General features: G+C 47.7%; 1 protein-coding gene across 1 annotated transcript; it reads left to right on the top strand.

The window, feature by feature from the left end:
- The first annotated feature begins 22,231 nt into the window (after positions 1-22,231).
- On the top strand, positions 22,232-43,287 carry INHBB (inhibin subunit beta B). Its single transcript, XM_069616742.1, has 2 exons — positions 22,232-23,787; positions 40,561-43,287. Exons 1-2 carry the CDS (start codon positions 23,394-23,396, stop codon positions 41,337-41,339), a joined length of 1,173 nt encoding a protein of 390 aa, XP_069472843.1. The 5' UTR covers positions 22,232-23,393; the 3' UTR covers positions 41,340-43,287.
- Positions 43,288-72,089: the final 28,802 nt, after the last annotated feature.

The raw sequence follows: 72,089 nt of genomic DNA, 5'->3' as shown, positions 1-72,089 counted from the left end.
TGGCCCTTCTGCATGTAGCCTGGGGTGTGTTTCCGCTCAGCACTGGGACTGTGTCATTGCATGGCTGACATGCATGTGTCCTCTGCATGCATGCGGGTACTCCACATAGGCATGCTTCCTTGCCCCTCCACGGACCCTGTGCCCCAATTTCATCATTGCAGAGGTGTGCATCACGTTGGTGTATTGCAATGGCCTGTTCAAGACTCCTGTGTGCATGCAAACTTCTACCAGCCAACCTGCCAGACACATGCGGTGGTGTACATCCTCTGCACTTCATGCAGGTTGTATCACTTGGACTGTGCAGCTGGCAGATGCTCCGCTGGAACATGATTTCACGTTCATGCTCCATGTGTATTCCATGCATCCCCCTATGTGTCCTTGACTGGATGGTCATTGTAGTACGTGTCCAGGATGACGTAATTTTTTTTGATTTTGATCATCCATTCCATGCCCACTCTGGCTCAGTCCTGCACCACACACATGTTTAGGGTGTCACAGTCTTGCAGGGCACAGGCCACCCCCAGTTTCAGGCCCACTGACTCTGTTCAACTGGTGTAGTGGCTTCTGCACACATGTCTGTAGTAATGAGGGGTCATCATATGTCCTGCTTTCTGTCCCATGATCATCTGCTGTGTTGTCAGTTGAGTCAGATAATGCAATTGATGTTAGACAGCACTGTCTGCCAATGCACAGGTCTCTGGTCGCCCTTTTGCTGACAAGCAATGCATCGCTGAATTTTCACTTGGGGGGAGGCGGGTTTCTTGCAGCCATGCAACACATTGCATGCACATTGCACGTGATGCCTGGACCTGCCCTTGCACTGCATTCAAGTCGGTTATAGGTCAAAGGATCGGCTGCAAAGGGTCAAATGACAAAAGGTTCGAGTCAATAGTTTCGAAAACAAAAGGTTTGAAAAAAAATGTTTTTTTTTATATCTTTTTTTTTGGAAAAGTCCCCACAACCCCTGTTTTTGTGGTAAAAAACACTTCTTTTACCTACACGGAAACCCAAAAATAAATATATAAATAAAATAAAAAATTGAACCTTTGGTTTTCGACCCTATTGACTCTCACCTTTTGCACTTGAGCCTTTTCTAATCGATCCTTTGACTGGACACCCTTCAAGTCAATTGATACACATCATGATGTGCTTGTTCATGTGGATAGAGGATAACGTACGCATGTCCTGCACTGCATCAAACCACTTCACGGCTGTGTTACAACTTTCTGCAAGCCTAGTCCCTGATGCTATATCAAAGTGACCGGCCATGCATGCAAGGTTCAAATTTGTGTGTGGCATGTGTGATTCATCTGTTTGCTGTCAGTGTGATGTCTATGTCTGTGTGTGTTATGTGCTTCAGACATGTGTACTAATGAGATATTTTTCTACACTTTCCAGATGATGACGCAATGGAGCCAGAGGGGGGTGGTGTCATGCCAGACGCAGGTTTGCTATCACACCTAGCAACCCGGCACAAGTGGGGATCGTGGGGTGGTAGGCCACGAGAACCCACATGTGTTACAGACCATCTTGTCTGTTATGTGCTTCAGACATGTGTACTAATGAGATATTTTTCTACACTTTCCAGATGATGACGCAATGGAGCCAGAGGGTGGTGTTGTCATGCCAGTCACAGGTTTGCTATCACACTAGCAAGCCAGCACAAGTGTGGGTCATGGGGTGGTAGGCCACGAGAACCCACATGTGTTACAGACCATCTTGTCTGTGGCTGGCAATGAGACAAGCCCGGACGATCACTCTGATGAGCATGTCGAATTGGATGTGCATCAGGTCCATTCATCTGGGGTGAGTGATTCTGATGTGGACGCTCCTCTGTCCAGGACACCTGCGCTGAGGGGCCAGATGGTGGTGGGACCTCCGCCTGTGGTGGATCGGGACACAGGGTCACCCTCCACACCAGTTTCTGATGTGCCTGGTGCATCACGTAGATGGGGGGCTGTAGTCCGTCAGTGCCTTGGGCACCGCAGTTGTCAAGCCCAGCAATGCGGTGGCCGTGCCCCACCGAGGTATACTGAGTCGGATCAAGACATGACTGCCAATTCAGAATGCCAGGGGGCATCAATGGAAAACATCACTGTGAGCATGGAGCAGGTGGCCCAATCCGTGCTCCCCTCTGCTAGGCAGGTGCTTCTCCAGCAGCGGGCGGCACAGTCCATGGCCCGCTCACTCAGGCTGGGCATGGCGGCCTCAGATAGGGCACACCGGGCTGAAATATTGTCTTTGCGGCAAGCAATTGCTGCTCATGCACAGGCACACATGGAGGCCCTGATGGAGGAGTATGCTTACCTCAGATCCACTCTGGGCGTCCTCCTAATGTCGCAGAGAGAGCGGTCAGAGGAGAGGTTTGCGCAGCTTGAGCGTACCATCTCGGCTGAACTACATGCATGCCGGAAGGTGCATCAGTTGTCCAACCAGGCAACGCTGGAAGAACTCCATGGTACACGTGCTACCTTGCAAGAGGAAGCACGTGTATCACAAGAGGTTCTGCATGCTGACCTACGTGTCATCGCCGCACAGAACCAGGCTCACCGTCCGGCAGACTTGCTGCCGATGAGGGGCAAGCTGCGCCTAGGCGTGGTCAGGCTCCTGTACCACGTCTACCCTTTCAGGAGGATACTGACTGGGACGACGAGATATCTCCCACACAGGTCGAGCTGTGCAGGCGTTGAGCCCATGGAGGTTTTCTTTTTCCTCAACAGCATCGCATGTAGGTGTTGAGCTGCACCCTGTACCTCCCCCCTCCTGTGTGCCTCCCCCCTGAGTCGTATGTGGCCATTTTTCATTTTTATATTAGTTTAGTTAGTTAACATTCTATTTGATAGTTAGTTTAAATAGGTAAGGTAGGTTTTTCATAGTTAGTTTAATTAGTTAATATGGTTTAAAATTGCTTGTCTATTGTGCTTTCATGTGATGGTGTGGTGCTTTGTGGCTTTTGAAAGCATCCACTGTCTGTTCCAGCTGGGCCCTTCAAGCTTGTCTCGTGTATGTGTTTGCAGCTTGGGGTCCTGACTCACATAAGCCACTCCTGCTTCCCTTATCCATGGGTTCGCAAGGATGGTTTGGTGTTACAGTCTATTCCACAAGGGCTTTGGACTGTCATATCTGTGGCCTGTCTGCTGCTGTACTACTTGTGTTAACACCCCTAGTGGGGATTGTAGGGATCTTTTTGACCACATTTCTGCATTAGAGATGGGTGGTTTCAAGATTCATGTGTCCATTGATTGCTATACATTGTGTTTTATGTTTATTTTGTTTCATGTACATGTGCTTGATGCACTTCATGCTGCAGACATTGGCCGCCACACTTTGCCTGTCAAAGTCACACTGATGGTGGATGGAATAGTGATGTACGTCTCTGACATGGCCCAGTCACAACCTGCATGAAGAGACACACAAAGGGAACTTTCCAGCATTAATTATGTGTTTTGTGCCCTTTCTGCAGGAGATTGATCCTACAGACTACCTTTGCTGGCAGACATGACCCATTGTACGTCTGGCAGCTGGACACGTTCAGTGGTGCAGACATGCGATGGTGTGCGCAAGCATAGCCACAGGGATTGTGCTCATACATGCAACAGAATCAGACGTCTTTCCAGGAACTCCAGGCAAGGTGAGCAGCACAAGGGGCACACACCACACCCAACCTTCCACCGGCCCAGTTGCACATGCATGCTAAGTAGCGCCACTGGCTTGGACAGATATTGGTGTTGAAGCGCACAGTACAGCTAAGATGCATTGGTGGACTAATGGCAAGTTGCTTTCCGAGTTGTCAGGGGCACACGCAGGGGCAGTCGCACATATCCTCTGGTCAACCATGCTCCATTGAGGCACATGTATTAGCCCTGTAGTGTTCCGAGCCTGAAAAAGGAGCAGCGCACAGGGACACCCAGCAAGGGACAGACTTGTGTGCAGTGCATATCATTTGCATGTTCCAATTGACACATCCACTACTTATTTTATTTTGGGGATAGCGGGACACGACTTGTACTGAAGTCGTACCTCCCTATATGCGTGTAGCTGCTTACCCAGGGGCCATTGCATGATGTGTGAATCTTCACACATTGGTCTTCCATTTGCCACGCACCCACATGCACCTGACTTAATGCATTGGCAGTGTATGCACCATCACGGGGGGAATCTTACGTGTGGGTACAAAGCAGCAGACTAGAGTGTTTGTTTGTGGAGGAGTTACTTACTTTGGGGCATGTATGGTGGTGTGTGTTATAGACACACACAGTTTAGTAACTCTGACTCTCTTTGCAGCATTGCACTTGTCCTGTTACCGGACCTGACAGTGTGCAGGCAGGAGGCCAGCATTCACTCCAGAGATAAGTCTCTCTTTGACTTCCATTTGACTCATTTGGTACAATGTGCATGATGGACACGTTTTGTCTGATTGAGTATGTGTTAATGTGAATAGTAGATTTTTGTATTTTCCCTACTTTCCCTTGACAATCCAACTCCCCTCTCCTGCCCCTCTTTCTGGTTATCCAGAATACCAATGCCTGCCCAGACAACATATCCCTGACCCTCCTTCCCCACAGGGCTCTCAGAGGCCTGTGTGAGTTTGACCTTGCAGGCGCCCAGACCACCGTGGGGGTGGTTGGTTCGTGCCACTCCTGCGCCTGTACACCGCAGCTGTGACACTACACATCAGTTGGTGCTGCATCATTGTATATTATGTACCAAACATGGTACAGATCCTGTTGTGGCATTGTTTAACTGTGCTACATTGGTTGTTCCATCATAGAGCTTGTATTTGTGCTTTGTGATTTACTGCTACTTCAAGTCATCTACTGGAGACTCTTCAGGTGTTTTTTGCTGCCTACAGGCTTTTTGCCTGGCTTGTGTGTTTGGCTCCTTTGAGTTCTCTTCAATTTGGTATTTTTGCCAGTGAAGGTGGCCTCTGAGGGTGCTGGACACTATTTAGACGCAAGGTGAAAGATGGAGACAAAGGGGTAGGGTGATCCTGTGACCAGGTAGACATCAAGGAAGAAGACTACATACCCGAGGCACAGTGGTTCAGTGGGTCATGGTGATATGTGAATGAGGGAGGGTCTTTGGTTGTTGGACAAATGTCTTGGCCTACAGTGTGATGGGCACCCTGACATTGTAAATGTGGTGTCCTATGTACATGATGTGTTCTGCTGGTCAATGCATGTTCCTGTGATGTGTTTGCCTTTCAGGTGTGAGGGGATTGGTGTGATTTGACATGCTGGGGTGTACACTTGGGGAATGTTCACATGTGATGTTTAGAGGGCACTGATGGTCACTTGATTGCACATGCATGTATTGAGTGCATGTCCCTACTGACACACACAGTCACACTATGATCCACAACATGTACAACCACCCTTCCATGTCCACATGTGCACACAGTTAGCCTTCTGGAGACCACTGTGTCCCTGCAGCACATGATCTATGACCATTTGTGGATCCTGTACATGCGTCAATTGTTTATTAATTTATTTTGTCCTTTTCATGTGATGCTCAAGGTGTGCCTCACACACAATGGCTGGTCACTGTGCTGTGTGCTGAGCAGTGTGTTGCAGGAGACGCACACAGCACACGGATTCAGGAGTAGGGGTTTTGCTGTGCCAAATGTGCATTTGAACAGGCATTCATTGTTATGTTCAGGCTACAACTGTTGGTATGCATTTGGGTATGACTTGTTTTGTGTGGGCGGTTGTTGGTCAGTCATTTCATCTGATTCCATGACAGGCGTCATTTTCTGAAGCCACTTTCCATTTATCACATGTCACTTCGTATATTATTGTTACTGTGTTGGCCTTTTGCTATTGCTTGCCATGTCATGGTGTGGCAGACAAGGGTGATGTGGTTTTGGAGGGTTTGGGTGACATATCAGGGATTATCATGGCCTGTTTTGCAGGGGTGTGTCATACACACCTTGCATGTGTTCATTTTGGTCACACAGGATTGGTTAGGTTTAAGTAGCTAGGGATGCACACAATGTAGCACTTCCATGGCAACATTCTCAGGGTGGTAAAGTTGTGACAGTTGACTGTCTCTTTGTCATCATCGATTGTCACCTGGTATGTGCCAGGCCTGTGAGCACTCCACAGGGGTGGGAGTTTAGGTGAAAAATGTGGCCACAAGCTGGGTCTGGGCTGCCTCGCCACGTGCCCTATCCCCTCCCATGGGCAGCGCCTGTGCCTGTGGTTGGGGATGTGGGGGCACCACCATGTCCACTGGTACGCCCTGCTGTGTTGCAACATTGTGCAGGACACATGCTGCCACAATGATCATGCACACTACTGGGGGTGCATAGAGTAGCTGCCGGCCAGAGTGGTCAAGGGAGCGGAAGCGTGACTTGAGCACTCCGAATGTGCGCTCCACTATGCCCCGGGTTGCGAATATGGGCAGCGTTGTATCTTACCTGGGATGGTGTGGTGGGGTTCCGGATTGGAGTCATCATGTGGTTGCTCAGAGGGTAGGCACTGTCCCCTGGAGAGGTGATAATGGTTGTGATTATTGGGGTTTGTGTATGTGTCTGTGTGTGACATGCATGCATGTCACAGGCATTTGTACTCACCTAGGAGCCATGTGTCGCCATGCTGCCCGGCTTCCAGGGCCCTGCTCAGGGCAGACATTCTGTATATGAAACTGTCATGGGTGGAGCCAAGGTAGTTTGCATAGACAGAGGTGGTGATTCCCTTTGCATCGCATACAACCTGCACATTGATGGAATGCCAGTGCTTGCGGTTTTGATAGATGTGCTCAGTGGCCCTAGGTGGACGTAGGGCTACATGGGTGCTATCTATGGCACTGAGCACTTTGGAGAATTGTGCACCCCGTAACAGTCCTGGACAACAGCCTGCCTTTCTGCGGGTGTTCTGGGCATGTATACGTGCCTGCGGACTGAGGGGCACGCAGTCATGATTGCAACACCTGGTGTAGGCAGCATGACTGCGTGGCCTGTGAGACCCCCCCCCACTATGGCAGTAGTCTGCGGAAATGTCCCAATGGCCAAAAAATGGAGGACATTGAGCACCTTCTCCAAGGGGCTCAATGCTTGGGAGCAGAGGGTGGGAGATGTAAGGTCATCTTCCCACTCCCTGACCAGGTCTAGGATGATACGAGGTGGAAACCTATACATGCCATAGACCTGGTCATCAGGCATCCCAAGAGGCTAGTCCGGGGGGAAAATATGCGGGCCCTGGCTATTCTCCTCCTTCTGCAGTGTCCCACGATCAGTGCAGCAACAAATGGGGCATTCATCGTAGCTGTATATACGTGTTTGTTGTTTGAGCGCACTTTTATACTGTGCGCGGGGACACTTACGCCTGCCTCCCTGTGGTGGATGTGTTGACGGCTGTGCGCATCTTTTAGCGTGCGCTTGTTTCCCGTATTCGAATCCATGAATACGAGTTGTTCGCGTGCGTGTGGGCGTTCCGTGTATTTCCCTGCAGTACTTCCCCAGTTACGCCTTCTTTTTCATGCATTGTTCCCCATTCCGCGTGTTACGCCCCATGTCCCGCCCCCTTTTTGGTGTGTGCGCCGATGTTGTGTGCTTTCCCTGTGCTCATCGCGCACAGCGTTTGGGTTGTTGCAATGACGTGGGCGCCCGTGTGCGCCACGCATGGATTTGGCGCACAACCAGTGGAAAACATGCACAGGCCCTTCCTTGAATCGCACACGTGCGCTTGCTTTTTCACGCTTGCGCCACCTTGCGCCAGCTTTCGCTGAGATTTTCGGCACACATTTGTTCCATGAATCGGCCCCTTAGTCTCTTGGAAACAGGAGATTATTGAAAGTTTACTTAAATCCATAATTAGGTGTCAGGGGAAAATTCCTTCCACTTTAGTCTTGACCCCTCACTCCCAGCCAATTTGTGGTCCATTTCTCTCCTCAAATTTTTGATTAAGGTTATGGAGGCTATTGTCACCCCACAACTCCATGCCTACTTTGATGAAGCAGCAATTCTTCATCCCCATCAGTCAGGCTTCTACCCCCTGATGGGGACTGTACTGGTGTCGTATTGGACGACTTGACTAGAATCAAAGATCAAGATGGGGTGGAATATCTTATTCTCCTAGACCTCTCTGCAGCGTTTGACACCATTGATCATACTATTATGTGTCAATGCTTTGGGGAGGTCAGTATCACTGGTGCAGCACTGGAGGGTATCTGGTGAATCCATCAATGGACTTTCCATCGAATGACATTACATCGATGGATTTGCATCGAAAAAAATATGCATCGAATACATGTTTTAAAGGGTAAAGGGTTAATTTTTTAGGGGGGTTTAAAGGGTAAAAAATGGGGGCTTGTGAGGGGGACCCCCATAAAAAAGAAAGTCAATAAAAATGCATTTGCTGCAACATTTTCGATGCAAAGTTTTCGATGGAAAGGACTCTCGATGGAAAATATTCGATGCAAAGACCATAAAGCCACTGGAGTGGCTGAAATCATGTTTTATCTGATCACTCTCAAACACTATCCCTGCCCCTGTTTAGGTCACCTTCTGTGATGTTGACATGCAGAGTCCCATAGGGCTCTGCAATATCTTTGCTACTGTTTAACATTTATGTTCGTCCTCTGGCCGATCTGATCCACAACCATGGCTCCCAATTTTACACATATTCTGATATTTTTTTTTTATTTAATTAAAGTGTTTATTGGTTAATTAAAACCTTATACACTATATAAAAAAATGTTATATCAACCAAACACAAATACATATTACACATACAAAAGGCATACATCATATTACTCGCTTCCAAATATAAAAGGCTGCCCCAATAAAAACCTTAATCTCTCCATCATAAATAACTGACCAAAATTGGTCAGTTTCAATCCTTTGCATGTCCTCTACGAAATGTGCATACCCTTTAAAATAACATTCCCTTAGTTTGGTGCATGAAGTTAAAATATGTCTTGCTGTCTCCACCTCTATATTACAGTGCCTACACAATCTTTCTGCACGGGGAATATTTGTTCTTGCCCCGATAATATCATTACACGGGAGAGTGTTCAGACGTAGTTGCAAGATAAATCTTCTCAGAGCTCTGCTTCCCGTGTTTAGCAGATATTGTCTTGGGATGGCAGGTTTGATGCCTTGGAGAGCATAAACAGAGTATCTAGACTTATTATAGAGATAAGATTGATTTTCACATAGATCCCAAATAAAAGCCTTATCTTTAAGACTTTTCTTAATACACATTCTGTTATCTTTTTCCATGCATCCATTATAGCCAAGGGCTTCTAGAAAAGACAGTACTGTTTTTTGAAAATTAAGCATATAGGAATTCTTAAATCTGCCTTCACTTTTATTTTGTCTTATAAGGTTAAGCAGACTTCCTTCATCCCCATCCCCTGAGATTATTCTAAAATAGAGTTTGCAACATTCGATTTTCCACAGAGTCGAGAGGGATATGAGACCCAGTTCGCACCTTATAGCTTGTATTGGTGCTGAGTTGGGGAGTCCTAGGGCTGGTCTCCAGATCTTCCCTTCAAGTAAGTGTAGTTTACTCAGATATTTACTTTCTACTGTTTCCAGCGCCTACAGAATACCAGGTATAATGCAGCTTTTGTATATCTCAAGTAAACCTTCAATTGAGTGGCCGCCTTTACTAGTCATATATTTCCTTATGGCTTTCCATTTCTTTAGTACTTTTAGATTAACCGCCTCCTGGAAAAAATTTGTGCAGGAATTGCTCAGAATAGGCATCCCCAAATAAGGATAGGCCTCAACAACCTCCAATTTAATAGAGCTTATCTGCCATCTTGAGGAAAGTTTTTTCTTTTCTAACTTTGTAGCTCCGAATACCATTACCTTAGTCTTATTTATATTAATACTAAGGTTATTCGCTTCAGAGTAAGCTAATAGGCCATTCAACATTCTTTGTAACCCTATCGGGGTCTTATCCAAGAGGACGGTGTCATCTGCATACATAAGGCCACATATGGGTTTCCCCGCCACTATTGGTGGAAAGTTATTTATGGTGGTGAAGCTTTCCCACATATCTGAAACATACAAGTTATACAATATAGGCGATGTAACACATCCCTGCTTCAGTCCAGTATTCGTAGCGATCTCAGGTGATAACATCCCTCCTTTGCCCAGGCATATGGAGACAGTAGTTTCCCTATACATTTCTTCCAAAAAATGCAGAGTGTTGGGACAGATCTTTTTCTCTCTTAATTTCTTCCACAAAAGTCCCCTATTAACACTGTCAAAAGCTTTCGAATAATCAACGAAACACACATATAGTTTTTCCCCCTTATCCTTAGCCCCTGCTATACTGTGTTTCAACATTATTATATTATCGAGGGTGCTATATCCTTTGCGGAAGCCAGTTTGGAGAGCAGACAGAAGCCCCTTTTCCTCTATCCAGTTATTTAAGCTGTCAACTAACAATGAACAGAAGATCTTACAGCTACTGTCTGCCATGGCCAGTAATCTATAATTATCGGGCAATTTTCTGTCCCCTTTTTTAAAAATAGGGACTACTACAGCTTTCCTTCAGCTATCCGGTATGCGGCCTGTTTCCCATATAGCGGAAAATAGCTGGATATATTCTGATAATACCCAACTCATTTTGCGAGTTGACCCCAATCCTAGGGAGGAGGCTACCTGCTTACGTGAAGCTAGTCTGTACCTGGATACCTTGCACTGGTTTTAGATAGATTTCCCATCTACACAATTGGTTTTAGTTCAGTGAGGTTCATTTTATATTAAAAGTGGTCAGCCGAAAGGTGTTTCAACCCCTCAGGGTCCTTTTCAAGGCTAGTGTTTGCTTGTTTGTGCCAGGTCTTTCGATCATGGTAAGTAGACATTTTTCCTGATGGCCCATGTGCGGCAGTGTTGTGCCGAGGTGTATGTGTCCTCTGGAGGCCACAAGCATATTGACACATCACTGCCGCACAGCCAACAGCCCCAACGGGCCATCGCAAAAATTCCTACTTACCACGCTCGGAAGATGTGGCACAAACCAGAAAACCCAAGCCTTGAAAAGGACCCTTCGGGGTCAAAACACGTGTCGGCTGACCACTTGTAATACAAAATAAACCTCACTGAACTAAAACCAGATGTGTAGATATGAAATATAGCTAAAACTAGCACAAGGTATCCAGGGACAGAGTAGCTTTACTCCCAAGAAGAGGTGCGGACAGCACCTCTACCAACCCGTGACCGTGAAGCTAGTTAATCTAACCACCAGTGGAAAGCGACAACACAAATAACTTAAAAGTTTAAACTAATAGAGTGAAGCATATGTGCAGACTATGATATAGTGCCCAACCTTCCTTTCCATACCTGCTTACGTGGTTGTTCAGCAGATATTGGTGTGTGCATGAATCATAATTGGCTCAAAATTAATAGAGGTAAAACCGAGGTCCTGGCGGTAGGCCCTCCATCGACTCGGTTTCTATGGACCAATGACTTCTCGCCTCCCACCTTGGGTACATTTCCTTCCCCAGCTGAGCCAGTCAAAAATCTTGGTATTAAGTTTTCTGCTACTCTCTCTCCTGAATCACAGATTAGTAGTAGATGTAGCTTTAGGTTTCTCAAGTTGAGAACTCTAAAGAAACAAATGCCAAGATGAAAGGCCTGTGCAGTTATGGGTATGTTGGACTATTGTAATGCCACTCTGTTGGATCAGCCCAAGTACCACACACGGAGGCTGCAGTTTTTCCAAAATATGGCAGCCCGGCTAGTGGCGGCCTTCCTAAATGTCTGCATGCTTCACTGAGTTTGAACAAACTTAATTGGCTACTCTTGGAGGGCAGAGTGAAGTTTAAGGCTATGTGCCTTATTCACCATGTGCTCCAAGTTCAGGGGGGCATGTATATCACAAAAAAGCCCACCCCCTCTGTTCCTGGTAGGGTACTTCGTTCTGCTGGCCATCAATGTCTATGTGCACCCCGTTTTTTTTTTAAAAAAAAGACAATTGTGGTAAGGCCTCTGCCTCTGGAATGCCTTGCCACTCTCTCTGAGGCTTACTGAAAACCACAGTAACCTTTGTGAGGCTCTTAAAACCCTTCTATACACCCACTGGCCTAGGTAGTCCTCCCCTCCTTTTTCCCGCTTGGAGTTACCCTCCTGACTCTCAGCGATAGCATCATGATACCCCCAGGTAATAGTGTGCTATATCAAGTTATGGTAACATAACAAAATAACAGGACAATATGCAAACAAATCGGATTTAGTCCCTTGGAAAAGGGAGATTATTGGAGGCTTGCGTAAATCATGTCCATCAATCTCCATCAAGAGGTGTCAGGAGAATATTCAAGACATTCGGATTCGATCTCTTGGAAACTGCAGATTATTTTAGGCTTGCTTAAATTATATCGGCCCTCATTACGACCCTGGCGGAATTCCAAAAACGAAGGCGGAAATGTAATACCGCCATCGAATACCGCTCGTTGCGATCATGACCCGTCACCGTAAAGTACGATGCCATTAGCGACACCGTAGTGAACGCCAACACTAACTGCACCAAGTACGCGCACGCGCGCCATGCAAAACCGTAATTTCCGCCATGGCGCAACGGTACGCGAATTCTGACCCTAGCGGACATTTACACAACGCCATCAAGCATGGCGGAAAGTACCATTCCGCCATGGTGAGAATTACGGCATCGCGAACCAACCGTACATGGCCCTACTGAGTGCCTGTACTCCACTCCCTGCCCACATTGCACAACTCCTCGTAGGCGCAATGCAGTCACACCATGCAACCAGTGAAATGTACAAGTCACCCATGCATGCCAACGAACAAATGCATGCAGGGGCTCCAAGTGCCTTGTGAGTGGCCATCCATATCCGACATGACACCATCGCCGTACTGATGCAGCACAGGCATGTGAAGGTTCAAGTACACCAAAATGAACTGAAATATTCCATGAGACAAAACAACAATAGTCCCCCATCGCTTGCCACCAGTGTAAATCAACATTCAAAGCAGTATCCTGAGGGAGACTGCACCAGCCCTGTACCCTTGCCAGTAGACAAACCAACCATCAGCATAAGCATGTACCACACAAGTTGGCAGAGTGACTGAGCAGCCAGGCTCATCTCAAGAGGGGCCAATGGGAGCTGTAGGGCAGAGATGGCACGAATACAGAAGCAATTCCAATGGACCTGACCTCAGTCTCCCTCCAAGAAACGCACGCAAACACAGGCACCTGTGACCAGCCATTTTCTGAGAATCCCATCATTCCACCAATCCACCTGGCTGACCGGCATCTGTCGCACAAAAGCTAATCCCCCGCCCCTGAGCATGACATCATAAAAACAGTCATAATGGCAGCCCCTATCCCTGACCTCACTGGGCGTCGTAGGCAAACGCGGCCAGCACAGTACCACACAACTCTACTCATAAGCCGGAACCCAATGCAGATCATCTCACAATACATCGCGCCACAAATCGGAATATGCTACATCACTAGCAAAGAATAAGCCTACACGGTCAATATCTGAATATAAATTTAATGCACAACAAAATCACCAAGCCCATACAGCTATTTGCTCATAAACTCCCAAATTATCTCCATCACTGTGGGCTGCATCCGCAATAAATGACCAGCTTCTTCTTGTGTGACGCCCTGTTCCTTCATGGTACACAGGGGCTACATTTATGTTCAAAAAGGCAACATGGAAGCGCCCAGAACCGCAAGGCCGTCCCAAGAAGTAGGCATTAGTCCAGCTGAAAGGTACATATGTTGCTCCTAGCCACTAGCACTGCGTAAGGGCACGTTGCCCATTGGCGATCGTCCCATAAGATCGTAATGGTGCTCCACTGATTAACTCGAAGCTGCAGGTGTCGAGTGAAAAAGCCATCTGCAGGAGTGGCATACAGATGGCAGCGGCAAAAGGGGAGGAGATACCTGTCACCCAAATGAAAAAAAATAATAGTATGGGCATCCGAACTCCATATGTATTACTCAGTTCATTCAACCCACTAAATCTACAACCATATGCATGCTAGCCCACTCAAAAGGATTAATTTCACCCAAAAATCACTTGCGAATCATAACAATATAAATCGAGGTTAATACACTATTGCTAACGAGTGTTTGTGTGCATGCGTCTGTTAAAACAGAATCCATTAGATGGGATTAGTAACATGCACAGACACAAGTGTTTGAAGGCGCGTCGAGACAGGGAGGGTTCAACAAGGGCAGATAGATGATGGACCCACTATGGCAGCTTTGCATCACATAGCGCAGTGGAAGGGGATAGATTCCAAAAAGCCATGTACATGACAAACTCTCAATTAAATCATCCGTCCATGCATCCATTCATCATTCCCTCATCCCGGTATAAAAACGCCTGAATATTTACTCACATCACATTAGAAATTTCCATTGAGTCTGTGCGTAATGCAGTCTGCAAAATCCACTGTGCTCCTGCCCGGATTACTAGTGTAGTGAAGTGACATGTATTTGGGGACGTCCTGCCTTATCGTCCACTACACTATTGCGCATCCCATTCAATTCATATCAAACATTGCATTCTCGTCATGGCCCCTGTCCCAAGGACATTCAACAATAGAACGTTACATTTCCAGTCAGACCTGTGGGCGTCTCCTCGCCGCTAGTTGTAAACCAAAAGCGCTGTCCTTCGAATTCCTCATTTGCAACATCATGTCGAAAAGGCATCTGTGGACGCTTGAATTCACAAATACATCTATGTAGTGCGGCTGTGTGTGAAAATGGTAACTGCCTTCAATCACTAATGGGACTCCCCGCCCGTCGGTGAACGTCGGTATAGTGCTGCAGGAGGGTCCACCGTTGATCGAGTACTACATTCCACTGACCCTTCACAAGTTTGTTCGCGACTGCAAAAATAGCATGTGAAACAATGGGACCATAGCAAAATGAACATATAAACCAATATTTCACTGCCATCGGGATTAAATACATGATTGTAAATGCAAGATGCCATGCGTCAAATTGCAGCGTTGTGTGCGGGACGTGCTCGCCCAAAAGTAATAGCAGCTGGCACAGGTGGAATGAATCACCACAGGTGGAGGCTATACAGCCTGAAAACACATAAATTGCACACCAACCCCCTCCCACAACCACACCCACTCCCAAATGCTACCGACAGGACTAGCGATGTTGGGCCTGGGGGACCTGATAGCACTGCAAGTACTCCAACTTCAAGAAGACGAACACCAACGACTACAACAACCGGCCGCACAGAGGAGACGCAGGAGGAGGAGGAGGAGGGCAAGGCAGGGGCAGCAAGGCCCACCAGCACAGCCACTACCGCCACGCAGGCAGCCCGCAATCCCACGCCACCGAGCCAATCCGTTCAACCTCACTGCTGAGCAGGTCCACACCCTCTACCGTTTGGACCGGGACACCATAACCGCCATTGTCGACATGACACACGCTGACCTTGTCAGCATGATAGATAGCCCAACCGCCATCCCACCCCTACTGAAGGTGGTGTCTGTACTCCACTTCCTGGCCACAGGCACCTACCAGCACACAGTCGGACAGTTGCATGGCATTTCACAGCCACTATTGTCACGGACACTATTCCAAGTGCTTGATGCCCTCCTGAAGCACGCAGACGACTACATCTCTTTACCACGCTCGGAGCAGGAGCTTACAAACACAAAAGTGGGATTCCATGCACTTGGCGGCATACCGGGTTGCATTGGTGCCATCGACTGCACCCATGTGGAATTGGTTGTCCCACATGCCATGGAGGTCCAGTACCGCAACCGGAAACAATATCATTCTATCAATGTACAAATGGTGTGTGACTCCAACAGGATCTTTACACATTGTTGTGCCCGATTTCCAGGATCAACCCATGACTCTATGGTCTTGAGGAACTCTACAGTACCACTCTACATGGAGCGACACGCAGGGCACCGATCCTGGGTACTCGGTTAGTCTCATTTGATGCATGTGAATGTGTGGTGGGTGATGCGTCAATGACGTGGCAGGAAGGGGGGGATGCGTACGTAGCAATGTCATTACACAAACATCCTTCATTGTCCACATACAGGTGATGCCGGGTATCCACTGAAGAGATGGCTCCTTACACCAATCCGGAACCCACAGAACCAGCATGAGGAGGACTACAACCATGCCCACTCACGTACCCGTGTAGTCATTGAACAGGCATTCGGCCTACTGAAGGCTCGTTTCCGCTGCCTCAGCAGGTCTGGCGGGGCACTCCTGTACCGCCATGAGAAGGTTGCAAAGATGGTCATGGCATGTGTCATGCTACACAACATGTGCGTACGTAGAAATGTGGCCATGCCCCCTGACGCAGAACTGCAAGCACCTGAAGATGGTCATGATGAGGGTGGGGATGTGGCAGCACCTCAAGGAGTCCGCGAGGCACAGGAGGCCCGTGAGATTCGTCAGAATATCATAGATGCATGCTTCTAGCACTCACGCCTGGTGGCTGTTACATGGACACGGGACTTGTGGCACTGTGTGTGTCTGGAACATGCACAATGTGGCCTGAACGCCAGGAAAGGCCTCGTACACAAAGATCAATGTCCACACATCTCATTGGATTAATGTGAATATATATATAGCAAATGTGAAATGATATTACACACCCAATCGACCCGCCACCCAAAAAAGCCCAACACACCCCCTCCACCCTCCTACCTCCCCCCCGAACACCAGTGTCCAAAGATGCTCATTGTCATTGGGCAGACGCTATTGCAAGCCCCCTCTCCCGGTATCAGGGGCACCCCTGCCTGTGGAGCGCAGGTTCCTCCCAGATCTACGTTGGGGGCTGCCCTGGACGGAACTTGCAACGGATGATGTCTCTGCCTGCTCACGTCCATGCATGTCCCTAAGAGTTTGTGAGAGCTCAGTGAGCACACGGCGCACAGCGGCAAGTTCACCACATACGTCTTTGGACGTCGCATGCAGTTCCCCCCTCAGGCTCTCGGTGCTTCCCGCCATTTGTGCCCTTAGTGTCTCTGTACTTCGCTCCATTTCTGCCCTGAGTGTCTCAGTAGATGTTTCAATGGCTGCCTCAGAACCCCCACATTCAGCAGCATGCTCCTTGAGGAGCGTGGCCAGTTGCTGCTGTTGCACTATCATCTGCTCGAGGGACTGTTGCCTCTGCTGGGCCATGCCCATTTGCGGTGGTGTCACAGAGGGGCTGATCACCTCATGTTGCCTTGCCACAGGCCTTGTGGGGGTTGGCCAGTCGTCGTCTTGTGGGTGCCCCTGCGTGGTTTCCTCATGGTGTACGGGATGAAACATACAGGGGGATTGGGACAGGTCATGGATGGTTCCTACATCGGCAGCACCGTTTTCTGTGTCGGAGCATTCTGGCATGAAAGCAGTGTCACCTATGGTGCTGCTGCCACCAGAAGCAGTGCCTTCTGTGGCATCCATTGGGGGGACCTGTGGTGCTGCTGTTGTGGACATGCTGGCTGCTGGGGTGCCTGTTGATGTCCCCTCCAGTGTGCTGCCACTTGATTTGTGCTGCTGCCGTGTCTTGATCCGTGCAGCTGAGGTGGAGGGTCTTTGTCCGTTGGTCTTGGCCCTCTTTGCAGGTGTGCTGGTAGGGGTGTCCTGCAGCTCGTCGTTTGAATCGGACCCTGTGGTGGAGTAAAGGAGGGCGTGCGTTATTTATGGGTCTGTGGTAATTGGAATGGCAATGTATCACATGCATTGGGGTGGTACCTGAGGGTGATTTGGGTCAGGGCCTTGGGGGAGGTCTCATTTTCGTGTGGATTGAGGGTGCAGTTATTCTGCAGCCTGCAATTAGGGTGTGCATGCTGCACATGTAGAGGGTGTTTTTAGGATTTTTACTTATTTATGTATTTAATCTGACTTTTAAAGGGCGCTATCATGGCAATGTATGTGGACGTTCTCCTGGACATGTGTTTCTATTGCACTATGGGGACACATGGTACTTCACATGATTGGACATTGTGGATTTAGCATTGTTTTATTTGGGCCACCTACCTGATTCTTCGGATGTCTGCACTCCTTTCTCCATCCCTCCGACTCCCTCTATGCTCTCCATTCCAATGGTGGAGGCACAGATTTCTTCCCAGGGGGTCAACTTGATGGGTGATTCCGATCCTCCCCCGGTAGCTGTGGCAATGTTGCGGTTGGCGGAAAGTATGCTCCGGACGCGTATCCGCAAGTCGTCCCAACGCTTTCTGCATTGCTGTGGGATGCGGGGTGCGGTCCCCACCGCACTTACCCGCTGTGCCACCAGGGCCCATATGTCCTTCTTGTTCGCAAGTGCCGTCCTGGTCATTTGCGTCGAGAAGACGACGGCAGCGTTCTCCTGGAGGGTCTCTGTGAGCACGGTGAGTTCCTCATGGGAGAAGTGGACCTGCCACTTGCGATCGCACGCTTTTTTAGCAACTTTTCCCATATTTATTTTTTTATGATGGGGTGGCTAACGGGTTGGGATGTGTCTCTGGGTCGGATTTTTAATGGTTGTGTTGGGATTCTGTTTTTATAGGTGTACAGCGTGCTGTTTCCCGTTCCGGCCCCATGTTTTCACTTCCGTTTCCGTATATTTACGGTGACCGTAATTTGCGCTGACCGCTCATTACGATGACCGTTAAGATGGATGGCGGACTTGCACCTAGGGCGGCGTACGACGGCGGTATGGGCCGTTTTGGGGTCATTTCCGCCATCGCGGACTTTGCAATTCCGCCATGGCGTGATGCTCGTGCCCGATGGGTCGGAATTAGCCGCACTTTGCTCCATCGTGCAATGGCGGAAACGCTATTTACGCTATGGCGGTCATGTCAGTTAATTTCCGCCAGGGTCGTAATGAGGGCCATCGTTCACTTTCCATCGAGAGGTGTTATGAGAATATCCAAGAAATTCAGATTTAGTCTCTTGGAAACCGGATCTTATTGGAGGTCGTCTCAGGAACACAAGTGGAGATCAATTTTGCTGTAGCTGTAAGAAAACTACTGCTAAAGGGGAAGGTATGTCCCTCATTACGAGTCTGCTGGTAACCCACGGGTGCTACTGGGGCTTAACCGGCAGACTCACCTTACCACTTCTGCCACCTGATATCTGGGTAATACTGGGATATTGCGGGTGGCGGAGGAACGTAAGTTCCCATTCCCATGGAGTGGGACTCAGCAGGAATGTGAAACCATGAAGCGCCAGCACCGTTAGTAACCGGGCCAGTGCTTCAGGGAAAAATCACCCGGAAGGGGCCTGATCTATCAACAGGTCAGGCTTGCTGGTAGTTCACAGCCCCTACCGGCAGACTTGGAGTTTGCCGGTCCGGCTTTTTTCCGAATGTGCAAACCTGTGATGAGGGCCTATCAGACTTTTATACATTGATTTTACGAAAATGGGCCAAACCTGAAAGCGCCTTTTGGGTGAAAATGTTAAAAAATGCAAGAGAATTGAACACAGATTTTTTTGGGAAGCATGTTATGATGGGTGAGAACTCAGCTGGAATGGCAACTATAAATTACTGGAGCTATAGACGAGATATGGTAAATATCAGATTAACAATTAATATAATCAAAATTGCAAATGTTTATTATTTAATATTTTCTTGATCTTCTTGCATGATATTGCTGAGGTAAAGGATATGTATATAAATGGACATGTATGTATATGCTACCCCAACTACTAATAATAATATATACGTATATGGTGCTTCATGCCAGACTCTTCCAACTTCTATGCATGGAATAATATGAGTTATTATCCCAGTGTATATGCTATTTGATTTATAGGCCTGAAAGGAGGAAAGGCAAAGCCAGCCTTCTCCTGTCGCACTTGCGACTTGCTGGCTGCCCTGAAAGCAGAGACCAACGTGTTACCAGTGCAGCTAGGGCCGGACTTAGGGCAGGGTCACCAGGGCAACCGCCCGGGGTGCTATCAGCCCCCCATGCCATGCCAGATCGGGGGGGAGTCTTTTATGGCCTCCCCGAGCAGGCGTGGAGGGAGAAGGCACAGTTGGCGCCCTTCTGAAATTAAATGTACCCCGCTCTTGTCCGGCGCCGGGCTTTCCGGCGCGGGAGCGGGATGCGTTTAATAACAATAGGGAGCGGGGAGTTAAAACAAAATTGCTCCCCGCCCCCTCTGGCATTGACCAGGGGCAGGCAGGGTATAGGGGTGCTGAGGTTTTGTTTCCTTGTCCGGGGCGCTGCGGCCGCTAGGGCCCGCCCTGAGTGTAGCTATCCATCCATCCATACATGTTAGCTACGTAAGGTTTGTAGAAACCCTATGATACTTAGCAATTAAATCATTAAAATATAGGGCTTTGGGTCGGAATCCTTATGCTCCAAAACGCTGAAATAGTAGAAAATACATAATTCTTCTCAGAGCTTTAACGGACAGTATTTTGTTTTGCCCCAGAGTATTCAGTAGATGCTGCGAATTGCTTTACAGCGTCTTTGAGCCTGCCAGCCAATCACCTCGCGGCATTTGGATAATCAGAGCTAAATTACATGGATGCGGGTATAATGCGTTACCAATATTCTTCACGAACTTCTGAATAGCAGCCGTGCAGTGTTGACTTGTGTGAATGTGATTGATTGACTTGTTAAGGCATGTTATTTTAAATACAGCCGATGGGTGGCGCTCCCTCCTCAATTTTACCAGGGCTCTGCAGCGTCGGGGAAAACGTTGAATCCCTGCAATTGGTTGAGGCGGTATGCTACTGTGCGGGAAGCCCGAATACTTTTTACTGTACAGTGATATCAGACGTCTCCTGGCACACGCAGCCGAGCGCCCGGCGTCTACAAGCGGCCCAAATAAAGTTGCCGCAGACGTAGGGCCAGAAAAAATCGAGGCATGCAAAGCGATTTTTTGGAATGCATATCAAAAGTGTGCTGTAAAACATTTTATTTGGACCGGGAGTGGAGCGTGATATCGAAGAAGAGTATTCACGCAGGGCCGATACGGAGCATCTTGATGTCATGGGACACGAGCGCGGGTTGCCGCGTGCGTGTTTGTGTGTGTTTGGAGGGCAGAGCGGGGCGTACGTGTACAAAAGGGACGTCTTTTGAGCCACCAGCAAAGGTGGAGGCGGGGGAAAAAAGACACAAAAGGGCTCTTGTTGGGACCTCGGTCAAGAGGGGGGAGGTGTGCAAAGTGAACGACACACAGGGTCCTGTTTGTATGTTTTCCCGTGTCAGTTCCTATTAGGGACGCAGGTTAGAGACGGGAAGCCAGCATGCTGCCCCCCCCTTCCCCAGTGCAAGCCACTGGAACTACCCCCAGGACCCCTCTCCACACCCACCCCTCCAGTCCTCCCGCCCACAGCGCCCTCGTCCCACTCTAGACCCCAACACTGTGGGGGTCCTGTACCTGGACAACAAGGGACCCTGTATTGCAGGCCCGCACAGCCCACGCTTTACAACCCCCACCCCCTTCGAGAGAGTGGCGGGGGGGGGCGCGGGGGGAGGAGAACATGCGAGCTTTATGACACCTGAGCTTGCACAGGCAGGCAATTCAGCAAACAAATGAAAAGCGGCGATTAAAATGTACTCGCCTTAAAAAAGCCTGGAGACCCGGCAGAGATAAAATGATGTCAAAGTGAGGCACGCGGGGGCGATTTACACAGTGCTGTGTGCCGAGTCCTGCTCGAAGTCCAGCCAATAGTCGCGAGAGTTAAAAACATTTAAAAAATGAGCCATGGTTGCTCCCCGTGTGGCAGGTTTACATACTGTGCGCTTCTGGGGGCTGCGGGGGGGGGGGGGGGGGCTGCCCCTTACATAGGAACTATGTACCATGAGGAGCTGCCGTGCATTTAGGAGATAAACGTGCGTAGAACTGCTTCTCCCCCCTGTGCACACGGCGAATTTTAGAGAAAGTTTCTTACAGATGAGGAGGGAGGGATATGCCAGCCAGGTATCCCCCCACCCCTTGCATTAGTGCTCACCCTAGCACCCCAGAGGCCCGAAGTGATTAGGTGTGTATGCGCTCTTCGAGGGATGGGGTTGGGCCGGGGGGGGAGGGGGGTCGCGCAGGAGGTGCGCGGCCCAGCCTCCCTTCACCCTGCCACCCTCTCGAGGACGCGTACAAATCGGTGTAAGGGACCAGGGTCGTTAATAGTCCCGCACCAGGAAGTGGCTGCCATAATAGCCTGTGGGGATGAGAAGTGGGGGGGGCGGGAGGAGGAGGAGGGGGGAGGGGGGGTGCACAAGCCCTAAGCTCCCAAACGCGAGAATGGGAGGGCGCGAGGGAGACAGGCTGCTCCAGGACGAGCCTGTTATAGGACGCAGCTCCCACGTGGTTTAATTCCTGTATAAAAAGTTTGTGTGGAGGGCCAAGCGGTGATTGCGGGCTGTAAAAAAAAAAAAGTAGCAGAGCGGAGAAACCCATGGCCGGAGGCGCACAAGGCATGTGAGCCACAGCAGCAGGACAGTCGCCTCGCACACACTGACAGCTACACGCAGCCTCTGCACGCAGTGAGGAGCCGCCGGCGGGCAGAGAGGGGGCACGTCTCCAGAAGACACACTGCGCACTTATCTGTGTGTCTTGGGGAGGAGAGAAGCGCGGAATTGCATCTGTGGTACATTTTGCCCTGGCCGGCTGGCATACTTTTTTTTTTTTTTTACTGCATGCCGCTTCCCCGTGTGCTGCAGTCGCCGGGGGACGTGGCAGGCGTGTGTCCGGATTGCGCGCCTCAGCGGGTCATTTACTGGTGGGGGGAGAAGCCCCGAAGACGGTGCAGCCAGGCAGGGGGACACTGGACACTTTCGGGAGCAGGAAGGGCGCTTTTGAAGAGCTGTGCACGGAGCTCACCTTTGACAAGGCGCCTGCGGGGAGAGAAGGGGGCGCCAGACCCATCTGGTGAAAGGATCAGCACCCGGATTGGGCACAGAGGCACTGAAGGCGTCCTCGGGGGCAAGGCGCCGAGAACCAACTGGACCGGGCTCGCCAAGCGCAGGGCATTTCTGGCCGCGGAGAAACGGGGCTCCCAGGGGGCAGCACAGCCCCGTCAGTGGCAACCATACTCCGAGCAGCAGCCAGGGCACTTTTGGGAACAGGAAGGGACATTCTGAAGGTGCCGTAAAGATTGGCAGGACTGAGCTCGCTTCTGGACGCCGAGTGGGGAGGGGAGCACGGACCCTGCCCTGTGTGCAGACAGCGGGCACTGGGGGCATCTCTGGGAGCAGGAAGGGGCAGCGCGGGGTGGCTGTGAACATTCGCCGCACTGTGAGAAGTTTCCGGGCAGGTCAGCCTTGTTTTTCCCTGAAGGGGTGTGCTGTGGTGGCTGCCGGTGCGCACCCAGCCCCCTCCGAGGACGCAGCACGCAGGGCTCTGAAGCCGAAGGTGTACTTCTGGAGGTGCCAGGGGCTGCGCCCGGTGCCCACGGAGGAGGCTGCTCCAGGACTGGGGGTCGGTTCCGTGCTGCTGTGTGGGGGGTGCCCCTGCTTCCTGACCCCCTCCTGCCGCCACCGGGATAGCATGGCCGGGAGGGCGCTTCTCTGCCTGCTCGCCTGCCTCCTGTGCGCCGCCGGCTCCCCCACGCCGGACCCCCAGGGCTTCCCCCCGCCCTCCCCGCCGCAGCAGGACACCTGCTCGTCTTGCGGCTTCAGGCCCCCCGAGGAGGCGGGCCGCCTGGACCGGGACTTCCTGGAGGCGGTGAAGCGCCACATCCTGAGCCGACTGCAGATGCGCGAGAGGCCCAACATCACGCACGCCGTGCCCAAGGCGGCCATGGTCACTGCCCTGCGCAAGCTGCACGCCGGCAAGGTGCGGGAGGACGGCCGCGTGGAGATCCCCAACCTGGACGGGCACGCCACGGCCAGCGCCGACCAGCAGCAGCAGAGCTCGGAGATCATCAGCTTCGCGGAGACAGGTAGGGATGGGGGGGCCCGGGGGCGCGGGCTTCAGCGGATTTCTCCTCTTATCTTGTCCTGTGTACCCAATGCAGCCCCTATCTCAGTTATCCAGCACTGTGCACCCACTGACTCCAGTTATCATATCCTAACCCCAATGCACCACGTGCCCACTGTCTCCAGCTATCCAGCCCTGGACACCCACTGACTCCAGTTATCATATCCTAACCCCAATGCACCACGTGCCCACTGTCTCCAGCTATCCAGCACTGTGCACCCACTGACTCCAGTTATCATATCCTAACCCCAATGCACCACGTGCCCACTGTCTCCAGCTATCCAGCCCTGGACACCCACTGACTCCAGTTATCATATCCTAACCCCAATGCACCACGTGCCCACTGTCTCCAGCTATCCAGCCCTGGACACCCACTGACTCCAGTTATCATATCCTAACCCCAATGCACCACGTGCCCACTGTCTCCAGCTATCCAGCCCTGGACACCCACTGACTCCAGTTATCATATCCTAACCCCAATGCACCACGTGCCCACTGTCTCCAGCTATCCAGCCCTGGACACCCACTGACTCCAGTTATCATATCCTAACCCCAATGCACCACGTGCCCACTGTCTCCAGCTATCCAGCACTGTGCACCCACTGACTCCAGTTATCATATCCTAACCCCAATGCACCACGTGCCCACTGTCTCCAGCTATCCAGCCCTGTGCATCCACTGACTCCAGTTATCATATCCTAACCCCAATGCACCACGTGCCCACTGTCTCCAGCTATCCAGCCCTGGACACCCACTGACTCCAGTTATTATATCCTAACCCCAATGCACCACGTGCCCACTGTCTCCAGCTATCCAGCCCTGGACACCCACTGACTCCAGTTATCATATCCTAACCCCAATGCACCACGTGCCCACTGTCTCCAGCTATCCAGCCCTGGACACTCACTGACTCCAGTTATCATATCCTAACCCCAATGCACCACGTGCCCACTGTCTCCAGTTATTCAGCCCTGTGCACTCACTGACTCCAGTTATATCCTAACCCCAATGCACCACGTGCCCAGTGTCTCCAGCTATCCAGCCCTGGACACCCACTGACTCCAGTTATCATATCCTAACCCCAATGCACCACGTGCCCACTGTCTCCAGCTATCCAGCCCTGGACACCCACTGACTCCAGTTATCATATCCTAACCCCAATGCACCACGTGCCCACTGTCTCCAGTTATTCAGCTCTGTGCACCCACTGACTCCAGTTATCATGTCCTTTGTGCCCCAAAGCACCACGTGCCCACTATCTCCATTTACCCAGCCCTGTGCACCCACTGACTCCAGTTATCATGTCCTTTATACCCAAATGCACCACGTGCCCACTATCTCCATTTACCCAGCCCTGTGCACCCACCGACTCCAGTTATCCAGCCGTGTATCTCGTATACCCAATGCACCAACTAGCCACAGTTATTCTGTCCTGTATAACCAACGTACCCACTATCTCCATTTACCCTGCCATGTGCACCAACTGACTCCAGTTATCTCACCTGTCACGTATGCCCAATGCATCAACTACCTCCAGTTATTCTGTCCTGTATACACCATGCACACACTAGCTCCAGTTATCGTGCACAATATATCCTGTGTACCCACAATTTCAGTTATACAGCCCTGTGCACCCGCTGACTCCAGTTATCTATCACATCTCGTACACCCAATGCACCAACTACGCGCAGTTATGCTGTTCTGTATACCCCATACACTCACTAGCTCCAGTTATCATGCACTATATTCTCTGTGTACCCACTATCTCCAGTTATCCAGCCCTGTGCACCCACTGACTCCAGTTATCTATCACATTTCGTACACCCAATGCACCAACTACCCGCAGTTATGCTGTTCTGTGTACCCCATGCACTCACTAGCTCCAGTTATCATGCACTATATACTCTGTGTGCCCACTGTCTCCAGTTATCCAGGCCTGGGCACCCATTGACTGCAGTTATCTAACATATCCCTTATGCTTAATGAATGAACTACCTGCAGTTATTTTATCCTGTATACGCCATGCACCCACTAGCTCCAGTTATCATGTACTACATACCCCGTGTACCTACTATCTCCAGTTGTCATGGGCACCTTCTGACTCCAGTTATCATGTCACCTGGCATGACAGGCTGAAAGGAGGGAGCACCCCCAGCTGGTCGGCTGGCCTGGAACTAGTGCGTGATAACTTGAGATAGTGTGTGCAGCGTGTGTACCGGGCAGGACAACTGGAGATTGTGTGTGCCGGGAAAGATAGCTTGAGGTGGCGTGTGCAGAGTGTGTACAGGCAGGAGAACTGGAGATGGCTGAGTGTGTACAGGGCAGGAAAACACAAGATAGTGTGTGCAGCGTGTGTACCTGGCAGGACAACTGGAGATTGTGTCCTTTATAGCCCAAAGTACCAAGCACCCACGACTTCCAGTTAGCCTGTCATTTACCCTCTACACACGCCATCTCCTGTTATCTTTACCTGTATACCTTCTGCACACGCCATCTCCTGTTATCTTTCCCAGTATACGGCGTGTTATCGTTCCCTGTATACACTCTGCACACGCCATCTACAGTTATCTTGCCATGTGTAATCCCACCGTGTACTTTCCCCGTTTACCCGCCCCTGTGCACACGATGCACACACCATCTCCTGTTTTCATGTCATGTACACACTCTGCACACGCCATCTACAGTTATCGTGCCATGTATACCTCCACCATTCCCCTTCTCCGGTTACACTTCTCCGTTACACACGCTCCACACACTATCTACAGTCATCTTTGGCTGTATACCATCTGCACACGCCATCTCCATGTATCTTGCCCGGTGCTCACCATCTCCTGTTTTCATGCCATGTACACACTCTGCGCACGCCATCTACAGTTATCTTGGCATGTATACCACCACCGTGCACCGCCCCCGGTTACCCGCCGCTATACACACGCTGCGCACACCATCTCCAGTTTTCCTGCCATGTACACACTCTGCTCACGCCACCTACAGTTATCGTGCCATGTATACCTCCACCGTTCCCCTTCTCCGGTTACACTTCCCCGTTACACACGCTGCACACCCTATCTTCAGTCATCTCTGCCTGTATATCCTCAGCACACGCCACCCACAGTTACATTGCCATGTGTAATCCCACCGTGCACTTTGCCCACTTACCCGCCCCCGTACACACGCAGCACACGCCATCTCCATGTATCTTGCCCGCTGCACGCCATCTGCAGTTCTCCGGCCCTGTACACATTCAGCAGACGCCGTCTCTTTGTATCTTGCCTGGTACACACCATCTCCAGTTATCCTGCCTTGTACGTACCATGCACGCTCCATATGCAGTTATCTTGCCATGTATACCGCCACCGTGCCCCTTTCTCCGCTTGCCCGCCCCCATACACATGCTGCACACGCCACCTCAAGCTATCTTGCCCGGCACACACAATCTCCAGTTGTCCTGCCAGGTACACACGCTGCACACACTATCTTGTGTTTTCCTGCCCTGTACACACACAGTCATCTCCAGTTCTCCTGCCTGTACACACTCTGCACACGCCACCTCAAGCTATCTTTCCCGGCACACACAATCTCCAGTTGTCCTGCCCGGTACACACGCTGCACACACTATCTCAAGTTATCACGCACTAGTTCCAGGCCAGCCGACCAGCTGGGGGTGCTCCCTCCTTTCAGCCTGTCATGCCAGGTGATAGATAGAGCTTGCCCTTCTTCTGGGTCAGCCATGCCAGGAGATGATGGCAACCAGTGACAGAGGAAGTAGGGTGGCGTACTCGGGCCCCCGGCACCGCTCCTCACTACACTGGAACGCGGCCACGTGCCGGGCTGTCCCTCCCTCGGGGTTTCGCGTGGGCAGGAAACACCTGTTCCCAGCCAGTACCTACCCTCTGATCTGCGGGGGCACGAAAAATTGGTATACGATGTGCCCCCCCTGCCCCCGCCCTGAGGTTCTGAGGGGTTCAAGAGGACAACTTTGAAGCAAGTGCTTTCTCGGAGGTGTGTGGGAAAGAGGCACCCACGGAGGCTCGTGGCAGAGCCCCCTCCGCCTATTTCGCGAGTGTTACCTTGGTGATGTGTGAAGGAAGGGGTGCCCTCGTGGCACAGGATTTAGAAACATCCTTTACGGGGACATGGGAGAAGGGGGCACGAGATAATGTCTCATCATAGGAGTGCGGGAACAGGCCCTGTCCTGGGAGCCACGCGCGGGTCCCTCAGTCTATGCGCCCCATCCTGGGAGCCACGCGCGGGTCCCTCAGTCTATGCGTCACATCCTGGGAGCCACGCGCGGGACCCTCAGTCTATGCGTCACATCCTAGGAGCCACGCGCGGGTCCCTCAGTCTATGCGCCCTGTCCTGGGAGCCACGCGTGGGACCGTCAGTCTATGTGCCCCGTCCTGGGAGCCACGCGTGGGTCCCTTCGTCTATGCGTCACATCCTGGGAGCGACACGTGGGTCCCTCAGTCTATGCGCCCCGCCCTGGGAGCCATGCGCGCCCCCTCAGTCTATGTGCCCCGTCCTGGGAGCCACGCGCGGGTCCCCTCAGTCTATGCGTCACATCCTGGGAGCCACGCGCAGGTCCCTCAGTCTATGCGCCCCGTCCTGGTCCTGGGAGCCACGCGCGGGTCCCTCAGTCTATGCGTCACATCCTGGGAGCCAAGCGCGCGCCCCTCCGTCTATGCGCCCCTTCCTGGGAGCCACGCACAGGTCCCTTAGTCTATGCGACCCGTCCTGGGAGCCACGCGCACGCCCCTCAGTCTATGCGCCCCGTCCTGGGAGCCACGCGCGGGTCCTTTAGTCTATGCGTCACATCCTGGGAGCGACGCGCGGGTCCCTCAGTCTATGCGCCCCGTCCTGGGAGCCATGCGCACGCTCCTCAGTCTATGCGCCCCGTCCTGGGAGCCACGCGCGGGTACCTCAGTCTATGTGTCACATCCTGGGAGCCAGACGTGGGTTCCTCAGTCTATGCGCCCCGTCCTGGTCCTGGGAGCCACGCGCGGGTCCCTCAGTCTATGTGCCCCGTCCTGGGAGCCACGTGCGCGCCCCTCAGCCTATGCGTCACTGGTACGAGCCTATCCTGTGGGACTGGTGGCCATTCTTAGGAATGGGACCACCCCATATGACTAGCGTTTCTGGAGGAAAGGCACCCTCTAGCTGCTGGCTAAAACTTGGACACTAGAGGGTTCCTAGTGCCTGGCTACCTACCGCCCCTCCGTTCTGCACGGCCCTTGGGGAAATGCAGCTGTCACTGTGAACCACTTGCCTGTTGTCTTCCTGAAACGTTGCCACGCATCGCCCGGGGGACGTGCTTGCAGACAGTCTGTGTTACAGTGCACGGCAGAGAGGTGCAAAGGGATCCCCGGGGCTGTGGGCTGTCATTTTTACACCGTGCTCCCAGCCTGCATAACATCCACCCTGTAGCGCCACCCGTCCACCTCTCTCCAACTATCGCGCATCCCCATCTCATGTCCGTCCAACAGATCAGAGAACACTGCGAGGCCCAACATCCAATCCCAGCGTGCTCACACTGTGTGATCCTGGGCAACAGCGCCGACTTAGGTGCGGTGTATCGCGCCTCTCACCCACACACCAGCCTGCCCTTTCGTTATTTGAAAAGGACGATCATTTCACTTCTAGGCAGGAGCACGCTGCTTTAATGGAGCGCGGTGCGGGCACTTCCCAGCAGTGCCCCATAACACCAGGGCACTTCCCAGCAGGACTCAGATACGTGACTAAGACGGCACTTCAACAATTCACGGGACAGTACTGGCTGCAGGCACATGGACACCTGGTCAACAAATAGTACAGCACTGGCAATGCTCTGTTCTCCTGTACCTCAGCGTGGAAGTACTGCCACTCCTCAGCAGGAACTCACGCACTTCACTAGGGCAGCACTGGCACTTCTCAGCAGGAACTCAAGCACTTCACTAGGGCAGTACTGGCACTTGTCAGCAGGACTCCAGTGTGTCACGTGCCATTATTACCAGTTCTCAGCAGATCTGAAGCACTGGCCAGATAGCACAAGATTGAAGCTGTTTCCACAAACACTGACCCGCTTGCAGGTTCGAATCCCCGCAGGGCCGAATTGGCCCTTAAGAGCCTTCTTCAATGGCGTACTGTTACATTGGAAAATATTTACACCTGTTATTAAAGCGCTATGAAGTGTGGGGAATCGAGACGGTGCACTACAAAGCCTGATTCACAGAAGTTTTTTTTATAATGGCGCAAACCCATAGCAAAGCGCCCTGTGAATCAGGTCCATATGAGATTATGGGCGGTTCATAGCAGTAATACCGCACAAATGGGAGTACTCGAATACTCACACTATAACAGTACTTCCCTTTCTCAGCAGGTCTCCACTATGCCACTCAGACAGTAGACACGTCCAAACAGAATTCAAATACTTTATCTACAGTACTGGCACTTATGTACAGCATTAGAATGCCTTTTCTGTAAGACAGTACTGGCACAAATCTCAACAGCGCTCAAATAGCTTAGCTCCACAAGTCAGGACAGTACTGGAGCTTTTCAAGAGAACTCGGGTACCATATCTACAGAAGAGTACCGGCACTTCTCAACAGAGAAGGTAGCCAATGGAGATGGGGAGAAGGGCGTGGTTTAATTCCCACTTTTCAGGCCCTGCCTGTTTTCAGTTTTTTGAACATCCGTTCACAATAAGTGCAGCAATTTCTCTGCAGGTGTCTAAAACTGTTGAATGCACCAGTTACCCGGGCGGTTTCCCGTGTGCACCGTGTCCACGCCAGTGTAGGATGGGAAGCCCAGAGTGGGTGCCTTCGCGCAGCCGGGGGCGGTTTGTAGGTTACGCTCCTGGAATGAGTTTGCCAGGGTGTTTGCCTTCTCTGCCGGCAAAGGCACGCAAATAGACCCGATGAGCAGCACACGCCCCAAATTGTGCAAAGGTCACCAAAAATAAGCACGGCAAAACAAAAAGCTGAAATGAACAAACCGTGAGACTTGCCTCACAGGGAATACAACTGAGTAATAGAGAGAGAGAGAAAGAGAGAGAGAGGGGGAGAGACTCATCACACTGTCTTGGTACCTTCTTCCCAGCACAATCTGTCGCCTAGCACACACGGCCAGCCATTTGGGAGACCCAGGTCGCGGCAGCTCCTCCAGCCATGAAGGCTATTAGCCAACCTGATACTGGTGCGTGCTGTGGCCTCCTAGCCCGTTGGCGTTAGACACCGCCGGGTGGACGTTATCTTGCCTTCTCCATGGTCTGCGATGCCCGCCAGGGCCTTCGCGGCTCAGAGGAGGTTTCCCCCCACACAATAGGCTCTGCCTAGATTACCTGTGGCCCTGGGCATTGACCTGAACCCTTGGACTACCTTCAAAAGTTGCATGTACATTCCAATTTCCACAGGCAATCATGTAACCCCGGAAGTATACTCGCTGCGCGGTGCATCTCGCGTATTCTGATAAAGGCCCGTTTTACGCCATCCGGATATCACACGTGGTTGTCCTGGTGGAACAGTGAGGTCCTCAGCTACTCTGTTGTGGGTTCACCCCAAACATTCCCAAAGATAGGGCTAGAGAAAGATGGCTCCACAAACCCACAACTCTTTGGCACACTCTCTCGAGGCCACAAAAGTTGGAGGTCCATTGGGCAAAGAACCGAAGGCTCCGCTAATCCATAAATCACGATTCTCCCCTAGTCTCAGCGCTGCTAGCGCCAAGAAGCCTCGTTCCTTTATAGGTGCACATGTATATAGGTTCAGTGATCTGTTCGGGACTTTAAGAGTTTAAGGGCCTGATTCACAGATCGTTTTGCAATGGGATTGCATCATTATAAAACACACTGTGAATCAGGCCCTAAGGGGTTTCCTCTTGTGTAGTGCACTGAGCATCCTTTTGGAGGGGAAGCAGTACTTTGGCGGGGAGTGATGTGGATGTCAAACACAGCAAACTTGACAGAACAGGCCTTGTCTGGGCAGCGCTTTCATTGTATGGACCGGGCGCTGCCACCTGCATTGGACTCCCAGGCAGAGCACCTTACCTTAGCATCCATGGAACATTGTAACGTAACATAAAATAGCACCACGCAACCTGCCACAGCTTGGCATAACATGAACCCCGGGGGGTAGGAGGAGGTCGAGCACACATGAGATCATGCGCTTTCACAGTTCTGGCATTGAATGAACACAAATCTCACAGGGGAGGTGCCGGGGCCAAAAACCATATGCGGATTCAGAAAAGGCGCCTGGGCAGACAGGGAGCAGCAACGGTGCTGAGAGCATACATGAAAACATATATGTGGATTTACCTGGCGGAGAGAGAGAGAAATAGAGAGGGGGCAATATCTGGCTGTGACTTATATAACTGTCTCATTTGTATATATGTACAGGGAAGGTAGCTCAGGGGAAACGCGCTTGTCAAGACAACGCAGAGCAACGTGGGTCAGAATCCTGGATCGCGCTTGGACATTGGTCTCCGGTAGCGCGTCACAAGCGATTAATTTAATGAATCTGTGGGGTTTATAAAGGTGAAGCAAAAGAGCACATTTTTTTTTTATATAGCGGATGCCCCCAGTGGGGACTAGGGATCAGGGGTGAGCAGAGGAACTGGGATGGGGAGGGGGGTCAAAGTAAGGTCAGAGGCGAGATCAAGAGGGAGGAGAAGTAGGGTTGAGTGGGGCGATTGGCAAGATGTTCTTTGAAGGGTAGTGTCTTCAGGTCTTTCCTGAAGTCTAGGATGGAGAGGTCACGTGTTTCTGATTCTAACCAATCAATTTCCTGATGACTCCAGTAGCATGGAATCCCTCAATTCTATTTGCTTGCTAGGAAATTGATCAAGCTGCTGAGATACATGAGATGTGATTGGCCCGACTATGGGCTTGGATGTGCTGAGTTGCATGGATTCGCCAATGATGGCTTGGAGTCCTGAAAAAAGGAAATCACTTGTCGGGTGCACATCTGAGCTGTGTGTTAAGAGTACCCCAGTGAGCTGGCACTGCGATGGGGTGGTATGCCTGCTTTGACGTACTCTACTCCTGTATCTGACTCTCTGGAAGTATCGTAGAGTCTAAGATGCTCTCACCCGCAACCAACATGAATCATTTATTCTGGAACGCCGGCACCCTGCTCACAATGCCGGTCTTGTCTCGGTGCTCTGCCCCCGCTACCCACCGGAGCCATAACCGCTGCCAAGGCCAACAGCCTGTTTCAGGTCGGCGGCATCTCATCAAAGGGCGGCCGTGGGGGTGGCAACCAAGATCTCCCAAATGTTAGCGCTGTGACCGCAGGAAGAAACTGCTCTGCTAGGAATAGCCCTGGATGGCCCATTTTCCCACAGTGGTTTCTTTAATGTGGTGAACATTAACTGTGTTTCAGCAATGAAGCACCCGTGCTACCTGGGGTGGGTTATTGCAATGCCTTTTGTTGGACGCTCCTCCTGTGCCTTTTGATGTGACGCCGGGCCTGCTCCTTGTCCTCGGATCTGATTTGCTATTTTAAGGCTCGCATTGTTTTTAACGCTAAATGGTGCAATACTCTTTTTCTTCTAGCAACTCTGGCTACTTACACATGTAACCGATTGTCCTTCAGGTGGGCCAATTCTTTGCATATTTGTTTTGTGCAATTCTGCTACTCTACTGACTCTGATAACCTTCCCATTTTGGGCAATACAGGCTGGCAAATGACCCTCTGAAAGCACACGTCCAATCCGCCTTGTCTAGTGGTCTCCAAGCATTTTCTGCTGAGCCCAACCTTGAGTAAAACAAATAATGATCGCCCGTCCAAGTGCTGGAACTAGAATATTTTCTCTCCGTCGCTGGATATCCTTCCACTCTCCCCTAAACTGGTCCGGCATACAGTTTTGAAGACCACTGGCGGACATTTCTCCATCTTCCAAATGGATCTTTCTACTTATGGATGCAATTAATTTGAGAATAGCCAGGTGTGGCTCAGCCATACTGCTGGACGATGACCTTTTTTGAGGAATAGATGTTCTCAATATTTCAGACCTACTCAAAAATGGAGATGCGTTTTCCAAGTGTGAGTCAATTAAATTCCTCTTTTATAAGGATCTATGTGATTATTGCGACCACTATTATTACAACGGCTGAAAATGCAGACTTAAAAAAAAATGTTTTAAACCCCCCTTATACCACATACATATGGGGGCAAGACCCCCCCACACCTCCTCCATATTACCATTATATTATATACCCCCGCACATATATACATGGTGTAAGGGGGGGGGTCCTAAAAAATAAAAAGTCGGGATTTTCGGCCGTCATAATTGTGAGGGCGACATTTTGGGCCATTACCATTGATAACATGCTTTAACGCGGGACTGACATTCAAACCTGTGTTGCTCTGCGTTATCTTGTTTATAAGACAACCACATTGCCCCTGAGCTATCTTTCCTGCATTTGGCGATTTAAAAGTAACCCACATATTGTCTCAAAATAGCGGGCATTCTCGGAGGGGTCCAGCCCATTTCCATAGTAATTGACAGGAGCACAGCACTGAACACTAATAGAAACGCAATCTGGAACTATGGGCACGCAGCAGGATCAGCCTCCTCCCTCAGTACAGCAATCATGAATGATGATCTCCGCCAATCGCCAAAGCCCTATGGCATAGTACCTTCCCTGAGCTAAAACTGGTGCAAGACAATTCATTGTGTAAGCATCGATGCTCTTTTAGAGCACGCGTAGTCCACCGCGAGGGACAGAACTCAATAAAGCGAGCCACCTAGAGGAATATTAACGTCGACGACTATAATATATACGGGCCACAAGCTAGACAGCCTGGAGGCACTTGCGTGGGGACTGGATGGCAGCGGTGGACCTCGGTGGGATCTCTTTCCATGGCAGCCCAGTCACTCTGCATGGGTTAGTCAATTTCCTCAAGTCTTTGATGTTGCATTGACCTGGATCCAGAGAGAACATGTATTGCTGCCGGAGCAGATCAAACCAAGGTGTTGTACATAGAACAGTATGGTGCGTGGGGCCTGGAAGAGACCGGATTACAGAAACTAGGATGTGATCGGCTGATTGGAACATTTCATCAGACAGTTCAGTTGGCTTTCAAATTATTTTGGTAAGGTGCAAACCCTGGGATTTGAACCCCGGTCTTCTTGTGCACAGGTCAGCACTTTAAACACTAGACCATCCCTCCATTTGGGTCACCCGGTCGCTCTTTCCAGATTACACCACTTCTTCAAATTCGATGCCTTTAGTGCCATTCTGAAAACCCCATTGAAATCTGTGAAACTTCATTACCCATCAGGCAGCTTTATGTTTTTTTTTATTTAGATAGTGTGCAGCTCAAACTCTATTGCTTCTTGGCACTTTGCCACAGCAGCATCATGGCTGCAGCGCTCTGGTGATCGTGCTCCGAAATGATCTCCCGGCTCCATGGGTGCGTTACAAGAAACCTAAATAAATATATAAATGATCAGGCGACGGGCGCTGGCAGCAGCCAGGTAGAGCAGGTGGGCTGGAGGTTGGTTTACGATGATCCATGCTCGAGGTGGCAGATCGTTGGCAGAGCAGCAAGATGGGCCCTAGTGCTGGTTGCAGTGCCCTCAGGCTGATTTCACAGATACTGGGTGTTTTGCTGACAGCGTATATGTCATACGCACTGGTGGGAAGGTCAGGGACACGCGGGTCGTGGGAAGGTCATGGACGTGGGTCGGGGTTTGGCTCATGCATGCCACCCTGCAGTCAGAAAGGGAAGCATTGATTGTAGAGTGGCAGTGCAGGAAGGAATGCATTGCTCTTGTGTGAAGGCAATGAAGGTTAAAGGGTTCCAGAGACGTGGGCGGACTAGAGAGAAGCTCCTGCCTCCTTTGCTCATGCAACAGGAGGTTGGCTCTCTGGAGCGAAGCCCCCCCCATTGGGTGGCATTTGAAGATTCTCCTTTGCAGGTTTGGGGGGACCTACCCCGTGCATATTCTCGGAATTTCTGGAATTTGAACTTGTTTCTGGCCTCCACCAGTAGCCTACACAGCTTCCCAGTTGCGCGGCGATCTACTGACATTGTTTGTCCAAACATCAGGCAGAGACTTAATTTGGGATATTTAGGGGACATTTGACCTGATGGGAGAGCAGCATGCAGGGTGTTGCCGTAGCAGCCGGGCCGCTCGGGGGGCCATGGAGTGGCATCTTGGGGAATGCAGAGGAGTTGCCTGGAAAGGAGGAGCAGGACGGGTCATGACGCAAACGTACACGCCATTCTGGGAGGTTAAGGGCGAGCAATAGAATGCGAAAGCTCAGTAAAAATAGAACACAGGGGAAGGAGGAGGCAGGTTGAGGTGTCAGCTCGCATTCCTGAGCTCTTTAGCCAGACAACCTTCGCCTGCGGGTGGCTGCCGTAGCGAGCAGCGGACACGAACTAATTCCCCTGCCAGCCTTACATTCATAAAATCCCTAACCGAAGGGCAACAGCACCTCGACAAAGAACGTGGAGGCCAAGCCATTGTCTTCTGAAATGCTAATGTGCGCAGGCGACCTTTAGTGCGTGTGACGCAGCATGTTCAGCAACTCTCTCCTAGAAATGCCCCCAGCCACTGCCGGGCACTCACCCCGTTGGCACGCAGTGCCTTGGGCTCGGGTCATTTATCTGTGGGCCATTGCACAGTGCTGGCTTTCTGCACACGCGTTTCAGTGCTGTCCTCTCAGTGGTGTTAGAAGCTTGCTGAGGAGGGCTGGCACTGTCCCAGGGCAGGGGCACAATACACCCCCCGCCCCCCACGGACAAGCCATGGGGATGCTGGACCATTACAATCAAGCCACGGGGATGCTGGACCTCTACAATCAAGCACTTAAGTCCGGATTCAGAGAAGCGTTTTATAAGGGTGCAATCCCATAGGAAAACACTGTGTGAACCAGGCCCTTAGTTTTATATTCTGTATTCAACTAACTTAATACATTGCCTGGCCAACCACTACAAGACCCACCTAACACATGTCCTACTACCAGGGTGACCAGGCGTGCACAGCTGCTTGTGAGATGGGCCGCCTTTCACTCGACGTCTTTTGGGTGTCTGTCCACATGAACCCACCACGGTGCATCCCGGACCAGAACACTCCTGGCCCTCTAGCTTGTGCATCCCGGACCAGAACACTCCTGGCCCTCTAGCTTGTGCATCCCGGACCAGAACACTCCTGGCCCTCTAGCTTGTGCATCCTGGACCAGAGCACTCTTGGCCCTCTAGCATGTGCATCCTGGACCACAGCACTCTTGGCCCTCTAGCTTCTGCATCCTGGACCAGAGCACTCTTGGCCCTCTAGCTTGTGCATCCTGGACCAGAGCACTCCTGGCCCTCTAGCTTGTGCATCCTGGACCAAAGCACTCCTGGCCCTCTAGCTGAGTGCCTCTAGCGTGAGCATCCTGGACCAGAGCACTCCTTGCCCTCTAGCTTGTGCATCCTGGACCAGAGCACTCCTGGCCCTCTAGCTTGTGCATCCTGGACCAGAGCACTCTTGGCCCCCTAGCTTGTGCATCCTGGACCAGAGCACTCTTGGCCCTCTAGCTTGTGCCTCCTGGACCCGAGCACTCCTGGCTCTCTAGCTTGTGCATCCTGGACCAGAGCACTCCTGGCCCTCTAGCTTGTGCATCCTGGACGAGAGCACTCCTGGCCTTCTAGCTTGTGCATCCTGGACTAGAGCACCCCTGCCCCTCTAGCTTGTGCATCCTGGACCAGAGCACTCTTGGCCCTCTAGCTTGTGCATCCTGGAACCGAGCACTCCTGGCCCTCTAGCTTGTGCACCCTGGAACCGAGCACTCCTGGCCCTCTAGTTTGTGCATCCTGGACCAGATCACTCCTAGCCCTCTAGCTTGTGCATCCTGGACCAGAGCACTCTTGGCCCTCTAGCTTGTGCATCCTGGACCAGAGCACTCTTGGCCCTCTAGCTTGTGCATCCTGGACCTGAGAACTCCCGGCCCTCTAGCTTGTGCATCCTGGACCAGAGCACTCCTGGCCCTCTAGCTTGTGCATCCTGGACCAGAGCACTCCTGGCCCTCTAGCTTGTGCATCCTGGACCAGAGCACTCCCGGCCCTCTAGCTTGTGCATCCTGGACCAGATCACTCCTGGCCCTCTAGCTTGTGCATCCTGGACCAGAGCAATCTTGGACCTCTAGCTTGTGCATCCTGGACCAGAGCGCTCTTGGCCCTCTAGCTTGTGCATCCTGGACCTGAGCACTCCTGGCCCTCTAGCTTGTGCATCCTGGACCAGAGCACTCCTGGCCCTCTAGCTTGTGCATCCTGGACCAGAGCACTCCTGGCCCTCTAGCGTGCGCATCCTGGACCAGAGCACTCCTGGCCCTCTAGCTTGTGCATCCTGGACCAGATCACTCTTGGCCCTCTAGCTTGTGCATCCTGGAACAGAGTACTCCTGGCCCTCTAGCTTGTGCATCCTGGAAGAGATCACTCCTGGCCCTCTAGCTTGTGCATCCTGGACCTGAGCACTCCTGGCCCTCTAGCTTGTGCATCCTGGACCAGAGCACTCCTGGCCCTCTAGCTTGTGCATCCAGGACCAGAGCACTCTTGGCCCTCTAGCATGTGCATCCTGGACCAGAGCACTCTTGGCCCTCTAGCTTGTGCATCCTGGAACAGAGCACTCCTGGCCCTCTAGCTTGTGCATCCTGGAAGAGATCACTCCTGGCCCTCTAGCTTGTGCATCCTGGACCTGAGCACTCCTGGCCCTCTAGCTTGTGCATCCAGGACCAGAGCACTCTTGGCCCTCTAGCTTGTGCATCCTGGACCAGAGCACTTCTTGCCCTCTAGCTTAGTAGCCCCCACCTCACTATGCTGGTGTTTATTCTTCTCAGACGACATAAGCCACCATGCAAAAAGTGGTCTTTCGAACACTTCTCGAACTCATCGCACAGCTGTAAACTAATTTGTATAACAGCTTATATGAAACAGCCCTCAGGTGAGCACTTTATCCCCAGACACCCTGCAACCGCTCCCCTTCCGCACTGCTCAATCACTTCCCATCCTTATTGAATTCTTACCCATCCACCCTTCCACGATCACTACCCCTCTTCTCTCTTATCTTATTAGCTTCTCTTACTTTACGGTATCCTGTATTTCTTACCCACTTTCTCATGCCCTCTACCTTTTCCCTTAACTACTGCTTCACAGTCTGGGAACCACTGGCGCCAACTTAGGTAATCTCCTTGTGGGCAAGCCTAGGTGCTCTGCGGTGGGTCGATTGGGCACTGTATAAAAACGCAATAATCATATCTATCTATCTATCTATCTATCTATCTATCTATCTATCTATCTATCTATCTATCTATCTAAGCCTGCCTGTTTGCCTGCCTATCTATCTATCTATCTATCTATCTATCTATCTATCTATCTATCTATCTATCTATCTATCTATCTATCTATCTAAGCCTGCCTGTTTGCCTATCTATCTATCTATCTATCTATCTATCTATCTATCTATCTATCTATCTATCTATCTATCTATCTATCTATCTATCTATCTATCTATCTATCTATCTATCTAAGCCTGCCTGTTTGCCTATCTATCTATCTATCTATCTATCTATCTATCTATCTATCTATCTATCTATCTATCTATCTATCTATCTATCTAAGCCTGCCTATCTATCTATCTATCTATCTATCTATCTATCTATCTATCTATCTATCTATCTATCTATCTATCTATCTATCTATCTATCTATCTATCTATCTATCTATCTATCTATCTATCTATCTATCTATCTATCTATCTGTCTGTCTGTCTGTCTGTCTGTCTGTCTATCCGTCTGTCTAGCTATCTATCTATTCTATCTATCTATGTGTGTGTCAATACTGAAGCAGGCCTGCGGACTGTTACACAGTACCCACTTTCTATAGATGTATACCAGCACTGTCCTAATATAGCCCCCCCTGAGATGGGCTGCCCCTGGCACGACATGCGCTTCTGACAAGCAGTGCCAGTACTGTCCTACTGAAGTTAATATAGCCCCCTGAGATGGGCTGCCTCTGTCACGACATGCGCTTCTGATAAGCAGTGCCAGTACTGTCCTACTGAAGTTAATATAGCCCCCCTGAGATGGGCTGCCTCTGTCACGACATGCGCTTCTGATAAGCAGTGCCAGTACTGTCCTATTGAAGTGAACATAGGCCTGCTGAGAAGTGCTGGTACTGACTGCGACACAGCACGTGCTTCTTACAAGCAGGTGTCGGCACTATCCTATTGAAGACCTTAGAGGCCTGCTGAGAAGTGCTGGGACTGACTGTGTCACAGTGTGTGCTTGTCACAGGCTGGGGATACTGCTGTCTGATTGAAGTTAACATAGGCCTGCCGAGAAGCGCTGGCGTTCACTGCGACACAGTGCGTGCTTCTTACAAGCAGTCTCGGTCGTGTCTATTGAAGCTGTCATGGTCCTGCTGAAAAGGGCTGGCACGGACTGTGTCACAGTGTGTGCTTGTCACAGGCTGGGGATAGTACTGGTTGATTGAAGTTAACATAGGCCTGCTGAGAAGGGCTGGCACGGACTTTGAAAGAAGCGCGCAGGCGGAGGCCGGCACTCTCCCATGATGCCTGCATTGCCTTCTTCATTTAATTTGAATAAAGTGCAGCTGCTGGGACTCAAGACTTGACATTTTCACGGCTCTGATCCTAGAGGGTTGTTAGGACTGCACTGTAGCAAATGTCGTTGCGCTCGGAGGTCTTTAAAGGTGATGCCTGGACGAAGTTTCTGTTGGATTAATGCTTTGCTTGTTTCCCTTCTGCACAGATGACCTGACAGCATCCCACAATCAACTGTCATTTCTGATCTCCAACGAAGGCAACCAACACCTCTTCGTCCTTCAAGCCAGCCTGTGGCTATACCTGAAGCTGCTGCCTTACCAGTCCGAAAAGAGCAACCGACGGAAAGTGCGCGTCAAGGTCTTCTTCCAGGACGCGGACGCCACCAGCAGCAAGTGGAACATGGTGGAGAAGAAGGTGGACCTGAAGCGGAGCGGCTGGCACACCTTCCCCCTGACTGAGGCCATCCAGGGCCTGTTTGAGAAAAGTGAGCGCAGGTTCACCCTGGAAGTCCAGTGTGATGGCTGCCAGGATTACTCTGTGGTGCCAGTCTACGTGGACCCCGGTGAGGAATCCCACCGACCCTTTCTGGTAGTCCACGCTCGGCTTGCTGACAACAAGCACCGGATTCGCAAGCGAGGCCTGGAGTGCGACGGGCGAACAAACCTCTGCTGCAGGCAACAGTTCTACATTGACTTTCGACTTATTGGCTGGAACGACTGGATCATAGCACCATCCGGCTACTTTGGGAACTACTGCGAGGGGAGCTGCCCGGCCTACTTGGCTGGAGTTCCGGGCTCAGCCTCGTCTTTTCACACCGCAGTGGTGAATCAGTACAGAATGCGAGGCTTGAACCCCGGCACGGTAAACTCTTGCTGCATTCCCACCAAGCTCAGCACAATGTCCATGCTGTACTTTGACGATGAGTACAACATTGTGAAAAGGGACGTTCCCAATATGATTGTGGAAGAATGCGGCTGTGCTTGATGTACACAAATATATATACATGTATATATAAAAAATAATAAAGAACTAAAACATTCCCAGACTGGAGCGGAAGCTGGAGGAAAGTTTCGCTGCGCGGTGCCTCTGCACGCATCAGCATGTCCAGAAAGTCTACAGGCCACATCTTCTCCTTGATGGCGGTGCTCATCAGCGGATCCTGGACACTGAACTACTCATTACCTGAGCACATGCTCTTGAAATACCATTCACAAGACCAGCTCTTTTTGGCCCGGTCCGCAAACAGCCATATTCCAGTGGCCACATTTTCTGTAATGCTCGCTTTCACCGACAGAACAACCACAAAAGAGATTGCCCAAAATACAGGTTAGACAGCATCCCACAGCCTCACCACTTCTCTGCTGATCTAAAAAACAATGCACAACCAAGTTTCCTTAAAAAGAACACAAGAGTCAAAGTGACCACGCTTTAAATGTGTGACTCTATGGATTTGTGAGGGAGCTGCACCTCACCAGGTACACAGGTGAAAACTTCCCACAGATTTTGCAGGAACGTTGAAACAAGCTCCTTCAGGAGCACTTCCAGCCAAGCCTACGGTGTAAGTCCACATAGCCCCCGGGTTGCATTCCGGCCACATTCTTCGCGAGCACCTGAGTTGGGGTTGTATCGCCGAATGATTTAACTGACCACTACACACTCAAGACACACTCAAGGGACCAGCATGACTTGTTGCGGCATTGAGAACATGGATTCATAGTCTTTCAACGACTGGATTGGGTGGCCCTTTGGCCCACAGATCTCAGAGCCCCATTAAAAAAACACTAAAAAGAAAACACAAATGCAACAACAGACAGAACAAGTTGATATCCACGCTCGTCCAGGTTCACAGAGAACTGGGGATAGTCCAAGTCCAGCAATAAAAACTACTGATGGGCCTGAGGAAGGGCCTGCACTGCCTGCTGGGTCCATCACTTCAAGTGCCGCTAGTGGATTGACTTGTAAGCGAGGAGCACTTGTACGTAGGACAGGAGAGAGAGAGAAGAGAAGTCCAGCAATTTTCTTTTCCAGCAGTTGTCGGCACGTGGCACAAGATCAGAAAGAAAAGAGAAACAAAATGACATTCCTAGAGCATAGCACTTGCAGAGTGCTTGCACGCACGCTACCACGGCACTTGCAGAGTGCTTGAACGCACGCCATAACAGCACTTGCAGGGCGCTCAAATGCGCGCGACCGCAGCACTTGCAGGGTGCCCGAACGCACGCTACCATAGCACTTGTAGATCTCAATGCCTTGAAAAGTAGCACTTGACCGTGCACTTAACTTCACCCACTATCTCGTCGAACAAGTGCCGCATGAGCTATGCAAATTAAAGTGTTGACCCGTAAGAGACAAAAACTGGACTTTATATGACATTTTTTATATTTTTTTATACTTGAAATGAAATCCTCTGCTTATTTTTATCAAGCGGGTGATTTGCTTTTAATGTTTGCACTGATTCTAGTTGCATGATTAGTCAAAAACTGCCATTTCGAAAAATAAAGATATTTTTGTAGCAGTGAACAAAAAAAAAGACATAAAACATTTAAATGTATCAACATTTTGGAACCAAAGAGGCCGACAGATTGGTTATAAATGTATCGGGTGGCAAGGTCATCGCCCATTGCCTAACCAATGGCGAGACATGGCTCCTCAGGCCTAGCAACTCTTTCAGGGTACACATGGATTCTGTTTCTTCATTTCAATATGTCTTTTTCTATTCTATGCGCACATGGAGTGTCGAATGCGAACGACTGTCGTAGAATACCGACGCGCGTCCTTCAATTCAATGTCTATGTTTTATTTAATAAAAAAAAGTTTCTTTTAGTCTCTGTTACATAATAATTTAAAACCAAACAATTTCACTTAGAGTTGCTGTTAAAGTATTTTACATTGTGTACAGTTGAAATAAATTTTAAAAAAATATTGAAAGCTACCCATGGGCCGTGTAGAATTTATGTACGTAAGATCATAGGGGCTATGGGGGGGTGGGCGTCGGTGGAGGTGACACTGTTTAACTTGCTGCTAGAAGAAGTTCAAGTGGGGGCGTGTTGTTGCACTGAGTAGGCTCATTGTGATTGGTTGGGAAGTTGTGTATATATACGTCGAAGGAAATGAACCGTAGTTGGAAAGTTGAGCGTAGGGCCTGCAACATCCGCCCCCTTCTCTGGTGGTTATGGACGCAGCCCTTCTTTGATTGGACATTGCAATGTCAATGGAATCCAAAATGGAGGTCATGGTAGAGTTGAGCATCAGCTGCCCCTGCAGCCTTTTCATCAAGAAAGGCATGCCCTGATTGGTTCAATTGAGGGCACGTGTTATTCGCTTTTAGAAGGTGGATCGAGAAGATGTGCCACTTTGGCAGACCACGTGGGCTGATGCCAGCCTCCCTTCATTCACCTTCTAATACTTTTGCATCAGACTCAAGGAGAGACTCATTCACGGCCCATCATGCCACAGTGGCTATTAACTCTTTGAGCTCCAAAGTGTTTACACACACAAGGAGCACAATAATACTCGTATACTCACAACTATATTGTTTAGGCATAGCCCTCACCGTGTAAATATATTCAGACAAGAGGCCTCATTACGACCCCGGTGCTCCCGTATTGAAGGGGGCCGGTGCAGCACCGGCCCCCTTTAATCCGGGAGCGCCGATTACAAGCTTCCCATCGCGGGACGCCAATCGCACGCCTGGTAAAACCAGGCGTGCAATCCGGGTCCCGCGAGGGAAAGCGGGAGGCAATAACGGGCCAGATGTAATCTGCCCGTTATTACCTCCCTCCCCATTCCCATTGAGCCCTATGGGAGCTCAAATGGGAATGGTGAAGGGTTCCTGCATGGAGGAGTTACCGGGTCCTCCTATCTCGGAGTAACCCAGTAAGTCCCCATTGCAGTAACCCGGTAATGGAGCCCGGAACGGTGGCAGCCATTGAGCCAATAGCTACATGGCTACCGCCGTTCTCGTAATGAGGCTCAAAGTGTACACAGATTTTTCTCCCTTTCAACAAGAAGAGCTTTCCATTTTTTTTCCAACCGCAATGCATTTACTTACATGCCTGGTTCTGTTCATAAAGGAAACATGCCCTGTTTTTTTATTTGATTTTCAAAATCCCACAATATTTGCTATTGTTTCTCACGCAACCAAAAAATGTGCAAAACAGAAATCTTGTAGTAGGAACAATCTATAGGTTTGCATTTGAGCAGAGGATTCCCTGGGCACAAAAAGTGCAAGAGATACCAGGAAATGACTTCAGAGAAAACAGAATGGGAACAGCCCTTTATTATCTCAAGTTATTTTGTTACTAATGTAGTGTTGGATGACTGCAGGTGCCTGTATGCCAGAGCTGACCAACCAACCCGCGCTCCCCCAGATGTTTTGGCAGACCACTCCCTTGATCCCCCGGCATTGACTATGCTGGCTAGGGCTGATGGTAGCTGGAGGCCAAACCATCTGGAGGGGCGCAGCTTGCCCACCGCTGCTCTAGACTGTGGAACTTCTTCTAAGTAGTCAAATCCTGCAATTAATCCTGATTTAACAGCCAGTCATTCCACTGTGCTCTAAAACAATGGATGTGGCTGGGTTCAAGATGGCGGCAGAGTGAAGGTGGTTCAGTAGGGTGACTGCCTGGACTATGAAGGGCCACCCGCTTAGCAACACCCAATCGGATGTCATGAGAGGATGACCTGCGGCATCAAGATGCGGCACAGGTGTAATGCTGGAACAGAGCTTGAAAGCTGTTGCACTTGCAGAACACCTTTGAGAGGTTAGTGGCTGAATGTACAGAGAGATTTCAGTGCTAGGTAAAAGGCGCCTCTGCAATGAGGCTAGAGATGTGCTCTGGAGTCCCCATGCCAGCTACTCAGTAATACCGTACTCTGTGGTTTCGTAGAAGTAGATTACACTTCCAAAGATATGTATATGTTTAGGGGTGGGAAGGATAGGGACGGGAGTAGGTAGGGGGGGTAGAAGAGGTATGCAGGGACCCCACAATTAAATGATAAAGCAAAAGGTAAGAAATGCCATTAATTAATTTCAGCAAAGAAATTTACCACACAGTAATTTACTTTGACGAAACAACATAGAACACAATAATATAAACATTACAATTGTATATAGTGCAGGGGTCTGCAACATGCAGCTCTTAGAATGTTTTGGACTACCATTCCCATGCTCCCTCAAAATTGACTATGTTAACTAATCTGTGAAAGGTACAGTGAGCAAAAAGCAGATGGCTGCAAACTCTGTGGTTAATAACCACTGAACAGGTTATCATGCCGTGTTCTTTCGAGAGAGGGGTGCCTGCTACCTTTTTTGTATTTTTGGAAGGAACTTGGGGTTGGTCACCCTAAGTTACCTGGGAGAAACCAGACGTGGACTCCCTGCTCACTGTGCTTAGAGAGGCACAGCTTCACCTCACTGATGAGACCCAACAAGGCTGAAACACGTGTATGGGGTTGTTGTTGGCACTCTTGTTCGGAAGATAATTGCCATAGCATTTCGGTGCTGGACTTCCCATGTGGGCAGGACACAGACTGATATGCAAATGGCTATTTCCCATCTGTGAAAGGTACAGTGAGCAAAAAGCAGATGGCTGCAAACTCGCAAAGTGGTTAGTAACCACTGAACAGGTTATCATGCCATGTTCTTTTGAGAGAGGGGTGCCTGTTACCTTTTTTGTATGTTAACTAAGGATCATGGGAGTTGAAGCCCAAAACATCTGAGGAGCCACAGGCTGCTGGCCGATCATATAGTGCCTGGTTTCTCCCACTTCTAGTGCTGCAATAATAGATGGTATCCTGCTTAATTTAAATAAACTACATTTATCACATTTATGGAGGGATGATGGGCCGAGTCAGACCTGAAGGGACTGCACCTGTGACTGTGGGATATGCATTTCACATAGCCATGTGAAGAAGGTGCTCAACTCGATGAGTTGCTTTACATGCTGTGAGCAGTGGCATTCCGAAAGTGTTGCATTCTCTTGGTGAGATGTTTTGGTTTGTCCATGCAGAGGCGAAAGCCTCAGTCTTGTTACAATGGTACTTCAGAATTAGTCACTTCAGTGCACAAAGACCATGATAAAACAAGTCGGCCAACTAACTGAAGGAGATTTTAATGAGCACAGGGATAGGGCACCCCGGGGAACCGGCTAATCGAGAGCCAGAAAAGTGGGCAATAAGACCATTTAGTACTCAGCGGGGTGTCCGGGAGGTGTGGATTTCTCCCATGCAATCAGGAAGTTCGGAACGTCATATCTACCTCATCGCAAAGGCCTTGCTCCGAGCCTCCTCAGAAGTGGGAGGCTGATGTCTTCTCCACCACCATGAAGGTACGTGAGCCCCTGCATGTCCCCTTTCACCTTCCCCCACCTCCCCACCACCAATTTCCACATCCCTCACCCACTCTCACCCATGCCCCACTTATGTGGCACTCTCTAATCCCTCGCAAGCGCTGGGGACACTCAGTAATCTTGGTGCATCCCAATCACTGCAAATACTGCCATGAAAAAGGAGAAGGGACTACACATAGTTCCCCATCTCCCTAGTCCATGGTGGCAATCTTGGTTTGTAGTTTTTTTTTCAAGCGGAGAAACGGCAAACACGCTGTTTCAAAACTTGAAGGAAAATCTGTTTGCATCCCAGTAAAACATGCTGGGATGCTAATAGCGATAAACCCCTCTGGGTGGGGGTCTCTCTCGGGACAGATAATGCCTGGTCTCCCATTAAAGCCCTCACTTTTCCCGGGCTTGGAACCGGGCAGGGCATCGTCTAGCCGGGTAATGCCCCCGCCGATCAGGGTTTATTGCTTAATTAGTAGGAGGGAGAAGCTCTAATCCCAAACCAAGTAAATGAAATGTGCCAGCTGTAGGAAATCTAGTAGTACTGACTGGACAATGGAGTGGAATTCAGCTGACAGATCCAAAAGCATCAGCAGGCCAACATAAACACCCAACGGAAAGCTAAACACTCAAAACATTCCAATGCATGGTTCACACAAGAGCTTCTGGACCTTCGAGCTAGGAAAAGGACTGCCCTTTCCCATTGGAAGGCGAACCCTACCGAGCCAGCTAAAGCCGCATTTCAGTCTATCGCAAAGGAATTTAAAAGAGCTGTTATTAATGCAAAAGCCGCCTCTTTTAACACAAGAATAGCAAACACAAAATCCGGGACTAAAGAGATCTTTGCTATATTCTGAGAGCTAGAAACACCCACTCCCTCTCCACCCACCATTCAGAAAAATGAAGACTGGTGCAATAAGATCCAATTGGCTATACTAGATAAACTTAACACCCTGCAAGACAAAATCCCAGCTAATCAAAGGGCACCCAGTCACCAAATCTCTGACCTACAAAATGGGACGATGGGTGACTCCACCACATTCTTGTTCAAGGAAATGAGTGAACAGGAAGTCAGCAATCTCCTAAAAACCATCAAACCGACCCTCTGTAAAGACGACGCCTGGCCGGCTCAGTTTATTAAGGACTGTGGCCCAACCCAGACCCTTTTTCTCACAGCCTTCATTAATGCCTCCTTCCAGTCTGGCTATGTCCCTACTGGCCTTAAGGAAGCATGGGTATGCCCCCTCCTCAAGAAACCCTGTCTTGACCCAATTGTCCCTGGGAACTACTGACCTATCACCACGGTCCCGTTCCTGCTAAAAATCCTGGACAAAGCAGCTTATCTGCAGGTCCAGAAATTCCTGAGGCTAACAACTTGCTCAGCCTCCGGCAGTCGGGATTCCCTCCAGGTCACGGCACCGAAACGGCACTCCTAGATTAAAAAAATCAAATGGACGACTTCAGAGATGCGGGTAAACCCGCTCTCCTCCTGCTCCTTGATTTATCAGCAGCATTTGACTTGGTGGATCACAAGACCTTGTGCAACCATCTCTCCTCTGCCGCAAACTTCTCCCCCAATGCCATTGCCTGGATTACCTCGTTCCTCCAAGGAAGGGTTATGAAAGTCTTCTCAGACTCAGCCTGTGCACATCCAAGTAACATTAAGTGTGGAGTCCCTCAGGGATCATGTATATCCCAGACCCTGCATAACCTGTTTACAAGGCCTCTGTTCCACATGTTGGACACCCTTGGCATCACATACACAAACTATGCTGATTACACTGAGGTCATTATGCCCCTAACTGGAGATTATGAGGCGGACATAGTTACCCTCAAGTCCATCTACTCCACAATCCAAACCTGGATGGCAGAAAACTGGTTATGCCTTAATGTTGACAAGACTGAAGTTCTGCTGGTTGGATCTCCCATGACTCTTAAGAAATTGGACAAACAATACAGTTCCTTCACGATTGACAACACACCAATCCCCGTAATTGCAAGTTGTCAAGACCTTGGGGGTCTACTTGGACTCTGACCTCTCCATGAACAGACAGGTCAATGCCACAGCATCATCTTCAGCCTACCACGCTAAACTGCTCAACGCAGCCAGTCCCTTCTTGTCGGAACAGAACTGTATCACAATTGCAAGAGCAATTATTGGATCTCAGCTGGACTACTGTAATGCCCTCTTTGTAGGGACATCAGTAAAAAAGATTACGAAGTTACAGACCATGCAGACCATAAGGGCTGCCACTGGCATATCCAAGAGAGGACATATTTCGGAAACCAGAAAACAGGTGCATTGGCTCCCCATTAAAGAAAGAATAATCTTTAAAACTCTCGCTCTGACACACAAATGTGTCCATAAACTAGCACCTGTATACCTTGCCCAAAGAGTTGTCAAAACCACCATAGCGAGACCTACAAGATCTGCCTACGCTAATAGGATTTCCATGCCAAAAACACAGCGAGTACGGACTGGCGGTTCCAGCTTCCCTGTCCAGGCAGGAGTGCACTGGAACGCTCTTCCACCTCACATGAGATGTATGGAATCACACATAGCATTCAGGAAAGCACTAAAAACAATGTTGTGTAACTAAACCCGTTCTAGGTCCTTCCACCGAGGTAAACACCACACTCCTCCTCGGCCTTCGTGCAACTTCAAATGCAAATGTACAATACACTAAGAGTTGCAGCTTCTTCCTCCTATTGTAATCTCAATCTCCTGTGAGGAGGTATATTCTGTTTGCAAGCTCAATGTAACCAAGAGCAATTAACTTGAATGTAACTAAGGAAACCATACGCTACTGATACATTTTCATTTTCATGCAACAGCGCCTCGATGCCCGTCGGCTGCTAGTGCGCTTTACAAATCCGAACAAGCAAATACATTTTAAAAAAAACATATCCCTGGTCCCCTGTACTAACAATTATATGAAGAAACATTTACTTTCTGATTCTGGTCGTCCTTCCTGTCCCGACTGAATTTACTGAAAATGAAGTTCCCTTGTTTGTATGTTCTTGCGCAAACATAGGCATTTCTATGTTGCCTACCCCAGGCACATGCGACTAGTGCCAGTGGACGATAAAGAAATGTTTCCACCTACCGCTGTTCATCGTACACATTTGTGACATGTATGGGTTGGCACAAGCACATTTGCAAATGGGGTTCAGGTCAGGGCATTTTCCCAGAATACCCTGCGCAGTGGCGGACAATTACAACAGGGCTATAACCATTTCCAGCTAAGCTCTGGATTTTACCATAGTGCACACTATAAGGAATCCGCAGTTGGGCTGCAGACATCTCCACTTCTGATTGCTTGGTTGAAGACTTTGATCAATAGGGCAATATCTTATTTCTGTTACTGCATGACATTTCCAAACTTGCTGTTTGTATTCAGCCTCTGTCGTGCAAAATTCGCCTTAGTAATGATTTATTTGTATATAGCGCTTCAGGCAGGACGCCTCCCTCTTCTAAGCACTACAATAACAGGTATTCATTATTTCTCAATTCAATGTAGTCCATTTATCAACCAGGGGGGGTGGAGGGTTGAGCTGTTCCTCCTAGAGGTTAAACAGGTGCTTAACCCACTGAACTATTTTCCTGAGCTATCATGTCTTGAAATCACGTGGATCTGGTTATTCATTCTCAATTGCAGGCATTTTATGCATGTCCAGGTTCCGGTGGCTGCTGGGGTGTCACGGGAGTGAATATCAAGGTTTTTATGAATATAGTTACCCGAGTATTCCATGTTTTGCACCCATCTTTTAGTGACTGCTTTCAAGCAGGATACCTTGACCTAACATAGCAAAGGATATCATTTCTCACTTCACACACCTTTAGGATTGGAAAAGAGGCTGAGCCCCCTCATCCCCATTGGTTGACCAGAAGGCATGTCTTTACAGGTTTGTTTTTTGCATTGCATTCAAAACCTGGGACGGCATTACAGACATGTTGCACTGGTGCAAGCTAAATTAGCACTAAGACAAATATGTCCCTAGTTCAAGAAAACTAGTGCTTGAGTGCATTTTTGTACCAGGACACTGTTTGTCCTAGGCCAGGGATCTGCAACCTTTGGCTTTCCAGTTGTTTTTGACTACAACTCCCATCAGTCCTAGCCAGCATGATAAATAGTGAGGGATCCTTGGAGTTGTAGTTGAAAACATCTGGAAAGCTGCTTGCAGGAGGCCCCTGCGTAGTCCTAGCACTAGTCTGAAATGAGTCATGGTACAAACATTTATTGAATTTCTTTTTTTGCCTTAGGGAACTGTTTGCCCTTGTGCTAAGCGCACCTGCACTGGTGCATAGTTTCTTTAATATGGCCGAGACCTCATTGTCTTACCTGCCACACACTGGGAACCTGAAGGCAGCTTTGGTAATTTGTACACACTTACTGATTTTGTCTGTATGCATACTCTTGCACTTCTCTAATGTACTATGCACTTCCTGTAACTAGCGCCTGGATGCCTCTAGGTTTTGTGCGCTGAAATAAGTGCCAAAAAATTAAATAAATAAATAAAACTTACCAGAGGCAAAATATACTCCCATTGGGATCTCGAGTGTAGGAACACTGTGAATGTGTAGCGTTTGTGATAGATTTGGGACCCCATGGTTACTAAAGCAGGAGGAGGGGTTGTTGCAAGTAAACAAAAGCTACAGAAGAACCAGTAGAGTGTACACCTGCAATGGTGGCAAAACAACAACACTTGACTTCTACCGGGCATAATAAATACCCACATTTTCTGCTTTCCCAATACATTCCTAGATGTATGGCCTATCTCTTCTGTGTGGCTGTTCTGCAGCTATTACCTAAAACACGTTTCCTACGTCATTGTATGACATTATCCCGTTCTGCTTCCCAAGCACAGGAGCATTTCATTGATGCAGGTGTATCTTTCTTGATCTTCTGTGCATAGGTTTGACAAGAGTTTCTAATTACATGTGAGCATACTACTGACCCCATATCACCTTTCAGCATAAGATGTTGTCACAAACCCTCATTCTCTTTGGAAATGGTGAAAATGGTTGTAAAATGTGGAGCTCTTAATAGAGAAAAATAAAAGTAGTGGAACACCGATTCCGACCATTCCCGCTCACTTCGACCTCTGGTTTTATTGTATTGCGTTGGTGTGCATTTATGTAGTGTCGGTGGATTTATGCAATGGTATGTTCCTCAAGGTTACTTCCAGAGTCTCATAGAGTTGGTTGACTGCAAGGTTTAGATTAGTTCTCGATGTGTCTATGTGTTGAAGAGGGGAGCCCAAGTGTGGCCCTTGTGACTTCCACCCAACTCTCTGCCTGACGACAAATAAATGAGAGATGCACATCACTCCCGGGCTCTTCCTTGCCGTTGTTGATGTACCGCAGATGTGAGAAGCACTATTCACTCCCGGGCTCTTCCTTGCCGTTGTTGATGTACCGCAGATGTGAGAAGCACTATTCACTCAGACAGCCATTTAAGCCATACCTGATTGACAACGTGGAGGAAATGCAGTTGTCCTCAATCGAACAAGTTGATTGACTATAACCTCGGAAAAGCTGATGACGCCATCACTGACATCACAGATATCACTGTCATCACTGAGACCATAACACAAAATAACAGAATATTAAGACCTACAGAAATAGACAGAACTGATCACACTCTAATTATAATCATGCATCTCAATAGGTACAAATCAATCGAATGTATTTCCCTTTATAGTTTACACCAGTAGACAATACAAAATGTAAAAAGATATTTGAAATACAATGAATGACACTCACTTACAAAAACATTTCTACGAGTACATACATGCCACTCAGGTCATGCATATCCATTTACAACCACATCCACAGTTGCAACCAATACTACATACAGGCCCTTTATCTGAATAAGGGCTACAGACTAACAATATAGTTGACTCATTACAATACACCTAGTTGTTTCACAAAGTTTCTATTTCTTCACAACATATAGTCATCGACAGATTTGGTGATACCACCAGCCCCAGGCTAGGAGTTGTTGTGTCCTGCGCAGAATACGAAGCGCTTCATGGGCATCCACATATTCATATGGTGAGTTCTTGTTACCTTTACCATACCTGCACACCAGCCATATTAAATTACCGCTGCACATAAACTATCACCACCTTTATGTCTTTGTTCTCCTCCTCTTTCACTTTAGGTGAAAATTCCAGATTCAGTTTGTTTTCTAATTGCTAAACCCAAATAATGTGCTGAATGCACGACATCTTGCATGGTGAGCACATGATGTGCCCTCTGAGGTACGTTCCACCATGTTTTGATTTATGTGCCTTTCTTTTGCACAGCATTTTTTGTATTCTATCACACACATGTTTTACTATATGATCACATCTTTCACTTATTTCTCTCATGAGGTGACTTAGTTTTTGGGCACGCTCCTTACACTTTAAGGGCGCCTTTCTGGTAACCTTCAAGTTCTCTGTCTGGGGGTACTGCCAACTTGTTTTTGGGGCTCTGAGGCCTGATGCCTTCACCATATATTGGTATATTCTCTAGTTCTCTTCCCATTAAAGTTAAACCTTTTGAGTTCGCAAAATGTCCCCTGTTACTACCTTTTCAGGAGGACCCCCTACATTAAGGCTGTCTGTATTACGGCTGAATGTGAAGATCCCAGTACCTGAGGAAGGTGGTTGCTACCCATCAATATACCACCGAAACGCCAACTAGTCCTATGTAATGGTCGCATGAACTACATTCTCCTGCGGTTTGGCATCATGGACATTCACACTTTATAGCGGTAGGCGTAGTACACCCCCTTTCAGCCTGTGACAACACAGCAGATAAATGACTGTTTGGGTGACATTGTATATGTAAAAAAAAAAAATTTCAGCCAAATTCTGGCTTAACACACCGCACTGTGCGACATTGTTTACATGGTTAGCCAAAATTAGGCTTAGCAAACAATATTCTATGTGATATATAATTTTTTTTGTTGTAGACATAATCAGGCTCTGGTTGGCGCATGTACTGTGCCATTTTCACAAAATTGTTTAATCTGAGCCTTTAGACAAGTAAGGGTCAGCTAGGGATAGTTTAAGTTTTATTAGCTATCTCGGAAAACTTTTATGATTTAAAATATATTCACTGTTTTGCTAACACCAAATCATTTTTTGTCAGTTCCCATATATTGGGTTCCTATGTGTATTTCCTAGTGGGGTTGTACCCCTACTTCTGTGAACCTTTTCATAAATTCTGCTCGCATTGATTGTATGGACTAAATAGTCCTGTTTTTTTCTCTTTGTAAATTGCATTGCTTTTGTATGTTTTTCATGTTGTATGTTTTTATTAAATTGACACACTGTCTAGTTACAAACTAACAATTAAAGCAAGTTTATAATTTTTTTATGCCAATGTACTTTTTTTTCCCCCTTTTTTTTCTCATAAAGGTTACTTTGACTGGTGAGAGACCAGTTAATTTAAATATTGAATTTGATTTAATCTATTGTTTAGGCTACCAGGAGAATAATACTGTTAGCTCCACAAATGATATTTTTTGACTTTGTATGTCCAGGCACACCCTTGTGTTTATAGATGTCTGTTTGCTCCATTTGAGTGCCTGTACGTTTTGGAGTCCCTCTTTTGTTTATATTGTATTTGCAGCCAGGGCTGCGTATAGAGGGTCATAATTTGCTTTTTATCTTAATTTGATCCCAAGTAGCTAAGGGATCACCACTGTTAATGCCATCTGAGTATTCTGCTCCCCTACCCAAGGAGGCTTTTCTTCTTCCACCCGTGTTTCTGTTAAACTGTCTTTTATACTCTTCTCTTGTATAGTTTTCTATCACCATAATAACAGGCCGGCCTAGTATGGCCGACAACTTAACCTTGAGCTATGATGATGATCAGATTAGAGATATACTTCGTGGCCCCTCACTTTTTGACCCTACGGGCTTAGATGAGACAGGCACTAACCCAAACACTGCTAATGACTTACTTAAATTAAAAAAGAAAAATTTTCGTACCACGCTCCATGGTCACTTCCTTAAGGAGTACCTTAAAAAGAATACCATTCCGGCCGGACTCATTGTCCGAAATGAACCGTGTGTATTTTTAGATGACCAAGAATACAAGAATAACTTCAGCTATAATGCGACAAAATGTAGCCAAGATCTAAAGGTGCTAACTATTTCAACAGCCCAAAGATTAGATGTTATTGTCCAGCAGGAATTAGATACAGCGGAACAACTGTTTATTAATGATCCCTCGATCACAAATGCTAAGGACAAACTAGCAGAAATTAATAAAACCTTCCAGGAGTTTAAAGACACTGCCTTGGCAAAGAAAACAAAGAAATTGGCTAAAGACATTGCAGAATTTAAAACTGAGGTGATATATCCATATCTTGACCCTAACTACGCATCTATCACTGCAAACCAAAGGAACCAAGCAGGGGGTACACAGCAAAGACGCCCAGTAACATTCTCGGGTAGCAGTAGTTCATCAGGGTCGGCTAGTGACTTCTATTATCGTCACTTCTATAACCCTTTTCAAGGATCCCCTCAACCTTTTTTAGGGGCAAGTCCATCACGAGGCCCGGGCCCAGGTTAGTTCCCTCCCCAATTTCAACCATGGGGACGAACCCAGAGACGCCCACGCTTCCACAGGAGGAGCAATCGACCAGCAACGAACCAGTAAACTTACCAGTATTTAACCTATCACAAGTACCGCTTACAGCAATGGAACTTCAAGTTCTCTCCAAAGGTCTTTCATTTATTCCAACACATCCAACTGATTGGTTCAGTGTGCACTCCGAGATCAAAAGATTCTTTAGGTCAGTTAGACTCAAGATCTTTTTCTCAGATAACCAGGGTGCATCGGATGAAAGTGAAACAGGGTTACACCCACCCTCTACATTCATCCCGGAAGACAGCACTATGCCAGCTGAACTCCTTACATTTGAGAAATGTATTCTAAGAGACCTCAACCAGCTACAAAAACAGCATAGAACTGTTCGTTACAATCTAACACAAGCAGAGAGACTAGCCTTAAAATCCCTCAGCAGTAACTCAAAAATTGTCATCAAACCTGCGGATAAGGGTGGGGGCATAGTAATACTAAATCAGTCTCAATACCACACTATGGTACAAGACCTTCTCAGTGTACCAGGCAGTTACCACCCCCTCCGCAAGGATCCAATTAAAGACATCCAGAAGATGATTTCAGAAATCACAGATTATGCCTTACTACACTCCTGGATCACTCCAAAAGAAGCACAATTTCTTAACAAACCCAACTGTTCCACCCCTAAATTTTATGCCATTCCTAAAATCCATAAAGACTTGGCTAAACCACCGGGGCGGCCTATATTAGCAGGCTGTGGTACCGTTTTGGAACCAGTCTGCCAATTCATTGACAAATATTTAAAACCCATTAGCCAACAAACAGAGACATATCTAAGAGACAGTACCGCAGTAATTTCTCTGTTTGAAGGCAAGACCTTTGACCCAGCTACCAGCCTTCTGGTCACACTAGATATCACGGCATTGTACACTAACATCCCACACGATGAGGCTATGGACTGTATCAGAAACAATCTGACCCATTCTGCATCAAGTTTCAAAGCTCCCACTGAATTTCTCATGGAATTGCTCTCCCTGGCACTTACCAGGAACTACTTTGTATATCAAAATCAATTTTATCAGCAAACCCAAGGCACTGCAATGGGTGCGGCCTTCGCCCCCAGCCTGGCCATCATTTTTATGGCTGACTTTGAGTCCAAATTAATTTTTTCTGACATTAATCCATATCGCCAATATATCGAGAGCTGGAGGCGCTATATAGACGACATAATCTTCATCTGGCACGGCACCTCCCAGGAACTTGACTCCTTTCTTCTCTGGTTGAACTCTTGCCACCGGACGATTAAATTTACTCATGATATGAGCAATATCGAAATCCCTTTTCTTGATTTACTCATTCAACATAAGGCCAACCAACTGGTCTGTTCTCTTTTTACCAAGCCCACAGATCGTAATACATTACTTCATTACGACAGTTATCACCCACGCACTCTGAAAGAAAACTTACCCTATTCCCAGTTTCTACACATTAGATGGAACTGTACATCCATAGCAGATTATGTCCAACATGCTACTAACCTGACCACTAAGTTCCGCCAGTGAGGGTACCCCAAAAAATTGATTACCAATTCCAATAAACGAGCAAGATTCACCCCTCGGGACACCCTGCTACTACCTAAAAAAGTGGAGCCACAGGACAAACTAGTATGTGCCCTTACCTATAGTCCCCATTCCTTTCTCATTAAAAAAGCAATTAAGAAGCATTGGTCAGTGGCACAATTAGCTTTACCAGCTGAACCATTGCCGATCTTCGCCATGAAGAGACAAAAGAATCTCAAGGACCAATTAGTCCATGCCTCCTCTTCACTAAAATCTTCTAGATCCACTACGACCAGTTGGGACCTTCGCCCACTGACGGGTAATTTTCCCTGCGGGTCCTGCTCCATTTGTAAATTTGCGATGAAGACAAAAACAGTTCTGGTGCATGGCAAACTTTGGGAACTGAGACACTATTCAAATTGCAAGACTGCATGGGCTATCTATTGCATTGAATGCCCGTGTGGGCTCAAATATATTGGAAAAACTACACGGCCAGTACACACTAGAATCACGGAGCACCGCTCCAGGATTCGATATAAGTCAATTAACTCACCACTAGTGAGCCAATACATGGAATACGGCCACTCTACAGAGGATCTGCGCTGGTGCGTGATTGATGTTGTCAAAAAATCTTCCAACCCCTCTCAAACTCTGTCCACAAAGGAGGCTCGTTGGATTTTCCAATTGGACACCATTTTCAATGGTCTTAATGAGCTATCTCCGCTTTGGCACTAAGGCTATATTTATTTAACTAATTTTTTAACTAGTCCTCTTCAAAAAAACTGTTTTACAATTTTTTCACAATTTTTGCATTTATGCATTTCTATATGTTTCTTTTTACCAATGCTTATTATTGGTTGGTTTTCAATTTTCTTTCATGCAGCTTCGAATTTGGTAGAATTAACACTCCATATGCTTTGGGGTGTGCTGCCCCTTTTTCGCTTTCTAATGTTTTTTTTCCCTAGGATTAGTATCCTTTGCATATAGTACATACTGCCTGGCCTCACTAAAGTTTCAGCAAGCCTGCAATGTTAGTGTTAGTCCCTTGTCTATGTCCGGTCATTCATTCATAGGATTAGAACCCTTTGCATATAGTAAATAATGCCTGGCTTCACTAACGTCTCAGCAAGCCTGCAATGTTAGTGTTAGTCCCTTGTTTGTGTCCGGTCATTCATGGAAGGGCTCCATTTTGCTTTCCATTCACTTTGCTAGTCCAAGTCCCCTTTCTTTGTCTGCCTTTTTCATTCAGTGTTACCAATTCACTTTGTTAGTCCCAGTCCTCTTTCTTTGTCCCCCTTTTCCATTCAGTGTTACGTGCCTTCCAGTTGAGTGCTACTACACCGCACTGGCTGCCTCTTTCTTCACTATGAAGAATAGTGTATACACGCAGCATTTTCCAGAAGCAAGCCGCAGCTTTCTTTAGAAGCAAGTCATTTGCTGCTTCTACGTGGTAGAAGTCAACAGTAAGTTCCACTTTACTTACTCTTCTCACTAAGCCATGACTGACCCACGCGCTGGGCGTTTTATTTACACTGCCTAACTCACATGTTGGGCTTGTCATTTTTTATTATTATGCAGCACTGCCATACTCATCAACCCATAGCCTGATACCACCAGCCCCAGGCTAGGAGTTTTTGTGTCCTGCGCAAAATACGAAGCGCTCCATGGGCATCCACATATTCATATGGTGAGTGCTTTTTACCTTTACCATACCTGCACACCAGCCGTATTAAATTACAGCTGCACATAAACTATCGCCACCTTTATGTCTTTGTTCTCCTCCTCTTTCACTTTAGGTGAAAATTCCAGATTCAGTTCGTTTTCTAATTGCTAAACCCAAATAATGTGCTGCATGCACGACATCTTGCATGGTGAGCACATGATGTGCCCTCTGAGGTACGTTCCGCCATGTTTTGATTTATGTGCCTTTCTTTTGCACAGCATTTTTTGTATTCTATCACACACATGTTTTACTATATGATCACATCTTTCACTTATTTCTCTCATGAGGTGACTTAGTTTTTGGGCACGCTCCTTACACTTTAAGGGCGCCTTTCTGGTAACCTTCAAGTTCTCTGTCTGGGGGTACTGCCAACTTGTTTTTGGGGCTCTGAGGCCTGATGCCCTCACCATATATTGGCATATTCTCTAGTTCTCTTCCCATTAAAGTTACACCTTTTGAGTTCGCAAAATGTCCCCTGTTACTACCTTTTCAGGAGGACCCCCTACATTAAGGCTGTCTGTATTAAGGCTGAATGTGAAGATCCCAGTACCTGAGGAAGGTGGTTGCTACCCATCAATATACCACCGAAACGCCAACTAATCCTATGTAATGGTCGCATGAACTACATTCTCCTGCGGTTTGGCATCATGGACATACACACTTTATAGCGGTAGGCGTAGTACACCCCCTTTCAGCCTGTGACAACACAGCAGATAAATGACTGTTTGGGTGACATTGTATATGTCAAAAAAAAAAAAATTCAGCCAAAATCTGGCTTAAACCACAGCACTATGCGACATTGTTTACATGGTTAGCCAAAATTAGGCTTAGCAAACAATATTCTGTGTGATATATAATTTTTTTGTTGTAGCCATAATCAGGCTCTGGTTGGCGCATGTACTGTGCCATTTTCACAAAATTGTTTAATCTGAGCCTTTAGACAAGTAAGGGTCAGCTAGGGATAGTTTAAGTTTTATTAGCTATCTCGGAAAACTTTTATGATTTAAAATATATTCACTGTTTTGCTAACACCAAATCATTTTTTGTCAGTTCCCATATATTGGGTTCCTATGTGTATTTCCTAGTGGGGTTGTACCCCTACTTCTGTGAACCTTTTCATAAATTCTGCTCGCATTGATTGTATGGACTAAATAGTCCTGTTTTTTTCTCTTTGTAAATTGCATTGCTTTTGTATGTTTTTCATGTTGTATGTTTTTTATTAAATTGACACACTGTCTAGTTACAAACTAACAATTAAAGCAAGGTTATAATTTTTTTATGCCAATGTACTTTTTTTCCCCCTTTTTTTTCTCATAAAGGTTACTTTGACTGGTGAGAGACCAGTTAATTTAAATATTGAATTTGGTTTAATCTATTGTTTAGGCTACCAGGAGAATAATACTGTTAGCTCCACAAATGATATTTTTTGACTTTGTATGTTCAGGCACACCCTTGTTTTTATAGATGTCTGTTTGCTCCATTTGAGTGCCTGTACGTTTTGGAGTCCCTCTTTTGTTTATACAGCATTCTTCAGAACACAAGTGGGTAACTTAATATGCCCCACTCCTTACATAATATCGTACTCATAATTGTCTCCACAATTGAGCTCTGAATCTTTGTTACTGTTGTCAGTTCTTCACTGATGACTGATCCTCTTAAAAAACAGGCCACCTGCTGGCTTCAACGACTAGACACCTGCCTTGTCTCCAGCAACCCCATCGGTATGTGTGCATACAGGGTTGTTCATCTGTTTGAGTGTAAACATCCGTCACATTATCTCTATCCAGCACCATCGTCAGCATGTGTTTCTCCACTATCTTCTTCCCTGCTCTTTTACATTGTCTCAGTAGAAATTGCAGGGCACAGAGGCCATCAGTACTAGTACTATTACTGCTATTAGAATTTTAAATGCATTACCCGTCAGGTAGGCACCCATGAGAACAAGTAAGCAAACCAGTCCTTATCTTCTGTTGCATTAGTCTCCTGCACCATTTTTGTATACAAGTCCTGTAGGGACGTTATTGCTTTTGTCAAACTCCCATTCTGCTCATCATGTGCGTAGTTTAAACAGATAGTAACTTGAGCCGATCTTTGCACAAACTCCCCCATCCATGGCAGTGAGTAGGTCAAGAATATACCTGTTTTGGAGATTCATCAGTCTGATAGTTCTCAGCTCCTCCTTAATTGCTTTAAGCCCCTTTGTAGTGGCATTGATCATTTACACTAACTCCCATCTTGTCATCTGATCTGCAACCACTTGGCATGTACCTTTGCTTTTAAGCCAGGGGCAAGGAGGGAAGTTAAAAACATTGTTGCTTTACTGAACAACCAATGTTCACGTGGTATGTCTTCCAGTGAATCTTCACTTTTCTGTGAAAAGTAATTCCCTCTTTTTGTGCACTGTAATGTTAGGGATCATTTATTCCTTTATTTAGTATCTGTCAAGGGGTAGTCACCTATGTGCGCCACATTACTCTGGGGCACTACCTGTGATGGTGCATGCAACACTACCAGTGAGCATATATAACTCCAATCTGGTGGGAGCTACATATAAGCCTTTGTACCACAGGCCCAGTAGTGGTCCATTGCTACAGCTGTGCCTATTTTCACACCTGGCAAATCCATAATGGAACCACATCCACCATTCTCTGCTACCTTCATTGTACCATTGCTTCATAAGCATAAGGGAGCATTTACCACATTTATTATGTCCTTTGTCCCTCTTTCATCCCCTATCCAAATCAGCAAACTGGCAGGTAGTGTCCATTCCTCAAGACATTAATCATTGGCATTTTTCAAAATTCCGCACCTACCCTTATCAGCGCTTCTGCTCTATATCCCATCATTCTCCCTACCCATCCTTCAGGAGTACACATTGCCCCATTATGTGCAACTGTGGCTTTTCCTAGCAAAGGGGTATCTATTTTTCTTGTGAATCTGTGCATTTCAACAGTGGGTGTTCCAACATTGTTACCTCGCCTCTGTGTGGCCCTGTGATTGTATATTTCATGACCATTTCTTTTGTTCCGTTCACTTTAGTTTGTTTAATAAAGTTGCGCTCATAAGGCAAGTCTGCTTTTGTAACCAATGTTATGTAGGCCCTACTGCCCTTTAAATGCCCTCTCATCTTGCACAGTGCAAGATGAGTTAGGCAGTGTGCTGTCCTCACTGATATCTCCTTGGTCACAAAGACCTTGGAGGTGCTCAAAGCATACGGAATGAGAGAGCACACAAAGCAGTTCTCATCTGATTTCTCTCTCTCCACCTTTGTAATGTATTTGTACCACAAGTTATTAATTCTTTGATTATAACTTTGAAAATTATGTCTCAAAAAGTGTTCTTCATCGGTCACACTTTTTCTAACTCTTTTTTCTTTCTCAACTCATGTTAGAAGCTATATTGATGCTGTCATTGCTGAAGAAAAATCGAATTGCAATTGTATATGGAAACCAAAAACAACAAAAAGAAAAGAAAAAAGCAGCAATAATTATACTTATAGAGTCTATTCTATGCAAAAGTCTTTTTCTCAGCACATGTTGGGGCATTAGGGAAACAGTATTCACTTTCCTGGAAAAACACATTGTTCTGTGGTGTGACGTCGCGTCTAATGTTGCTGGTCAGCTCTCACTCTCGCTCTCGTCTGTGGTCTGGTCACTTCTTCGTCTTCTTCTTCTTGCTTCTCTTCGTCTGACAGGGGGGCCGTGACTCTACATTTTTTTACATCACCTATATGCACCCACACCTTTTCCCCTTGCACTTTTACTGAGGAAGGTGTTGCATACTGGACAGAGTATGGGCCTTCAAATCATGGTGTATGCCATTTGTGGACACAATTCTGCACATAAACTAAATCCCCAGTGGAAAATCGGCATGAGTGGTATTCCAGCATTTACATCTACCATTTCCTCTATGTTGCCAGTGTTCGCTTCTTGGCCCCCCTGCCTCACCTTGATATGTCGAGAAATGAATTTCAAACATTTAGTCATACAACCAGCTGCATACGCCCTTCATCATGATGATTACCAGTATTCTCTTTTTTAATGTACTCCTCTTCTTGAAACAACTTCCATAGTTCAAGTATACTTTATCTATTATGCAATCCTTTCCCCTTGTATGTGGCATGTAAGTATGTGTACATGTGTTGCAGCAAATCTTTCGAGTGTGTTCCTTCTCAAAGCCATTAACCCATTGCACATGGTACTTGATGATCTTCTTCTTATATTGGGGAGGCGACTTTCACAGATGAGCAATGGGGGTGTCTCGCATTATAATAATATAAACATTTCAGCTTACCATAAAAATCAGCAATCGCTGCTCCAATACACTCTCAACTCCTTCCCTTGTTCACATCACTCACCTTTAGTTCTTCACAATGTTAACACAACAACAAGTCCCCTCTGAAGCACGTCATGGCATAACAAGATCCTCCTTAACCGCACCAATAATGCAGGGTGTAGCTTATTGCCATTAGTACCCTGGCCCGTTAGAATGGGGTACTAAAAGAATTTATTTTTTCTGTTCCGAAACGCTCAGGCGTTCCGGAACAGAAACAATAAAAATGTCAAAAAAATGGTTGCTGTGGAAGGGAAAACAAAGTACATTTTCCTATTCCATGGGTGGCATTGAAAATAAGGGAAAAGATTAAACAAACAAAATGGCCACCATGGAAAGGTAGAAGGGACTACACAAAGTCCCTTCTCCTGTTACATGGCGGCCATTCAAAAAATAGGAAAAAAAGTAAACAAAAAAGGGGAGATGGCGGCCACCAGCCCTGAGGAGGCTTAGGGTGGCGGGATTACTGTGTGGTAACGCCCACGTTCTGAGCCTCCCCATTGCCTGGGAGGCTGCCAAACACTCCTTTCCGGGTACTAATATGGCAATAAGCCCCGAGACGTTGGGCCTTTACCGCATAAGGTAATGCCCCTGGGGCTCATAGTTACCGGCCTCAGCATAGCGAGGGCCGTAACTAAGGCACCAGGGGCAATACCTTATCCGGTAATGGCCCGCAATCAAGTGGCTTATTGCCATTAGTAACCTGGCCCGTTCAACCGGGGTACTAATGGGTTTTGTTTTCTGGCTGGGAGACGCATTGTGTTTTCCAGTTGAAAATAAAACAAAGAAACATCGCCACTGCGGACAGAAAACGTAGTTTGTTTTCTCTTACCGTGGTGGCCATATTAAACTAAAAAATGGTCACCCCATAGAACAGGGAGAACAGAATACAAGTAGCCCCTCGTCCCTTTCCATGGTGTCCATTCCGGAATTAAAATGTTGCGTTGGGACCAGAGCGAGCTGCACGCCGTTGCGTGCTTGGGATTACCGTGCAGTAAAAGTACTATAATTTCATTGGTTGGCTCTGTACTATGGTAGCTAACCTTGCAGATAAAGTTCTAATTGGTCGATAGCTTGCTCATTCAACCTTGGTCACTTTATTATAATGCTAAAATGTGTGCTGAGGAAGGCGAGATGAACGGGTGGCTATAATTCGATTTGAAGAAGTTGCTCCCTTCAAGTTCCCAAGCCTGAGACCTTACCTACAAATTTGTTTGTGGCCTTGGCATGTCGTCCTGTGGCTGGATGTACCAAAGGAGTAGCAGGTGAGCTATTTAGTTGAGCCTGGATCGCTGTTCTGATCATGTGGTGGAGGACCACTGTTAAGAACTAATTTTTGTCTATTTATTGAGTTTTTTGCTATTTCAGCCCATGTGTGCTGCACTGCGTGTTTATTCATTAGGAGGCCACTTGGCATGGTAGATATTTGCACCTGGAGATCAAGGCTGTCTGTACTTTCTCACTTCTATCACTAGAAACAAATTAACTTTATGGTTGCATGCTGTGTGTTTCTGGAGAATGTTATCTAGTGTGTTTTCTACTCCCTGTCGGGGCCTCCTTACTTACTGACCATGATGCTTGAGCATCTGTCTGAACATCGCGAGGCTTGGGATTGTATGCAAAGCAGTTTGATATCAGGATTCAGTATATCAGAATAAAGGCCTTTCAAAGTTCTATGTAGAAGAATGGCAGTACTCTGGGTCAATTTCAGCATTGTTAATGTTCTTCGTGTCTCGTGCGTTGCATGCTGCCATATATCATTCCCTGGCCATGTATTCTGCAACCTACCCCTACCTATGCCCATATCTATGCTACTTGTGTAACCCAATCTGTGTATTCCGCAACCTTTCCCTAAACCTGTGAGTGCACTCTACTTCTCACCCTACTTGTGTGGCACAACCTATTCTACTCTTTATGGCAGTTGCATTACCACTAATATTTCAGCTGGCTCTTTACAGGTCACTTATAAGTTTGTACCTTCGTTCACCTCTGTGAATATCTGGGGGCGGGACCAAAGCATGTGTTTATTTTATCTGGATCATCACACTGGACTACCCTTAGACAGAGAGAAGTTGCAGGGCACTAGGGAGCATGGCTGCTATGCTTTTCCCCCAATCTTTAGCACAGTGCAAGATAAAACAGGGTTCTCGCACTGAAAAGTAAGAGAAGGGGAGATTTTTAAACAGGGACATCTTTCCACAAAATAAAAGCAGGGATAGGAGAAATCCTTTGAAACACGCATTGTCAATGCCAACACTTTGGGCTTTTGTGTAGGCACGCGAAAAGACACTTGCCAGGCACTGCCAGAGTGGTTAAGTATTAACTGGTTATTGATGTTAGCAGATGCAAAATGGTGCAAGTCCCTGGGAATCTATATCAGTGCCTGGCAAATGCCTTATACTTATACACAAGACAAAGCTGTTGGCTTTGCCAATGCTTGTTTTAACAGGACCTCAGTGAAAGACATGAATTTTGCTTATTAATTGAGTGGCAGAAGGAAGATCTGGTTAAGACATTTTATTACACCAGTAAAAGGTTTACAACTCCAATTACGCAGTTAACTCTCAGAGGACTGCTTTGAAAAAGCACTAGCAGGCACTCTGAGTGCAAATTTTGATGGTAAGGCTTGTTCAACGCAAGCTGAAAGAGTTCCCATGAGGAGGTGTTTTGGGCAGGGAGGGGCAGGAACTGGGTGGGAATTGAAATAGGGGTGATCATGGCTATGGTCAGTCAATGGGTGGGCAAATAACTGAACACCTATAGGCTGTGTGTCCCTCCTCATTTACTATTTCTCCCTATCTGTGATATAATACAATAGTTTCGGCTTATAGCTGTCTCAAGCGACACCTAATAGCCCGAACTAAAAATCAAGGTTGGAGTTAGGGTTCTTTTCCAGAGGCTCATCCTCTAAAACACATGCTTATATTTATTATGCAATGTTGTTAAAACCAAAGCATTAGTTGTGCGACTTCACATAGTCCAAGACAAGAATGCGTTCTGCTTTTTATATTGTCTTTGAGTGCCCGTCACCTCCCTCCCCCTTTGGAAACTTAATTGACTTTTGTGTGGTATAAAGGTAGCCTGTCCTTTCAGCATTATAAAATGAGAACCATATAAGATCCGTAATAACAGCCCCTGTGATTTAATGGCAAAACACACTTTTGTTGTGTACTTTTTAAAGATTATATAGTCTTGTGTGGGATTCGTATAGCACGTGTGAGCCATTTACATAACATGGTAAACAGTAATTATTTTCTTAGTGCCACGGTTTACTGAATTTTTTTATCATCCCTTTATCTCACTGGGATTTTCTCTGTGAAATTTAGTTTTTCAACAATCCTCTGCCGATGCGAAGCAGAACATGACATGCCAACATAACCCCTGGACTATCTGGTTCATTGCTTTCTAGTGCTGCTTTCCAGTCGTTGCTCTAAAAACTAGGAGGCCACTTTCCTTGGTAGTGGCCCATAACCCTCAAAACGACAGTCAGATCCCACAGGACTAAAACTTCAGGGAGCCTATGCAGAAACCCCACTTTCAGACTTGTTTTAGGGATTTCTTGGAGTGCCCATACAAGCAAACCAAGGCAAAATCCTCTCGCCTTTGGACAGTGATCATTGCATTTTATTAACAGTATGGTATAAAAAGGAAAGCACAATTGTCTTCAATGTTTGCTCTCACAATTGCTGTTAGACTTTTTCTTATGGGTACACAACATGCCAGGCCCATTTACCATGTGTGTCTAAATCCAAAACTCATTATGTTGGTGGGTGAAGACATTGCACCAAATAACCCTTTAAATAGCCTTTATTGACGGTTCTGATTGGGGAGATGAGAATTCAATGGTTATAGAGCGAAGGACAAAGATACCAGAAATTGAGAGTGCAAGAAAGTCACAGTAACATTTGCAAGATGAGATCAAATGGGTGAAAAGGCTTGGAAATGTGCGAAGCCAGAGCATTAGAAAGAGACAGAGGCCTAGGGAAAGACCAATAGAGAGTGGGAGCTACAAAAAGGCATAGAAGCAGACCAATAGAGAGTGGGAGCTACAAGTGAAGCATAGAAGCAGAGAAATAGAGAGGGAGCTACAGCTGAGACAAAGAGAGAGACTAATAGACATAGGGTGACACAGACAAGTCACAGAGACAGACCAATAGAGAGAGAGAACTGCAGATGAGGCATAGAGACAGACCAATACAGAGTGAGAGATACAGATGAGGCATAGAGAGACCCGTAGTGAGTGGTAGCTACAGACGAGGCACAGAGACAGACCAAAAGGGAATGAGATACAGATACAAGGCATACATTAGTTTTCATGAATTGATTAGCAGAGTTTGCTAATTAAAATATTTTTGATTAGCAAACCGACCCATTTGATTACCAATTTTGCACACGTATTGTTAATGTCACCAGACGTTATTTGTACCAAAGACATGAAATTACCTACAGTACAGCATTTTTGCATACAGCTGAAATTGGACATTACTGAGAGGAGTCAGGCCTTGCAAATTCATTAAACTTCAGCTAGACCTGCAGATCGGGTAACTTAGTTTACCGATTCAACCTAAGAGAAATTCACTCGACCTATAGCAACTGAGGACAACACATTTAAATTGTGAGTTCTGTAAAATGGTGCATGTCACTACAAACAGGCGTTGTTTGGCGCACTGCTGCAACCCAGAGGCCAACCATGAACAGTGAAACTTGTATTTGACATTTTCTGCAAACAAAGTAAATGTTAAATAAATGTTTCAAACATCTCTTGTAAATGCTACTCGCCCTTCATAGAATGTACTCAACTGTGCGAGTGGGTGAAAAGACTTTGTGAGCCATAGATGAGTGTCTGTAAAATGTAAAAGGTTTGCTGCATGAATGGACACAAATAAATAGATATAAAAGGTTCTGAAAACAGTTTGCCCAGCTGCAACCTGCAGGTGGTAATATATAATACACTCATAAAGCAAAGTGAGCTGTAGAGGCTAACTGCAGTGTTTGATATTGGAGTAGATCTGTAGATGTACAGATTGGATGGAACTATTGATCACTGCTTTGCGTAAACATTTAGTTTGCTTTATGTATTCATTATGTAAGAGGAAAGAAAGACTAAGCAGAGTGGGTTGTTTAGCAGGCACAGAACCTGCCAAACCTAGGTGGAATATTGTAGTTTGTGGTCATCTCACTTTCACGGTACCTGGTATAAAGCAACAGGGTGATACTATAGAATGTCAAAGAGTAGGGTTCTGTCATGAGTTGAGCACCAGTTGCAAGATGTATGCAACCTGCAGGTTACAGAACTATGTTTGCCATCAGAAGCATTTGATCATTTGATAATGTGATCATGTACATTCTCAAAAGTGTAGTAGTCAAGATGATGGATCTTACCAACCAAAATGAAATATAGTTGACACTATGAAATTCAGATACACTTACCTAAACTTTACTGTTAAGCATGAAGATGATGCAGCGTTTTACAGTATCAATACTGTAATTATGCATTATGTAACAACTTACATTTTAGGAATGGAATTGCATGACCGTTATTTTAAAAGATATAAAGTTGACACATTCTGGTCTTTTCCAGGCAGTATATAGAATGCCTAATAAAAGTATCAACCCAATTACTTCAGGTTTGCAATTATTTGAAAAATAAAGTCTTGCCTAGCACTCCTACACATGCCTTTGTCACTTAAGAGTGGATGAGAAGATTACTGCTGCACTTCCCCACCCCCCTTTAGCACTTGAAGTGAACAGAGAAAAGAGGGCGAAGAGAGCACAGAGGGCAAGAGAGGAACTTAAATAGCCAACTTTGCTACACAAGTGCTCATTTGATTAGCAAAGCTTCAGAACACTGTTTATTTTATGCCTTGCAGATGAGGCCCAGAGAGGGTGAGACCAATAGAGAGTGGGAGATACAGATGAGATATAGAGAATAGGAGCTACAGAGAAGGTATATAGAGTTACCAATAGAGAGAGGGAGCAACACATGAGGCATAGAGACAGACCAATAGAGAATGGAAGCTACAGATGAGGCACAGATACCGACCAATAGAGAGTGGGAGATACAAATGAGGCATTGAGAGACCAATAGAGAGTGGGAGCTACAGAGGAGGCATAGAGACAGACCAATAGAGAGCGGGAGCTACAGATGAGGCATAGAGAAAGACAAATCGAGAGAGAGAGAATTACAGATGAGCCAAAGAAATAGACCAATAGAGAGGGAGAGCTACAGATGACACTTATAGACAGACAAATAGAGAGAGGGAGCCACAGATGATGATAAACAGAGATGGAAGAAGAAGGGTAGCAAATGATGAGCTAATATATTTAATGTTTATTTTGTGGCCTGGATCTAAATCGATATATCGCTCATAAATAGTGATGTTGTGGCAGGCCGACCAGTAAAGGCGCCCAACCAACCCACAAGCTACCTCCTTCTTTCATGCCACTCCTCCTGGTCATGCTTAGTGGTTCCCCCTTCTGCACCTCCCTGTGCTATGCAGTCCTGCACCCTCTTTCCCCTGTGCCTCTCCCTCCAACATACCATCGACTGCACCTTACCTTCGGTGCCGTCCTCCATTGTTGGTTGTGGTCCCTACCCTCAGGCCTGGAGCATGACACTGTGTGTTGCCCTATGCGTCCCTCTGCTTTGGCCTGCGGAGTGGAGACTGCAATCTCCTGGGGCATTTAATGTTGATATGCTGGGGCAGATTGCGTCTGTGGTCAGAATATACTTATTTGGACCCTTATTTCTTGGTAAACTGTCCTTTAATAGGAAGGGAGGCACTGCAGAACAATGATGTGCATAGAAAAGTACCATATTCAAGTTTAACATATTCCAGACCACAAAGTAATATGGGATATAACCCACCAATGTGACACACATAAAGAGCAGATGGAAAGGGAGGGTGATTTAAAGAAAAAATAAAGAACAGTTAGGGGCGGGATGTGGAGGGAGGGAGCTTACAAATACGAGTGCAACTCTTGGACAGTCTCAAAAGAGTCACCCATAAAGCGTCCCAATTGTCTGCATAACCAGGTAGGACAGTGCTGCAATGGCAGCAAATCTTTTCCTACTTCAGACACATTGCCTCCAACTCCATCTTTGGACACAACTACTAGTGATTAACCGAGGAAAATAATACATTTTCAGAGGACATTTGATAATCATATTTGGAGTTATTTCATAAAAATATTACATATTTAAGAACACTTTAGGGCGTTTCGTGGTGAATTTAGGGATTATTACTACAGCAACAACAGCAATGCTAGGCTGAAATGGTGGTGGCATTTGGTGAATACTTTCTTTTGTATTAATATGTGCTCCAAGTATTTTTAAGAAAGCTGTGTATTTCTGACTTAAAAAAAAATGTTTGCCAATCTATTGACACCCACTTCACATTGTACACACATTTTTTGTATTCATGTGTTCATGGTTTAACAAGAAACCTTACACATTCTTATTAAAAAAGAATCGAAATATATCACAATAGTAACTTTTGTTTGTTGCAAAAAACGTTTGGGAGAATCCCAAAACCTCACTTGACAAATGTTTCTCTTGCAAATCCATGTCAGCTGATTTAAAGGGTCAAACATTGTTTTCAAATGTAGTATTTCATTATATGTTAGGGCACAGCTGATATTATTTATGCAATTTAACGTAGTCTTTGCTACCACATACTACCAAGGCTAGAAACCAATTAGAATGTCGTTGTGCGGTCTAGCCTTCGGTGCCGTGAGGACCTCTCAGAGCAGGAAGGCTCAGACACGGACGGCCGGTATCAACACATGTCTTTATTGTAGCACATACCGTTACCAAACTGTTCCCTGAACTTGGCCCGAACGAGGGCCTTCCCACACAATGATGTGGGAGGGCGCAATGGCCCTGTATTTACAAGATGACATCTCCCCCCTTTTTAACAGGTCAGTTTGCCTCCCGTTTTGTCCCATTTCTTCTATCAGTCTCTGGGGCTTGATGCGACATCTCTGGGGTCACATTAAACGAGTTTGAATCAGGAGCCGGCAGTGCCCCCACCTCTCCCTTGCTGGCTTCTTCCTCTGACTGCTCACCGTCCCCTTGGTAGGAGTCATCTGAGAACGGTCATCTTGGCTACTGCTCACTGGTTCGAAGGCGGTGAGGGGTGGCCCGTGACTTTCTTGAAGTGTGAAGAGTTTTGCATTAGGGACTATTGATGGTTTCTGCTGGCCGTTATCATGGTGCCCTTTTTGATGGATACCGCCAAATCTTCGGGGCAAACGTGGGTTCTTATTTCCTCACTTTTGGTGGCTGAACAAGGACATGGTCTCCCGGTTCTCTGTCGCACTCTTTTGCCCCTCGACAGGCATCTGCTTTGTCTTTAATTTCTTCTTTTTTTGCTTGGTCTCGTGTCCTGGCCTGTTTTTCCTGTGGTGTTGCAGGCTCATACTTGTCACTCTCCAGTAGTAGTGTTCTTACTGTCCTGCGGAACATGAGGTCCGACGGGCACACTCTTGAGGTGCTCTGCAGCATGTGCCGATACTCACACAGGAGCAGGTATAGTGCTTGTTCAAATGGCTTGTTGACAATGTTGGCGATTTGTAATGTCCTTTCGATGTTGGCCATGGACCTTTCTGTGATGCAGTTGGCTTGAGGCCATCGTGGAGTTATCCTCCTGTGTTGGAACCCCATGTAGCATGCAAAGTTTTCAAATTCATGGCTGGTGAAAGGTGGACCATTGTCTTATTTCATAATCTTCGGTATTCCATACGTTGACAGCATGCGGTCCAATGTGGGGATGACACAAGTGGCAGCCATTTATTCTATGAGCTGGACATCTGGGAAACGTGAATATTCATCAATTAGTATGAGGACATATGCACAGTTTTGCAGTGGTCGAAGAAGTCTATGGCCAGTTCTTCCTGACTCTTTTTGGGAGCTGGGACATCTTGAGAGAGTTGAGATGATAGGGTGGAGCAACCTGGGCACAGATGGTGCATGTACCTACTATTTCTCCTACAAGTCCAGTTTGGGGAACCATACTTTCTGTTGTAGGAGGCATTTTGTTGATACTACTCCCTGGTGGCCTTTGTGCGCTAGCATGACCATCTTTTCCCAAAGCGATTCTGGAATTATTACTTTACAGCCTTTCATGACGATATGGTTGTCTATGAGTGTGAGCTCATCCTGCACCAGCTCCATGCATCGTACGTCATTCCTTA

Source organism: Ambystoma mexicanum, chromosome 9 (genome assembly GCF_040938575.1).
Source record: "Ambystoma mexicanum isolate Mex_15411 chromosome 9, UKY_AmexF1_1, whole genome shotgun sequence".
Lineage (NCBI taxonomy): Eukaryota > Metazoa > Chordata > Amphibia > Caudata > Ambystomatidae > Ambystoma > Ambystoma mexicanum.
The sequence above is the reverse complement of the archived record's forward strand: the minus strand, read 5'-3'. Positions and strand labels throughout refer to the sequence as shown.

Coding starts and splice junctions, on each gene's coding strand:
- INHBB (XM_069616742.1), top strand. CDS start 23,394: ATGGCCGGGAGGGCGCTTCTCTGCCTGCTCGCCTGCCTCCTGTGCGCC. Junction 23,788..40,560: donor CATCAGCTTCGCGGAGACAG/GTAGGGATGGGG, acceptor CCTTCTGCACAG/ATGACCTGACAGCATCCCAC.